This window comes from Natrix helvetica, assembly GCF_964273705.1.
Source record: "Natrix helvetica genome assembly, chromosome: 1".
NCBI lineage: Eukaryota > Metazoa > Chordata > Lepidosauria > Squamata > Natricidae > Natrix > Natrix helvetica.
In genome coordinates this window covers 285054630-285126718 of record NC_138548.1, presented here as the reverse complement: position 1 = coordinate 285126718, position 72089 = coordinate 285054630, and the positions used below count along the sequence as shown (strand labels likewise).

Genomic DNA, 72089 nt, shown 5'->3' with positions numbered 1-72089 from the left:
AGGAGCTCCAGCCATTCATTTCATTCTTCTTTCAGACTCTACTGATTTCCATGAAGTCTGGTGACTCTGTAGGTATGCATTGAGTGAATATCCTTTTTTTTTTGGCAGTCTCCTTTTGGTCAACTAGAAGTACTAATTTCCAGAGTTTCAAAAACTAAAATGATCACTGCTTTCTGAAGGACAGAAGAGTGGAAATGCTATGAGAATCAAATAACCTGAATCTGAAAATAAATGAAACTTACATCTCATTTTAAAGAGGATGCAAGTGTGTCTATTCCTCTCAGAATTTTTTTAAAAACTTAGGCGATTCATTTTTAGATCTTTTTTTAGTGCACTTCTTAAATTTAGAATCTGGACATTCAGTTTAATGTGTAAGAGATAAGAACAATTCCTGCTGGCAATAGTAACACGCAGTAAATGGAAACTATTGAGCATCACATTTCTTTTGAAGAAAAATTAAGCCAGTTAAACAACAAAAAATCTGGTACCAATGATGAACATTAAGCTTGGCTTGTGTTGAATGGAGAACTTCCCAACATGGGAGAATAGAAGAGCCATCTGAAAAATAATCTTAGCTGTAAAAAAAATCCTTATGTTGCTGCCAAAAGCAGAAAGTTTCTAGATGTTCCCAGGTCTTGCTTGGAAAAAGATTCTGTCATTTCCTTCTATTTTGCTGATCCAGAATGAGACCAATCATGCACGCTTCCAACTAGAGAAGTCCCAAATCTATGTATCCTAAGCAGTGGTGGGATTCAAATTTTTTAACTACCGGTTCTGTGGGTGTGGCTTGGTGGGCATGGCAGGGGAAGGATACTGCAAAATCCCCATTCCCTCCCCACCCCACTAACCTGCTTTCCAGCTCCGTTCTTCTGTTCAGGGCAACAAAAGAAGATCAGCTGGGAGGCAGCAGTGGGGCTACGGCCAGCCTATTTGCGGGTTCTCCGAACTACTCAAACTTTCCACTATCAGTTCTCCAGAACCTGTCAGGACTGGCTGAATGCCACATCTGATCCTAAGATTCATATATGCTATAAAGACATTCTTCTCTTCTTCTATCTTATTTCAATCTCAATAGCCCGCAGGATCCTCCAAGCAAAGTCATATTGTTTGCATCAACACTTTTTAACTGCTACAGGTGTGAAAAGAAGCTGCTTGCACAGACAGAAAGTATAACAAATGATATATTTTGAAAATGATAATACATTTAAACTCTGCAGTGATGCTTTTTGCCCTGAAATATTATTTCAAGTGGCCCCCCAAATCCATTTTTGAATATTCAGGTCAAACAGCACTTATAAGAAACATTTATTAATGGGTAAAGTGCAAATTCATTCAATAATGTTTCTTTTAAAAATCTGTGTTTTAGAGGATGAGACATTGGTGAAATGGCATACCAGCAGGATTCAATTATTTCCTTAGTTTTTAGTTTTTCCTTAAGGATCTGCTGGGAAGCTGACTATAGATCTTAGCAAGACTTTTCTTGGGATTCTCAGAATTCTCATGAAATTGCTGCTCTCCTTCAGTTCTAGAAGCAGGGGCAGAAATTCAAACAAGATTGGATCACTTTATTTAAGCCATGAGGAAAGCATCCAATGTGCAAAGAAACAAGGTCAGCCAAACCATAGGCCCCTCTCCAGGTTGACATCTCTTCAAAGGAAATATACTTGCCGTTTAGAAGTAGAATAGATTTGGAATCAGAACTGGAAGCTCCTTCAGGAAGCTAGATTGAACCTATGCCTCCATGAAGATTCATATGGATCTTAGTTACTCAATTCTGCAAATAAAAGGCACTCAATCTGCAGCTTGGAATAATGCCCATACAAAGAACAATCATAACTGGTATGTGGGTGGCATGGTTTATGCAAGAAAAAGGAACCCTGCTAACATGCCAACCTACACCTCTCCAACACTTTTGTACAAGGTATACATTTTATGCTTGGGAATTTCCTGTTTCAAATTGGATTGCAAATACAGGAAACTCTGAGGATGGACAAGTGTTGAATTGGAAAGGAAGCTCAGGTGGCTAGCTACCTACTTCCATTCAAGAACACAACTGCCTCACTCTTTACCACAAGCTCAGAGCAACATTTGGGACTTCACACTTATTTAGTTATCTTCATCTCACATTTCCTGTGAAGAAAGCTGCTTCATTAAGAGAGGGATACAATCAAGATAACATGAAGTGTTGATACCATTTTATATTGCCTTGATAAGACCACACTTGGAATACTAACAGAACTGTATCCAGTTCTGGTCACCACGATATAAAAAAAGATGTTGAAACTCTAAAAAGAGAAGAGCAACAAAGATGATTAGGGGACTGAAGTCTAAAACATATGAAGAATAGTTGCAGGAACTGGGTATGTCTAATTTAATGAAAAGAAGGACTAGAGGGGACACGATAGCAGCATTTTAAGGCTGCCCAACAAGCAAGAGAAGTGGCTACCATTGCAATACTGTATAAAGGCAGAGCAGTAGTGGAGTAGACTGAGTGATAGTAGCAGTAAAGATAAACGGAGTACTAGAAGGCGTCTTCATAAAGACATAAAGGGGTTCTAAGGGTTTGCCACAAAGAAGCAGGGGTCAACCTATTTTCCAAAGCACCCGAAGGCAAGGCAAGGAGCAATAGCTGGAAACTAATCAAGCAGAGAACCAAAGAGAGGTTTTCTGGCAGTTAGAACAATTAATCAGCAGAACAACTTGCCTCCAGAAGTTGTGGGTACTCCAACTTTAAAGAAGAGATTAGACAACCATTTGTCTGAAATGATGTAGAGCAGGGGTGTCAAACTCAAAGCATCACGTTGTTATCACATGACTATCAAGACTTTTTCCCCCTTCGTTAACCGGGCATGGGCATGGCCCAGCACATGACGCATCCAGCCCATGGGCTGCGAGTTTAACAGCTCTGGTGCGAGGTCTCCTATTTGAACAGGGGGCTGGAACAGAAGACTTTCAAGGTACCTTCAAACTCTGTTATTCTATTACTCTGCTACATAATGAATTTTCCAGCAACACAAAGCACTGTAAAATAATAACCATGTAGTAGCCAGGCTGATAGAAGTAGTATGTAAGCTAGCACTTTGAATTTACCTGAAAAAGCTAGATTAGGTTTTAAAAAATAGGTTTGAGGCTATTATATATCCAACAACAACAACAACAAAAGACTGAAAAGATGAAAAAGAACAGAAGTTCTAGGATTTTTGCATTAACTTGGTTTATTCTCTTAACACTTTCCCAAGATTTTTATATATGTCTAATGTTTTTACCCACATTGTTCCATTTCTTCCCACTGCTATTTTTTCTTCTCCTCTGTTTTGTCACTATCTATTTTACATTCAGATCTTTTGGGAACAGAGATCTATTTATATTGCTTATGGTAATTTTCTTACTAGTGATCTATTGCTGTTTTGAGTATTCTAGTTATCGAACCATTGCTATATCAAAATAACTAACGAGATCAAGATTTATATCACTTCAAAAATGGCTAGGTAATATAACCCCCTATAAGTCACTACTCAGGAAATGGCCAATGCAAAATGATAGGTGTGAAATATTCCTGCCACAGTAATGTAATAAATAGTAATGTGTTATTTCTGAAAAACATATTCATAGAATGCTGCAATAAATTCAAAATAAAACACAAACACAGACAAACTCACACAGGATCCCATACAAAAATGACTAAAGATACAAATATAATCCAGATTGCTTTTAATATTTTATGAAAATATTAATTCATTTTAAATTAAAATAAAATAAATATTATTTTTACATTTCTCTGCTTTAGATGCCAAAGAATGCATACACTCTTTAAAAATAATTCTTGTTTTGTATGTGGGAATGAGAAACTAGAGCTCCAGCTGGTTTTAATTAAAAGAATCATTTCTGAATCTAGTCATTTGACTTCTGACAACCTAGAGCCGTGGTGGCGCAGTGGTTAGAGTACAGTAATGCAGGCTACTTCTGAAGATCACCAGCTGCCAGCAGTTTGGCAGATCCAATCTCACAGGCTCAAGGTTGACTCAGCCTTCCATCTTTCCGAGGTGGGTAAAATGAGGATCCAGGTTGTTGGGGGCAATAGGCTGACTCTGTAAACCACTTAGAGAGGGCTATAAAGCACTGTTGAAGAGGTATATAAGTGTAAGTGCTAGTGTTAGCTAGCCTGGAAAGAAATACTGGCTATGAAATGTTGGTCAGCTGTACAATTGTAGGTTCCCCCAAAGTGATTAAGGTTGATTCCCAAAGGCCAATGTGTCTATCCAAGGGGGCAATAAATGGTTGGAAGTCAACAGATAATCAGTAACTGTCTGAGAATAAATAGGTGGTTGATTCAATCAATCAATCATAGAGCTGGAAGGGACCTTGGAGGTCTTCTAGTCCGACCCCTTGCTCAAGCAGGAGACCCTGCATGATTTCAGATGTGACTGCCCAGTCTCTTCTTAAAAACCTCCAGTGATGAAGCACCCACAACTTCTGAAGGCAAGTTGTTCTACTGATTAATTGTTCTCACTGTTTTGAAGTTTCTCCTTAATTCCAGATTGCTTCTGTCCTTGATTAGTTTCCAGCCATTGTTTCTTGTCCTGACCACTGGTGCTTTGGAAAATAAACTTACCTCCCTCCTCTTTGTGGCAGCCCTTCAAATACTGGGATAAATGATGGATAAATGATGGAAGGTCAGTTGAGGTTAAGTTCTATGTCAGTTCCTAGTTCTGAAGGTGAGGTGGCTCATGGCAAGAGAGTGTTACCCAAAGTTGGGATGGTCAGCTGCCAGTGAGAGCAGCCTTGAGTTGCCATTGTTATGGCTGGTTGTACAGGTAGCCAGATGTTTAGACTGAGTCTTTCCCAAGGACCTGGGATATGGAGATGTTGTTGTTTGATGACGTTAAATGTATTGTTGCAGGATGTAAGCTGTTCCAAGTAAAATTCTTTTGAAATTGACTTATGATGATGATGATGATGATGATGATGATGATGATGATGATGATGATGATGATGATGATTGCATCAACAGAATTGTATCACAGCGGCCAGTTGTTTCGCCGGATTTGGCATTAATTACTAGTCGGGCCCCACCCAGGGGCCTAGGACGTCGTAACATATTTTCGTAATATGTGTGCGGATCCAAGCAGTGCGGCCTTTTGCATTTGACTGATGGTGATTTTGTCAATTTTTAACTGTTTTAAATGTCATTCCAGTGCTTTTGGAATAGCACCCAGTGTGCCGATTACTATACCAGGGCAATACCAGTTATAAGATACACAGCTGGTATAGTTAACTGGACACAAGCTGATTTGGACATTTTGGACTGAAAAACCAGGAAACTAATGACAATGCACTACAGTTTACATCCACGTGGTGACACTGATAGACTATACCTGCCCCGAAAATCAGGTGGCAGAGGATTATTACAAGTGAAGCAAATAGTTGAAGAAGAAAAACATGCAATTATTATTATTATTATTATTATTATTATTATTATTATTATTATTATTATTATTATTATACATGATGCTATTAAAGGAGCATTAATTACATTGTTTTCATATAATATTGGGGGATTGACACATAAAGGGTGCATGAGCTGAAAGGTTTGGGGACTCCATGGTTGAAGCAAACCTTCCATTATCTGGATCCTGGCTGTCCTGAGTAATAAAATCTACTGGGACATCAGGAGCAACTATCGCAAAGGTGGAAGTGGTCAAACCATTTTCAGAAATCAAATATACTATTCCCAAGTAAAGGAAGTAATAGCAGTTTTCCAGTTTCAGAGAATATCCAGTATCATTTTATTTTTGGAAAGAGTGAAGTTATTGCCTCAGGTTGCAGTGGCTGGAATGGGTGGGGAACTCTAGGTGACAGTTCCCTTCTCATTTATTTTAAGTCTCAATTTCCTTTTTCGAAGTGAACATTTCTTAAACTAGCTTCCTTTTCTCAGGAGTCATGGAAACCTTATCATATTTCTAGTGCTGAAATGATATTTCATTTACAATTCAATTGGCTTCTGGAGAATAACAACTAGTCCTTTGTCTTCTGTTGCTAAATATATTGAGTCAGCTTAAGAATACTGATTATTAAGATAAATCCCCATTCAGTTTTTTACTAACCTGAGCAAATGGGCTGGAGGATTTTGCAGATTTATACTTCCTTTGTCATTCCTCTGTTTTGCCTTATATTATACATTAAAATCCATGTTGTAATCAAAAACCATTCAGAGAAAACATAGGTCTGACCAACCTCTGGGTGATGTTGCTGCTACTAAACCCATTTCTAGGCATCCTTTGTCTGGCACTGCAGCATTACTTCACCTAAGGGTCAAGCTTATTCTAGAACGTAATCACTCCTTTATTCACAGTGGGGATAGTTAAGTCCATACCATTTCCCTACTTCTTTCGTTACTGCCAAATTTTCATGAGTCAATTAAACAGAGAGATCAAAATTAATTGCTGCTTTAAAGTATGACAACACAGGATCTGTCACTGCCTATAACAAAAGCAGTGCCACTTATTCACCTCAAATATGGAGCAATTGGATAGGACTAGACAAATCAGATCTATCACGCACCCATTTATGCTCCTGAAGAGGACTATGGTAATAAGCGTGAAGAAGAAATGCAAGATTAATTAGGTAAACATCTATATAGCCCTGGCAAGAAGAGGAGGTATGAAAGAAACTCAAGATAACCCAGCTTTGATTCTGTTTGGTATAAGATGGGGCAGAAGGAAACTCTTTCAGGCCTCAAATCTGTTATTACACCATACAGCAAAACAGTTCCTGTAGGTGTTATGATCTCTATTTCCTGACTCACTTGCCTATTTTAAAAGGTGACAAGTCTTGTTGAAAAATACTCTTTATATCTATGAAGCCACTAGGAAATTCTATTATTCAGCACAGACTTTTATAAGGCATTATGTTCAATTAGAATAGGATAAGGCATAATTTATATCTCATGAATAAAGGAGGACTTTTCCAGTGTCATCCTCCAACTCTCCAGAATACAATTCAAAATGCTGCCATGATTTATCTGAACCATTTTGATTATTTGCAGCTGTATCAGGGTATTGGGATCCTTTCTTTCATGTTCAGAAGCCTAGAAAGTCCAAAGAGCCATCTGCCAATCATCAATGTTCCTCTCTGGCTAAGAACAGATCAGAAAAACCTGATGGCCAATCAGTGTTTTGATGCTGGCAAGTGACTGCCTTTGCCCATTTTTTTTGTCTAAACACACATCCCTTTCTGTCTCTTCATAAAAATAAAAGAGAATTAAAATCTTAACAACTCTTTGTTTTTCCTCTTCTTATCATCTTGACAAACCTCTTTACCTTCAAAATTAATGCTGTACTTGAGTTCCTTTAACTAATCATTCCTGTATGCTGCTACAGTGAAGTCCAGGAATATGGGAGGCAAAGAAGGCCAGTAAACTCTACTGAACATGCACCATCCTTTCAAGCATAACATTGATAGCTTATTATTTTTGAAGTAACTATTGCTGTACAAAACTGGTATTTTATGGATACAGTGCCATAGGCACAGATATATTTTGTACATAGTTGCAGGCCTTTGGTTAGGATGTTTTTTTGATAGCAACAGCAGTTAGACTTATGAGCCACGGTGGCACAGTGGTTAGAGTGCAGTACTGCAGGCTACTACTGCTGATTGCCGGCTGCCTGCAATTTGGTAGTTCAAATCTCACCAGACTCAAGTTGACTCAGCCTTCCATCTTTCCGAGGTGAGTAAAATGAGGACCCAATTTGTTGTGGGCAATATGCTGACTCTGTAAACCACTTAGAGAGTGCTGTGAAGTGGTATACAAGTCTAAGTTTGATTTGATTTTATTAGATTTATAAACCGCTCCCTCTCCCCAAAGGGACTCGGGGCGGTGTACAATCAAAGGTCAAAACGTCATAGACATGTACATTTACATAGACATATTACATGTTACATGGAAGGAGGGATAAAAACTTACAAATCAATTTCATAAAATCTACGCAATAATGATAGAATTAAAATAACATTAAAAAACTACCCTAAAATTTAAAATAACTGCCAGGAGGATTAGAGGATAAAATTATAATTGGGCCAGGCCGGCTAGTTGGAACAGGTAGGTCTTGAGTTTCTTGCGGAAGGAGCGGAGATCAGTGATGGTCCTATCGGGAGGGAGGTCATTCCAAAGGGCTGGGCCCATCACAGAGAAGGCCCTACTCCTGGGCGCCGCCCGCTGGCATTGCTTAGTGGACGGCACCCGGAGGAGTCCCTCTCTGTGAGAGTGAATTGGTCACAGGGATGTATGGGGTAGGATGCGATCCCGCAAGTGCTATTGCTATTGCTGTATACCACTTCACAGTGCTGTATAGCCTTCTCTAAGTGGTTTACAGAGTCAGCATGATGCCCCCAACAATTTTAGTGACCTTGAAAGGATGGAAGGCTGAGTCAACCTTGAGCTGATCCGGATTGAACTCCTGGCAGTGGGCAGAATTAACCTGCATTATAACCACAGTTCCACATTTGAAGATTGAACTGGCATAAGCATCTGGATTTTGCGTTCATCTGGAACAGGTTATAAGGAGATCTTATGCAGTTTCAAGATTGTATTCTGAAGGCATTTTTAATATTGGAAACATTCTAAAAATATTGTCTTAACTAAGTAGGAATGAGTGAAAGATGTTTTGGCACCCCTCCCCCTCACTGCGGGAACAAAATTTGAGGAGCAAAAGAATGATCACTGCAGCCTCTTCCATCTGAGATTGCTGTCTTATTTTCTATTATAATAATACTTTCTTTCCAGAATAAAAACCTTTTCAGTTCCTGTTTGCTTGGATGACATAATTATGGGTTTTGTAGCCCCAGCTGAATAGGTTCTGGGGTGGATGAAAGGAACTCTGTATCAGCAATTCTTTTTACTGCATTATCACAGGACTTCATTTTCCAATACAAGTGAAATTGTTTGTTACATTGAAATACCGTTTATTCGGTCAAAATACAATACAAAAGAAAAGTAAAATCAAATGGATGTCTAACATTTTTTTATATTTGTCTCATTTTTTTTCTTTAATAGGGATTCTGGCCACCAAAAGCCTCTGAGCTAGATTGAATTGAGAGAAAGAGACTGGCACAAAGTCACCCTGTGAAGTACTTATAGCCCGGGGTTCAAAACGGTGTTTGTGGCTTAGTTTGACACTGTGTCATAGCCTGGCATTATCTTATGGTGAAACTAGCCCTTTACCAGAACAAGTCCAAGAGGAGATGTTGAGAGGATTACCACAACTATGGATGCTTAGGAACATTTCAAAAGAAGAGTGTCAATAGTGGCTTTAAAAAAATTCAGGAATATTTGCTGATAATATTCTTTTCTTGTTCTGGTTCAATGGGAATGTAGTCACTGTAGGGAGGAAAGAAAGCTGTGGCATATCAAATTACTACGGTTGCTTTAAATCTCCTGCCTTTTTTTAATTGAGGTTCCTCAAATTGCTGTTTGAAAAACCACCACACTTCCCTTCCAAGTGCTCCATTGGGAAAGAAAACCCACAATGTCTTTGAATCTAGAAAACATTATAGTACATCCCCCACCCCACCCCTGGATCTCTTTCAATTCACCAGTGAAGAAGTGGGAGCAATATTATTGGCAAAACTATTATCATCAAAGCAAACATTACCTTTGGAGAAAAAAAAACACTACGCTGTTGTAGCTTTGTCCTAATTTACTATTTCTTAATGACTCATCCAAGATGGCTTTGCTCCTGAGAATAAGATACATGGGAAGATTCTCAGCAAGGTTCACTCAGTCTGCAACTGAATTAAGCACATTTTATGAACAATTATTTTATTTGAAACTATGCTATTCATTTATTCATTCATTCATTCATTCATTCATTCATTCATTCATTCATTCATTCATTCATTTATTTATTTATTTATTTATTTATTTATTTATTTATTTATTTATTTATTTATTTATTTATTATTTGATTAGTAGATCTGCCCAACTTGCAGTAATGAGATACTGACTCATTCATGCATTCCACTCAACACAGTAATGCATATGTATAGGAATGAAAGTGCAGGTTAACCAATTGCTCCATTTTTGCAAGATGTTCCCATTCTCACTCCATTCCTTCTACCCACCTTTCAACATTGTGTGAAAGCGTAGTTGTTTATTGGAAAAAGATTGGTATTTTTCCTTTAGCTAGGATCTCCGTGTTACTTCTTCCCTTCTCCATATCTTGCAGATACAAAACTGCTCTTTTCCCCATTGAAACTATTGCTTAGCTTATTTAAGATTAAAACAGATTTCTTGGTGGTGTGTAAAAGCCCCAACCCCTCCCGGCACATAAATACAATAAAACAAATATTTGGAGAGAAAATAGACTATAAGGAGGAAACATGCATTGTGCACCTGGTAAATGAGCCAGACATCTCAGTAATGAGCTGAAATGTTTACACAGATTGATACTTAATTGACAGATGTTTAAGATGAATACTAAAGTCATGTAAATATGTACCAGTGGGGAGGATAGTTTAAAACTAGAATTCCCTCTTTCCTTCTCATTACACACGATATAAAAATATTGTTATTGTTTATTAATTCTTTGAAAACTGGTGCATTCATTCTACCAGATGCTTCACATTATTGTCTATCTTTGAAAAACTATTTAACATTATGCAAATAATCTATTTTGCACAGTTATGTTGCAGTACTTATTTTAAAAGAAACCCTATTCACTTATTACATTTCTATCCTTTCGTATCAAGTGGAACTCTTAGCAATTTACAAGGCATATAAAAATGACTTAAACTTCCATGGTAAATAAATTAAAAACATCTATGGTAATTACTAAACAATCAAGCAGTCAAATATAAGAGAACAAAATATCGTGTTGAATCAATAGATTCATTGAAGAATAATCCTAGATTAGAGGTGCGACATGAAAAATGTAATATTTTTAAAAATATGATTGAAAAGTGTATTTTTTACTGGAAAGCTGTTCCATGGTAGCAGCACTTCTGGCTTCAATCCCCATTATTTCTCCAAAGTAGGAAACTATCACATTCTCCCCACAAAATGACCTTATCTGTCAAGCTGATTCTCCAGACAGTACAGAGTGTGGCCTTGATGGAGATAGTTTCCAAAGCAACAAGGAGGAAATATTGCTCAAGTCCAAAAAATGAAGAACGTATATGTGAATGATGACATTCCCCTAAATCCACATGAGTGTAAGAAAGGAAAGAGATAAAAGTTAATCAGTTGCAAGATTTTGTCATTTGGTTGCAATCTTCCTAAAAGTAATTTTAGGCTTAATTTGGAGTTGAGTTCTTGGTCTGTTCTATATCTTGGGGCTGACAGATTCCAACTGGACTAATTGGTCCTGGAGATACCTACTTCCTAATTCAGTGTTGGCGAACCTTTTCGGCATGAGTGCTGAAACGGGAGCATGCGCGCACCAGGAAGATGATGTTCCAGTTTCCAGCACATGCATGCTCACCTGCCAGCTGGTCTTCACACATGTATGTGCACCAGAAACTGGAATACCAGGTGGCCAGTGCGCATGCACGTGTCGTAAACCAGAAGAGCAGTTTCCCGGCGTGCGCATGCACCCCAGGCTGCTCTTCCAGTTTCTGGTGCTCCCATGCGTGGGAAGACCAGCTGGTCAGCGCACCAGAACCCAAAAGAGCAACAGGTGACAGCTTGCGTGCCTGGAGAGATGGCTCTGCATGCCACTTCCGGCACGTGTGCCATAGGTTAGCAATCGCGGTTGTAAGCTATAATTTGCACTGCATCCTTTCATTTTAACTATTCCTCGGTCTAATTGATCATATACTTTTGGTTGTCTTTTTTGCCTAAATACATTTGCCCCCCCCCCAATATTTTTCTCTCATAATTTTGAGAGAGATGGGTGATTCAGGAATGAATGAATGAATGAATGAATGAATGAATGAATGAATGAATGAATGAATGAATAAATAAATAAATAAATAAATAAATAAATAAATAAATAAATAAATAAATAAATAAATCATTTTCTTCATCTAAATATGCACTGGAAATGAACCATTCCATCGGCACTTTTTTTCTTAATGTTTAGAAGTGTAATTCCACACACTTCTATGTTTGTCTGCAACATATGCAGCTCTTTTCATTCCATTCTGAGCAGCTTTCATATCCTTATAGCCCCTTTCTATTTGGCTGTTGGGAAATAAATCCATCTCCAAATTCTTTCTCACAGAGGCTCATTCTTTTTCAATCTTTCTACTTTTATTAAAATTCCTTTCACTGTCATCCTTTTCTTCTATGTCCATTTTCCCCCCTCATGATCCAGGCTTGACCCTCCTATCCCCTATTTTAAACCTCTTGCCACCCTTGTATAGTCTAATGCTGCAAACCTTTCATCATTAACAAGCAATTCAGTTGTTTGTTCATTTTTTTGTCATGTTTATGTATGAATAGACTTATTTTTAAACCACTTATTCCAAACAAACCCTTTTTTTCTAAACAAATATTTGCCAAACAGTCATCATTCCCACTCGTTCCTTGATCTCTGAATGGCCTAATAACTTTTTCTATACTGATTTCACTTGTTCCCATAGATTTGTGTCGCCTAACAGGATTCCGCTAACTAACAAGGCAACCGATAGTTGCTCATAGCTGCCAGTTCAGGGGGTCGTGTATCCCAGAGGTCCCTGGACCTGAGAACCACTGGATTACTGGGTGTTCAGCATACTTGGAGCTCACCAGGTGGGAAGAGTGCATATTACTACTTATTTATAAACTAAAAATAATAGAATAAATGTTAAGACGTTGCAACTTAAACAAAAAAAAAACCACAGTAAGTTACAGTTGGCCTAAACACAAATCTAAGAGGAGGAAAAAAAGTAGGGTTTAAAATGTTTGGAATGGCCTATAATGTCTGAGCCAGAACAAATACAACATCTGTGTAGCTCTGAATTTTTTTGGTTAGGTCACAGTGCTTTCAAAGGAATTTCAGTCACTTTTTATTTGTGCTTATGACTTGCTTAGACTCTTTAATCAAAGGCTCAAGGAAGAAAAACAAGCTACGTTACACATCAGTTACAGGGAAGAGAGAACCCTTAAAGGTCTAAGGCTAAAAGACCAATAGCTTCTGCAACTGAATTCTCAACCCCCTTGGCCTGTTGGGTCAAGGTATTTTGTTGTAAGGAAAATCAAACGGGACGTATTATAATCCCTGTATATACTTTTTTTAAAAAACTTCGTGTTAGGTGGGTTAACAAGTTAAAGATTGTATGGGGGAATGGGAAGGGATCTAATAGACCATGCAAACAATGTGCACAATATGTTGTTTTTCACAGAGGTTTTATTGTAAAGGAAAAGAGTTCTGCTTTCAATAATTGTTCTGCTTTGAATTCTTAGAGAAAGGCAGCACTGAAGTACAATAGAGTTGTGTTTGAAAAAAGGTTTTAAAACAAATCATTTTTGGAATGGTGCTACATAGTTTGTATAGTATACTGGGCTAGCTGGGAAACATGTACAACCAATCAGTGTAACAAACTAGCTAGTTTATATGGCAAAACACAAATGTGGAAATATGCAGAGTGATGATAGCAATAGCACTTAGACTTCTATACCACTTCACAGCCCTCTCTAAGTGGTTTACAGAATCAGCATATTGCCCCCAACAATCTGGATGCTCATTTTACCAAACTCAGAAGGATGGAAAGCTGAGTTAATCTTGAGCCGGTCAGGATTGAACTCCTAGCAGTGGGCAGAATTAGCCTGCATTCTAACCACTGCTCCATGTTGGAAGATTGAACTGGCATAAGCATCTGGATTCTGCCTTCATCTGGAACAGATTATAAGGAGATCTTATGCAGTTTCACAATTGTATTCTGAAGGCATTTTTAATATTGGAAACATTCTAAAAATATTGTCTTAACTAAGTAGGAATGAATGAAAGATGTTTTGGCTCACCCCCCCCCCCCCAGTGGGAACAAAGTGTGAGGAGCAAAAGAATGATCACTGCAGCCTCTTTCTAAGTGGTTTGCAGAATCAGCATATTAACACCAACAATCTGGGTCCTCATTTTACCGACCTCGGAAGGATGGCAGGCTGAGTTAATCTTTAGCTGGTCAGGATTGAACTCCTGGCAGTGGGCAGAATTAGTCTGCAAAACTGCATTCTAACCACTGCACCACCATGGCTCTTTTATATAATGTTCACTGAGAACTTTGTTTTAGTCCCACACCATTATTGTTTGTTTTCTTTTTGAAGATACAATCTTATAAGTCTTATGTCTGTGCTTAAATAACTAAATTTATAAGAGACATTTTATAAATACAAAGCAATGGAGCTTTCATCCAACTTCGGTGTTTGGCCATGAGCATGAATTTTATTCTGGGTAGAAGAGGAATCTGGCTTTGAAATGGGTTTAGGGTTCCATTCCATGGTGCCTATCCACTCAACTGCACTGGGAAATCATCCTTCTATTACTTGCAGGATAATCAGGTTCAGGTAGAATTGAGGACATCTATCTGGTGGCTGTTCAATAGCTAAATCTGTTTGATCAGACAGTAGAATATCCATGAGGCATCTTGGAGAATGAATGCCTGGTTTCTGGAAAGACTCCTAATCTGTTTATGTACAGACCATATTCATTTGGGGAATAAGATCTAGTGGCAGCTATAAGGCAACAGCAACTTCTTAAATAGAAACACATACCATGTTGAAAATTCAAATAGCTATATTGAAATTTAAAAAAGGAAGTAGTTTCCAGCTTAGTATAATGATGGGGGACTTTACTTAACTTGACATCCAGATTGGGAGATCAATTCTCAAGTTATGATCCTCCCAGAAAATTCCTGCCTTGTCTTCATGACAACTTTCTTCTTCCCATTGTGGAGGAAAGAACAAGAATAACAGAATAATAGAGTGGGAGGACTTCTAGAAGATCAATTATATTTAATAATTCAGTAAGGCTCCAACAGAGAACAAATAGAATAGTTAAAAATTAACTGCAGTAACTGTAATCTTCAATTATAAAGCCATGCATCAGTTCTCACCAAATGTCAAATTTTCAAGGGGTCAGCCTGACCGGTCTAGCACATTAAAGTCTGTCCTTGAGCCATTAGAATGTTTGCTGTCCTGATGGCCAAACTCTACCTCAGTAACAAAGACAGCTATGGGTGCCTCCTTGTTCTAACGCAGGACAAGTTAAGGAAAGTGATTGGTGGATTCCCCTGGATCTTCAACAGAGTGGTTCTTCAACAGAGTGTCCAAACCATAGGCAGTAACCATTTTACTTGATTCTGCATTGCCAGATTTGACCTAAATTATTATGTCCAGTTCAGGACACAATACTTTAAGAAGGATTTAGAGAACAAAATTTAGAAAATGTGATGAGAATGATCAGGGGAATTAAAACAGTCCTCTGTTTAGTCTTGAGAAGAGAAGTCGGGGGGTGGGGGTGGGATACATTATTCAAATACCCAGAAGGATGTCACACAGAAAAAAGCCAAGAACTTTATGGCCTTGTCAAAAGTATAGGAAATGGTGTGATAGATTTAAGTACAGGAAGAAAAATTCCAGCTGAATGTTGAAAAATGAGGAATCAAAGTAACCAGTAAGAACAAGCTGACACTTCAGTGCTTACCCAGAAAGCTGAAATATTTACCCTTCACATGAAATATTAAAACCAAAGCTAGATAGCCAGAATGCTCTTGGTTGTTTTATTTTAAATTCCTACACTGAGCAGAGGGATGGATTCAATCATCTAAATAGCCTTTCCCAACCTTTTTACTCTGGAGGATCTCTTGAAATAATTTTCAGGTCTCAGTGAGGCCGTGCATGAATTTGCAAACAACATAACAATTCCACAATACAATTTACTTTTAATCTAGAATAATCCTCATTTTACAGCATTTACAACAACAGCAAGGTGGCAAGTGGGAAGCTGAGTCACACTGCATAACAATTCCCACCAATGGGAACACTAGGATTCTGCTGCACATATGTGAAGTTCAAAGATTTTTCAATCACAATCTTCTATGCAACCACTAGTGATTTCCCCTAGAACTCCAGGTTTCCATGGAATCCCATTTGAGCGAGTATGGTCTGAATGGCCCATTTCTTATTCACTAACCTTTTCGATATCAATGTTGTCTTATTTTATACAGTCCTGATGTGTTGGACTTCAATCCGTAATTCCCAGCCAGCATGTCCAATGATTCAAGGACTATGGGAATGAATTTCCAGCAGAGCACAAGGGCTCCAGACAGTGGTGGGATTCAAATAATTTGACAACCAGTTCGCCCAGGGTCAGGTTGACTGTCATGAGAGGCGTGGCCCATCCCCATCCTTCATCCCCATCCTCCATCTCTGCTGCACATGTGGGATGATCATCCCATGGCAGCCAACCTGACCTTTCTCTCCCTCTCTCTCCTTCCCTCCCTCCCTCTCTCTCTCTCTCACACACACACAGAGTCAGCAACCACACAATTATGCAAGCAATTGATCAGCTTTGCATCACCCTGAGGTCCCCAGGTTAACAGGACCATGTCTTCGGGACCTCCCAGAAAAGTATCAGATGGGGACCAGTCTTATCCCCTGGTGAATGGTATTCCAAAGGAGGGGAGTCATCACAGAGATGTCCTTTTTCTTGGACCCACTAGATGTATTTCCCTAATGCGTTGGATCTGCAACATACCTTGCCTCCCTGCACTAATGGGGCAGGTAGATGTAACTGCTGACAGATGGTCCTTCAAATAACCTAGTTCCAACCCACGTAAGGTTTTAAAAGCAATAACTGGCATCTTGAACTGCACCCTGAAGCAAATTGGTAACCATTGAACAAGGGAAGCTTCCAGATACTCTTAAAGGGCAGTGCCATTGCTTAAATAGGAGGTGATTAGGACATGGATGACTCTGAAGAGGATACATTAGTCTAGAAATGAGAACAACTGGCTTGCAACTTGCAGTTGTTCAAAAGCCATCCTTGCCACAACTGCCACCCCTAGAGGGAAAGAAACCATGGTTGATGTATTGAAAGCTGCAAAGAGGTCCAGTAGACCAAGGATGGACCCATTAAACCTTGTTCCACTCCCACCAGAGATCATCAAAATGGGCAAACAATGCCATTTCCATCCCATATCCAGTCCTGAACCCCAACAGAAGAGGATCCAGATAATCCATTTTATCCAGGATCTTCTGGAGTTACAGGGTGACCACCTTCCCAGCAACCTTTCCCAGAAAGGGAAGGTTGGAGACAGGATAAAAATTATCCATTAGAATGGGATCTAGAGATGGCTTCATAAGAAAAGATGAATCGTGGCCTCCTTAAAGGGCTGGGGCACCATCCCCTCGTCTAATTTAACATCCCAATCATTCTCTGAGATGTTAAAGATATATTTTAATTTTTCTTATCCTTCAGAATTGACTAATACAAATAAATGTTTGGAGGAATACAAAAATGATCTGTGACCAAATCACATTTTGCACATTCCTGCATATAAACATGTTACGCACAACCTAGAAGAAGGAGAAAGGAAAGATGAACACATGCCAGCAGTTAAGGCAAATTCCTGGCATCCAGGACATGCAGTCAAGACTAAAGAGCCTCCGTAAACAGAGCCCACACATTCCTCCTTGTAATCTATGCCAGATACATGAATGGTGTTGCCTGGTGGATTATATTAGGCAGAATCCTGACCATGATTTCAAGGATTCTTAGGACTAGACTCTACCTCATCATTATCCACCAGGATGGCATTTTATCTGGCAGCCTCCAACGGACACACTAGAAGCATAATCTGTCAATACATGTAGATAGTTCTCACAGATGTAATGAAGAATAAAAGAAGCAATAATCACACCCGGTCCAACTCAAGGAGTGGGTATAAATAATACCCTCACACTTTAAGACCACCAAATGCCTGCTCTTCAACAGAGCAATTCTGAAAAGCAATTAATCAGCATGGTAAAACTTACTAAAAGGGAGAAAAGCTCCAAAACACTGTAATACCAAGGAATGAATAGATACTCCTACATAGATGTATAGGAAACATCCCTTGGCATCCACTATATTCCTTATTACAGTAGAACCAGGATCCTTTGATGTCATGATGTAAACATAGTGGAGTCCACAGATCCACTCCTGCCTGGAAAAAGTCTACCTTGTAGAATTTCCATATATCTTCCCTCTTCTCTCCCTAGCAATATGTTTCTGATAAATATGTTTCTCATCTTTCTCATCTTTTCTATTACTTTCTCCTAGTTGTATATTATGATTCATATCTTATGATTTATGATTGCATCTGATGAATTATGATTTATGACATATCATTTTGTTGCTGGTATGTACATGAGAGCTTATGCCCCAGAGACAAATTCCTTGTGTGACATTTGGCAAATAAAGACTATTCCATTCCTGCCATTGAATACTATCTTGCAGAGCATATTTACAGTGCATTTCTCAATACAAAAGTCAACACTGAATGCCAGCTGCTACAAAGACAATCCGGCATATATGGGCATCCTGCTCATACCCAGGAGGTATCTCAGAGGCAATCTATTTATAAGTTTCTCAATATCCAAACAGTGTCTGGAGAGATGAGATTTATTGCCACATCTGGTGAAGGTTTTACAAGTGTCCTGCTGCCAGCTGTATATACTAGTGACAATACCTCTCAGCTCTAACAAGATTGCCAGCTGATTCTCATGTAGCATGGGTTTTGGTGCAAGTCTGCTTATTTTTGATGCACAGAGGTGACCTCCTTAAGTTGCTGCTTCATAGCTTTCACCCCATCTGTGATGGTTGGCATGACAAAAATACATGTAACATTTCGAGAAAATTCAGAACTGCATTGATTGGTTTCCATTGCTAGGTTCTTAGGCAATAAGATAGCCTATATCATGTCACTCAAGATGCAAAGGTAGCCACTTTTACCATTAAAATATTTTAAAAATCCATATTGCAGCAATATTTCTTAAAAATTCTCAAATTAAAATTATTTTTAAATTTTAAATTAAATTAAATCAAATTAAAATTCTTAAATATCTTCAAGCTAGTAATATCAGAGAGAATACTAGACATGCGAATGGCACAACTATGAAGACACCAAGTTATCAAAAATCTGATGGGTCGTTTACTTGCATTATTTATTATCTAATTTAGTATTTATTATATAATTAAGTATTTCACTATTTTTTCTCTACTCTGGTACTGATTGCAAAGAACCACAGGCGATTCACAAAACATAGTAATGGTTCAGGCTAAATCATACATAAAACCAATAATTACGCTGTATTTGTGGATACCGAATTTTCAAAATCCCATTAGTAAGAGGCCCTGATACCAGAAGAAGAGGGGTTTACAATTTTTTCCCTTTCTTTTTTTCTTGACATCTACCTCTTTTCATATGCTGCTTGCTCTAGAATGAGCATGATGTTCAGAGAGGAATACCTGGGAACTGAAGCCAACTGCCCTTTCATCACACTGACAGCTGTTATGATTTGAAAGCAGACATATCCTGCTATGTGTCATTAAATATTTTATGGATCATGCATCAGGTCTGCTTTATTTATATAATGTCATTTATTTTACTGTATTCGTTTTTTATTCCGCATTTGATCTGTTGATCCCTTCCTTGCTTACATCAACTTGGGTTGCCTGTTTGTTCTCAATAATGCAGGTCAAAATGGTTCATCATTTCTTAGGAGTAAAAGTTTGTGAATAGGAAATGGTTTCCAGTTCTGGATGTGTCTCTGCCTTGAAATAGGCCTATAACAAGATTTAGAAAATAAATAATCACTATATGTTTACGCATATTTGAATCCCCATTCCTCCATATTTTCATGTTTGAAATATTTTTTTTAAAAAAGCAACGGTTCCTGCCCATAAAGTAAGTGAATACCACTCCTGATTCTTTCCCTTTGCCCATCTCTGTGACAAAAACAATCACTACCAGGAAGTTAAACTACTACATATTTCAAACACACTGTCTGATGGTTCATAGAATCCACGCACAGTGGATACACGTCACAGTGTGGGTATGAAATATTTGTGTAGATCTCTTCCTAAATGGTAGAATAGTCAGTTATGTGAGCCTCCCCTGGTATTTGAAATAGTGTAGTCATACAAAGAAGTAGCTTCTGATTTTCTTTACACCAGTTATAAGAGAAATTATAAGTTTATCCCGTATTCTATGGTTATCACATACTTCTCTTCTACCCATAGTCTATTCTGTCTAATTATCAAAACCAGGAATTACAAGTGGATTTTTGATCCTGTTTAACGCGAACAATAAATAATAAGTAATAAATGTAGATATTGCCTTTTTTTCTGGTCAAAGAAGTCATTTTAGCCATCTCAGCAAGGTCCACCATATTCACCAACCATTTCAAGAGTGTCTTCTTCCATGGGTAGACTCTGTCTAAAAGATATTATGGAAGAGGAACAAGTTCTACCTGACAAGATCAAGACCGATTTGAAAGAAGATTTAAAAATGACAGGATGCAAGAATACAATACAATACAATACAATAGTAGAGTTGGAAGGGACCTTGGAGGTCTTCTAGTCCAACCTCCTGCCTAGGCAGGAAACCCTATACCGTTTCAGACAAATAGCTATCCAACATCTTCTTAAAGACTTCCAGTGTCCGGGCATTCACAACTTCTGGAGGCAAGCTGTTCCACTGATTAATTGTTCTAACTGTCAGGAAATTTCTCCTCAGTTCTAGGTTGCTTCTCTCCTTGATTAGTTTCCACCCATTGCTTCTTGTTCTACCCTCAGGTGCCTTGGAGAATAGTTTGACTCCCTCTTCTTTGTGGCAACCCCTGAGATATTGGAACACTGCTATCATGTCTCCCCTAGTCCTTCTTTCTCTTAAGAATGACATGAAGAAAGATGTTACACTGGACATCGAAAATAAATTGGCTGGAGAATTAAGATTTTGTTGAATGTGAATGAATATATAGGGAAAAATGTGTGCCAACTGCAGGGAGATTTTTTTCCCTGCTCAATATTCCCTATTAGGAAATGAGTCACTATGAACAATTCTGCCAGAGGACAACTTTCCAGTACACTGAGATTTCTTAAACGTCTTAAAAGACACCATGGATGATACATGTAGTTTCCCCCAAATTTGCATGCCAAAATATGTAAGACTATACTTGGATAAAGTTATTTGCAAATAACTTGAAAATCTCCATCATTCATACACATTCACATTAAAGGGAATAACCTTCCTTAGAATACAATAAGAGATGAAAATCAGAGAACAGTCCCTTATATCTTCCTTCAGTCAATTTTTCCACTTTTGTTCAGCTTTCCTCACAGAAAGATGTTCCAAATGCTTGATTATTTTATTTGTCTTTCTTTAATTCTTTGTTTCATGAGACATGTTAAGAGTTTATTTTTCTTTGGAAAAGAATTCAATGGAACTAAGGGTTGAACAGTAGAATGGACTGATGATGTTACCTAGCTGGGTAATGAAATGTCTGCAAGCAAATAACCAAGCTCAGAGTGTACCAAGGGGAGCTTCAATGTATAATATAATATATAATATACTACAAATCCCCAGAGGGCAGCTTGAGCAATTCATCCCAACTCCCCGCTAAAATTGGCTTCCCAATTTCAATAATTTCAGGTGAAAAGTTGAAACTCACTTTCAAACTAACAAACTGTTCCAGAATTATTCACCACCTTGTCTCTTTAGCAACTTCTAGGTATGAGAATGCAAATTCCTTAAATGGATAAGGAACTTGAAGGAGCAGTGCTTAAGATGAAACATAGCTAAAATTAGTTTAACACCTACATCATTCATTATACCTCTCCATGTCTTCTACCCTTGAAAATCATCCTTGCTTGCTTCAGTCACTTCACGAAGTCCTTCATACTAAATATTGCTTTTTCAGCGTCTTACCTCTCTCTTGGTTTCCTCAATTCCATCCAAACACAACTTTCTTTGTCTTCCTCTTCCTCTGGACCTAATTACTCTTCCTTCATGTACTTGTTTTGCAATTTGATCCTGATTTATTTGTAACCACTTCAATTTAATTCTTTCATACTAATCACTCTTTTTTGTATTCAGTCTGCTTTAATTCATCAGCATATCCCTGACTCTTATCTCTTCTTATTTTACCATACACACTTCTTAAAGCACCCAAGTCCCACCACATTTAATTTGCTTTTTGCTTTTCCTCACATACCCAACTCTCCCTTCTATATAATGAAATGTGCAAAACTTCTTTTTGCTCACCCACCGCCATTCATTTTTTTCACAAAAGATGCATAAGATCCTTTTATTATCATTTGTATTCTTAAAATGTCTCCATCTATTTTCTAAGTTTTAGTAAACATCCTACCAAGGTTCACAAATTCATCTACTTGTTATAATCTTTATACTAATTATTTATAACGTGCAATCACCCACACCAATTTTCCAGTCAAATCCAGCTACCTTGAGCTTTGAAACATTAATTTTCAGATATATGTACTTTGTGGATTGCACACATTGTCTACCTAACATTAACTGTGAATAATACATTAGACAACAACCAGGAATGATCAGCATATAAAAGTCTACATTTTCATGTTCCCAAGCAATACACCGCTAATATAAGCACAAAGATAATTTTTGAATTATCTATAAATACATTAAATAACAAAAGGGATATCACAGCCTTGTCTTCCTGCTCATTGTTGAACCATTCATTAAGCATTTCACATTCTCATCCGTGTTTTATGTCTATAATAAAGTGTTCTTGCCATATTCAGCAACCAACCTTCAGTTACTTAGTTGTACAAAATGTCCCCAAATTTAAAATGGGAACATTGATCACACAGTGTCTCTAAGTCAAACAAAATACAAAAAAAATTATATCTCACATGCATATATTTCTCAGCTGTTTGCTGGTATACGGTTTCCTGCAGGGGGTTGGACTAGAAGACCTCCAAGGTCCTTTCCAACTCTTCTCTTCTCTCCTCTCCTCTTTGATCTCCTCCCGTCCCTTCCATTCCATTCCACCAACTAGGAGGGATAAGTAGTGAGCTGGCACACATACAGTATCTACTGTACATCAGTTTGCATTGCAAATATTGCCAAACTATATTTGTGAAGAAAAAATAGCTCATTCTAATAATATATCTGTTAAATAGATAGAGCTGATATTAGCCTAAATTGTGTTTCCATTTTCCGATACAAAAATGAATATAGAAAAAAAATGGAAGTTGAAATTCTGGAGGCTGTAGTATTAGTATCTAGAGTTAAAAACTATGCATGTTGTCTTTATTGATGTACCATTCTACAAGGCACCTCTATTTTGATCTAATGTGATTCAAAACCTGCACAATTACATAATTCTGGCTTATTTCAAGAATTGTGGCTCCCCCCCCCTACTCAAGTTCTGTGCTGGTTTATTTGAAACTGCAGTAAAGTTAGCATATTATTTTTCTACAACACTATGGCTGAACCAAGCTTGGGGATGGCTTGTGATCTTCTTAACAAGAAGTCTCTACATGGGGCTTCCCTTGGGACGCATCCGGAGACTGCAGCTAGTTCAGAACGCAGCCGCGCGGGTTATTATGGGAAGTACACGTTACTCCCACGTAACACCTCTCCTGCGCGAGCTGCACTGGCTACCTGTGGCCTTTCGGGTGCGTTTCAAGGTATTGATCACCATCTTTAAAGCGCTCCATGGCAGTGGACCTAGTTACCTGCAGGATCGCATCCTACCACACACATCCCTGCGACCTATCCGCTCACACAGAGAGGGGCTCCTCCTGGTGCCGTCTGCTGGTCAATGCCAGCGGGCGACACCTAGGAGTAGATCCTTCTCTGTGATGGGCCCAACCCTCTGGAATGACCTCCCCCCAGACATTCGAACTACCACCGACCTCCGTTCCTTCCGGCAAAAGTTAAAGACTCACCTATTTCAATCAGCTGGCCTGGCACTTTCTTAGTTTTACCTCCCGGGGATTTACTCATTTTAATTGGGTTTGGGGTTTTAATAAGCTTTTAATGTATTATATTTATTATTCTATGTACAGTCTTACAACCTCCTCCACCTACGTATTTAATTATTTAACTGTTTTTGTATGTATTTTATAACGTATTTTAGGGACTGTACACCGCCCCGAGTCCCTTTCGGGAGAGGGGGCGGTCTATAAATATGAATAATAAAAATAAATAAGTCCTCCTCCCAGTTTGTAGGTTCAATTGAGATCTAGTTCTTCTTCCTCACTCTGACGTTCAGTATCCCATTTTTGGAGCCTGAAGCTCGCATTAAAAAGATGAGTAAAGAGTGTACTAATTATTGTAAATAAAGAACTAAGTAACATCTATCTCTCCTTATTAATTAATCAATTAATTAGTTTGTCAAACATGTACAAGATAACTATAAGTATGAACATGGACATGAACAAAGGAAATGAATACAAATAAATGGGGAGAGTAGGACAGGGACAGTAGGCATGCTGGTGCACTTATGCACACACCCCTTACGGACCTCTTAGGAATGGATGAGGTCCATGGTAGAAAGTTTAAGGTTGAATCTGTAACAATGTAACAATGGAGTCGGGTAGAGCATTCCAGGCGTTGACCACTCTTGTTGCTAAAGTCTTATTTTCTGCAATCGAGTTTGGAGTGGTTTACCTTGAGTTTGCCCATGTATTATTGGGATTGAAGCTGAAGTAGTCATTGATAGGTAGGACGTTGTAGCAGACACTTTTGTTTACTATGCTTAGGTAGGACCATAGGCGGTGCAGTTCCAGATTGTCCAAGCCCAAAATTTCAAACCTGGTGGCCCAAGGGATTCTATTGTGAGCAGAGGAGTGAAGTACTCTTCTCGTGAAATACTTCTGGATCCGCTCAATTGTATTAATGTCCGATATACAGTATGGATTCCAGGCATATGAGCTGTATTTAAGAATTGGTCTGGCAAAGGTTTTATATGCCCTAGTTAGCAGTACAATGTTACAGAGAAGAAGCTTCACAAAATTAGGTTAACAACTCTTAATGCCTTTTTGGCAATGCTGTTACAGTGAGTTCTATTCTAGCCACATATAGCTGTTGTTAGACATACTGGGGTAAGCACCTGGCTACAGAAATTCTGAAATTGTAATCCTTTCACCTCTAGATATTTCCAAAGGAAATACCCAACAAAAGTGGCTTTTGTTCAGAAAACACTATCTCTTGCGCAACTTGATCGAAAGGGAAGAAATTTTATTATTACTGTTACCACTCTCTCAGCATTAGGACGTAAGCAGGAGAAGTTCATACAGCTGATTTCATCACCATCTGAAAGATCTGGAAGGTGAAATGCGCACAACTTGACATTAAATATTGCTGGATCTGACCTGGAGCCGGTAAAAAGAAATCATATAAATGGAGTTCTTTGAACATGTAAGTACAAAGGACACAATTTAGATTTTTATCATAAGCATAACAGAGATAACGCACTGCCTAATTTCCAAAAAAGGAAGAGAAAAGAGAAAGAACTGAGTCCAGGCTTTCAAGCATTTATGGGATTTCAGAAATGACCCATGTTTCCCTCACCTCCTTGGAATTTTGTATAGAGTACATGGCGTCTTCTGAAAACCCTGCATGAGTCAATCAATGGACTTAGCAGGAATAGTTCTAGGTAAGTTTCCTCAAAAATTCAAACCAAGAAATGAAAGAAGCTATAATTTATAAAGCAATTTATAAAAGACTTGTTATAGATTGGCATGCCTCAGATTTTAATGTAAAAGGAGAACAAAAAGAGGTCCAGGGTCAATTTGAAAGTAATTAGGCACATCCAGGGGTGAAATCAACTTATCTTCGCTACCAATTTGGGCAATGTGAGCACGTGTGCATGATCCACCTCCGCACATGCGCAGGACCTTCGATTTCTGATGATCAGCTGTGATGCGGAATTTAGATTAGCCAGAAAGCAGGAAATCCAGGTATTCTAGTTAGTATAAATCACACGTCACAGCTGATCATCAGAAATACCTGTTTTTACTACCAGTTCGGGTGAACTGGTCCATACCGGTACTATTTCACCCCTGGGCACATCCATCCTTTGTTCTATTTTCTACATACAAAATTTTTGTAATAATAACAACAACAACAACAACAACAACAACAACAATAGCAGCAGCAGCACCAGTCACTGGTATTTGTAATGCATTTTTGAATGTTCAGTTGGTTGAGTTTCATGTTTAATGAATAAAGTATATAATAATAATAATATCCTGGAGATATGTATGTATGTATGTATGTATGTATGTATGTATGTATGTATGTATGTATGTATGTATTTAGCTGTCTCCTCCTTCTACTTCCAGCTAGGCAAAAAGCCACTAGTGATTTTTAACATTTATTTAGAAGATGGGGACAGCATGGGTATTTGCAGCCATCCAGAGCTGTTGGGAGTCAGATGGCCTATAAATTTAATACTATATTAAAGTTAACAATTTAATATTATTATCTGTTAACAACAGTGTGAAGTCACAGCTGCTAGCTCTTTAGTTGGGGTTGGTCCTAATGCTCATTGACTTCTTTCCAAGAACCTAGGATGTCGTCATATATCGGCATAGTATATGTGCAGATCTTTTGCAATGGACAGATGGATATGTTGTCAATGCAGAGATTTCTAGGTGCTGCCCTAGATTATTATTTGCTGCATTTTGTACATTCTGGGTGAAAGCATTGCATCAGGTTGCGCAAAGAAAAGGGGCAGCATTTGCCCCACTTCTGTCATTTCCCCACTTCCCACTGGAGAGCATTTTATGCATAATAAAGCCTTTTCAATAAAGTAGGCAGTACCGTCATTTTAAATGGCACTTTAAATCTTGTTTTGACTGTCTTGAAATAATATGCTTCTTTCAAAAGACCTTACCGATGATCTCTGAGAGTCAGACTCAATCATCCCACCCTGTAGGTTCCCTGTAAGGTATAACTCTGTTTCAGTGACATGCGGTGAGGTTTATAGCTGGTGAGGCAGCAATTTTTTAGACTTGTGGACTTCAACTCCCAGAATTCCACATGCTCAGTTGCGACCTGCCACCCTCCGCCCTGTGATTCGGCCACGGCACTGCCTGCCAGAGCTGCGCGGAATCCGGGGCGCGCTTGTCAGGTGAGGGCAGCGCAGGTGGGGAGCGGACGGAGTGGAGGAAGCCTCTCCCCCCCGCTTCCCATGCCCGAAAGAACAAAGGGAACCTCTGCCGCTGCCCGGGCAACCTGGCTGGCCTCTCTCACGGCAGCTCTCTGGTGCCGAGCTTGGGAGTCCCTGGAGGAGCTGGCGGGGGCTGCAAGCACCGCAGGCTGGACTGGAGCCTCGAGTCTAGGGCAGCGAGTCATTCGATAGGAAACTTGCCTCTTGGAAGGAATGACTCGGCTTGGCTCCTGCTTTGTCTCTCCTGCCTCTTCGCTTCTCCGTTCAGTCGTTGGGCGGCAGATCGAAAGTGGGAGCCAAGCTGGGTCATTCCTCCCAAAAGGCAAGTTTCCCATCAAATGACTTGCTGCCCTGATGATGAGAGGTTAGGCTGTGCCTCACTTGCCTCACCTGACTGCACGTCACTGCTCTGTTTTTCATTTTTACCATGAAACGAAATTTCAGTCATTTTTCTGAAAATTCAGTTTCCCGCCCGTCCTCTGCTACCTGAAGTATCTGGGAATGTCAGAACTAATCTATTACTTTTATAATTGTGTATTAATGCCATTGTTATCATTTATATTTGATAATAGTTAAAAGACTATTTTATGTATCTATAGACAGTGATATGAATTGTCTTGGATGGTGGAAATATATTAATTATTATTTTCACTTTTTAAACTTGAGTGATGGACTTGTATGCATAGATGACCCAAAATACGAGTGACTGCAATTATAATGATAGACATGCAAAACCTAACTTCGAGCCAATTGTTTTTACTTTGGGACAGCCCTGTCAATGTGGTGTAAGAGCAAGAGCAATGGTGAAGAACATTTATCGCTATAGATGTTGCTTCCGCCAGCTCTGAAAGTGCTTTCAAAACTGATAGAAAACCATGAAATGACATCATAGAACAACACCATAGTTACTACAACATTGGACTTTTAGTGCTTCCGTTGTGCTAAAATCTGGGCTTCCAGACTGGGCCTGTAGAGCCACCCTGAAGCTACAGATGAACAGTGTGAAGGATGGGAAGTTTCCCTCCCACCTTCATTTAACGAGGTGCGGATCGCAGCCCTTCCGAGAAGCATATCTCTTAATGAGCAAAAATAAAACCCGAGAACACGTTTTAATGAAAACAAACTTTAATATGAAAATAAAATAAATTCTTATTATCTAATTCTTACATTCTGGCAAGAGTAATTGTCGCCCACCTCCTTTGGTAGGCAAACGAAGATCAGAAGGAAAGTACAAGAATGTGTGACGTATTATGAAACGTGTTAGGAGGCATGCGCAGTAAATCATTGTCAGATAAGAAAAACATTTCTACAGTATAACTCAGAATAGAAGCTCAATTGACAAACAAATTAATGTAGTGACAAACAGTGTGCCTTCTTCAAACCCAAATGATGAGCTGTATCTGTTGCTGAATTGCAGCTCCAGTTATCCCTCATCATTGATCATAATATTTGACTATTTATTTGATCTACAGCCCAGTCTGTTCATCAGGTTCAATGTCCTTTACATCAGTTTTTTTTCATGAACTCCATCTTAGGAACTCTTCATCCCAGAGAAAAAAAAACTTTATGGGATTGTCCTTGAAGATTCAGTTGTTGAAAACTAAACTTCTAAGCAGCTAATTGGCTCACACTGCAGTTGGCTCACTTTATGCCTGAGTTTATTATTTCTGCCAGACACCAGATGGTTTCCAGATGTGTTTCAGGGTGCTGGTCTTAACCTAAAGATGTACTTTGTCTTGATGACAATGATGATGAAGCTATCCATTCAGTTAAGTCAGTGCTTCTCAATTATTTCCTGTCATGCCCCCCCTAGGAAGAAGAAAACATTTCGCGCCCCCCGCGCGACTGTAAATAGTATCATTTGTCTATAAAATTGTTATAAGTACACCTCTGCATAACACTGTATCCTTATTAACGTATAAGAGAATAAAAAAAGAAAGAAATGTGGATCAATTTACAACAAAGAATAGCTTTATTAACTGTAGCAGAAAAGATTTAAAGGAGCACAGCTAGAACATATACATACATATATTTATATATAGAGTATCACAGAAGTGAGTACACCCCTTAACATTTTGTAAATATTTAAGTATACTTAAATATTTACAAAATGTTAAGGGGTGTACTCACTTCTGTGATAACACTGCAGAAATGACAATTGTATGTGCATGTATACACACACAAACACACACATATATATCCTGCATGCAGTGATTTCTAGAAACAACACCTGCTCGTCTCAGTGGGAAAGACCCACGCATCCCAGATGCGAAGACTGTCCAAGTGGTCCTTAAGATGACCGCTGACTTAGGGAGGGAGGGAGCCGCAGAGGCGGGGCTCAAAGGGAAGGAGAGCGTGATAAAACACCGGAGCGCTCTAAGCTTTGGAAACTCTCGCCTTTCCTTACCACGGAGCCTTGGAAACTCTCCAGACAGAGACGCATCCGGTCGGAAGAAGGAGAAAGAGAAGGGGCGGCTAAGGGAAGAGAGACGCGGGCAGGCTCAGCGATCCTGACGGGCAATCCCTGCCGCCAGGGCGGAACAAAAGCGGGCAGAGGAGACGCACCGGAGCGCCCGCTCCGATCCTGACCCGGCTTCGAGCCCCCCTTTATGGAGCCTCGCGCCCCCCCTGGGGGGCGCGCCCCACTATTTGAGAAGCACTGAGTTAAGTCCACCTCTGGGCGATTCTATGGGCTAGGTCTCTCCACATCTTCTGATTTTTTCTTCTAGCACTTCCATTTTAACTTCCAGGCACACTACACACACACTCCTTTTCTGCTTGTGAAGAGATTTTTATAACTCAAAGTAAGTTAGTGCAGAGTCAGAAGTTTCCCTTATGTCTTCACTGTGATTTGCAGTCTGTCTGAAAGTGAGGTTAATGGAAAAGATTATAATCTCCTCAACAAGGATGGAAAAAACTTGGGAACAGGACAGCCTTTTGAGACTGATTGTTTAAAACAGGATTTTCCTCTTGTGTGATGTATTACCCTAATCCAATAATGGCATTTGTTATGTTTATGCATAGCTTTGCTGCCCTGTGATTCAACTTGCTGGTGCAGTTAAGGAGGCTAAATTTGTCTCATTTTGTTTTAAGTAGGACAATTTGTACAGCGTTTTTTGAATGGGAAAGCTGCAGTGTTTATAATAACACTCCACATTATCTTGTGGTTTGTCTATCTGCTGTCTTTTTCTAATTGATTTTACTATAACGGCCAGGTGATTTCTGGCAGCAAAACAGAAAAGTTATACCTTACAGATGGTCAGGTTTCTGGTAGGGCCTCTTTTCCCCCTACTGCTACCTCAACAGGTATGTCCATGCCACGTGCAATCCCTTAATTATCTGGATTGCAATTCATTGAATTCAGTGGCATGCATTTCTGCCACACATTAAACTAAAGCCCAGCTGAACCAACTGCCTCTGTATCCTAGGACATGGAACCATAAAATAGCTGATCATGTTTTAGTTCATCATGTTCTGCCAATCTCCAGGAAATATTTCATGCAAAAAGGCACTTCATTTGTATTTCCGTTGTCGTGACATTAGTTTTTACTCTTCCATTCAGGCCTCCTATTTATTCCTGGAAATTAGTAAAGGAAGAGAAGAACCTAGTTCAGATACCTGGCCCATCTAATGTAGGCAGCTTAATGTCTTTTATTTCCCCTGTCTACATAACCTGGACTACATAACCTACCCTCCCTCTAAAAGGAGGCCATTGAGTGGTACTGCCCTAGCAGTTCAGGAAAGGCTATATTAAAGCAGGAATTGGCCAATTTCCCTGCCAATAGGAAAAGCATTTACCAATTGCTAATGAGGACTGAGGGTAGAGGAGGAAGTGATAGTCATCTGTCAGGACCTTTAAATATAAGAGCTGCTCAGTGCTTGCCTGTCTGCCCGAATTGTGTAGAAATATCCTGACAGGTTGCTTTAGAGAGGTTCTGGTCTACTGCATCCACCAATAATACTGGCGCTGTTGCTGTCACATCAATCCAACAGCACAAATAAACATAGCTGTGCAGGGAAATCGGCAGTCACCCAAGAGCAGAGTCTGGACATGCTTGCAGCAACCCAGAGTAGTCAGTATGAATGGGGCACATTCCAGCCGATGCTGCCTCAACCTGAGCGGATGAACTTATACATATAGGTTAAGAGAAGATAAAGCAGACTGATAGATGATCAGAGAAAATAATACATGGGATGCTTGGAATTGTTAGAGTGGTGTATAGTGGAAGTCAGGGGCGGGGTTTGAGTGGGAGGTGGGGGAGGGTTAGGGTGGAGGGTGGGGTAATATATATGCAAAATTAAACTAGAAGATGGGATTAATGAAATATTGTTATTTTAAGAGAAATTTATATTATGATATATATATGTTTAATTAACTTAGAAGATAGGATTAATGGTGTTAGATATTAGCATATATCGAGGCAAGTCTCCTCTCTGGTCCGCTGCTACAGCGGGAAACAGGTATCGTTCTGATTGGTCGAGGGGCGTACCCGATCCCTATAAAAGGGGAAACCTCCGACCACAGAGCAAGCTGGATCACTACTACTATTAATAAAGAGCTGATAAGTCACTCCGTGTCCGTAGTCTGTTCTCTCGTTGCCCCGATCTAACATTGGCGACGAAGGTGGGATCGAGAGACAAATAGGACAAAGAACGCTACCTCCAGAATCTCCGGATTTGATCCAGCCTAGGAATTCGGCAGAAATTCCGGCAGCCATCTCAGGTCACCGCAGCGCGGCAAATTCAAACGAGAGAAGATGGCGATGCACACTCCCCCCGCTCCATTCGACCCAGCGAACGACGAATGGGAAGCCTTCATGATTCGTTTCGAGTGTTTTCTCGAAGCGAACGAATACACGGGGATCACCGACGCCCGGAAGAAAAACATCTTCCTCGGCTACTGCGGAAAAGAAGTCTTCAACACGGCCAGAGACCTCACCGCGCCTACTCCAATACAGGCAGTATCGTGGACGGCGTTGCAACAGGCTCTACAAACTCATTACGCGCCAAAACCTTCCTGCCATGTTTGCCGCAAGGAATTCAACACGCGGAACCAGAAGGCGGGAGAATCCATCAATCAATATGTTGCAGCCCTGCGTAAAGCAGCAACTCACTGCGAGTTCAGGGATCTGGACGAGCACATCTTAGCGCAGCTCATCTGTGGGTTAAGAGACATTTCACTACAAAAGAAGCTGTTGGCAAACCCGAATTTAACCCTACAGATAGCGCTAAATGAAGCAAGAGCGTCAGAGTCAGCAGAGAAATCATCGGTAACCATACAACGAGGTTTCAGCGTAAACCAGACAGCACCAAGGCAGACCAGAGTGCACTACGAGGACACAAGCCCCGACTACGAGGATCCCGAGTTCGAGGACAGTCACCTGATGCAGAGCAGTCACTTGAGGCCTGGGGGGAGACCCGGATCCCGTTTGCCGCCCTGCGCAAGCTGCGGAGGGAATCACCCCAGGTCTACTTGTAGGTTCAGGAACGTTGTTTGTTCGCACTGCAACAAACTTGGGCACATCGCACGAGTGTGCCGGAGCGGAGTCCCTGCCTCACGGCAGCCACCCATGTACCGCCAACAGAAGCCCAACCCAGGGGCTTGGCGGAATCAAAAAGGGCGCCCAGAGAGAAATCCACAAGTGTTTACCCAGAGAGAAAGTTCCCAAAGAGCTGAGCGAGCGTATCCCCAGAGAGATTACTCACAAGGAGCTGAGCGAGCGTATCCCCAGAGAGACTACACGCAAAGAGCTGAGAGAGCGTTCTATCAAGACGCTCAACGAGAGTATTTTCAGGATATAGATGATGAGATAGAGTTGACCCAGAGAGAGGAGTTGCGAACGTATCTCACCACGATAAATCAGGTCCGCCCCAAGCGGCCCAAAAGGCTGAGAGTCACAGTCCTCTTGGAGGGCTCACCTTGCGAGCTAGAAGTTGACACAGGATCAACCCTGACGATCATTTCATGGGCATCCATGAAACAGGCTATCCCTAGCCTCAGAAAGAGCCAACTACGCGCTCCAGACGTCCTGCTACGAGACTACCAGGGGAACCAAGTCCCCATCGTGGGCCAAGGCACATTCCAGATCCGTTTCAAGGACATCGTAGCCCAGCTGCCCGTGACCATCGCCAGCGCGCCATTACAGAGCCTTCTGGGGCTTGATTGGTTTGAAGCCCTGGGGTTAGAAGTCACCGGAATCAACGCCGTGGAAAACAGCAGCGCTGAACAGATTTTTAAGGAGTTCGAGGATGTGTTCAGCCCCGGTCTTGGTAAGTATGTGGGTAAACTGATATCATTCAATTTAGACCCCAAAGTGGCACCAATCTGACTTAAACCGAGACGAGTGCCTTTTGCACTCCGCCCAAAAATAGATAAGGAAATAGATAAGTTAGTGGAGCAAGGAATCCTTGAGCCGGTGGATCACACGCGCTGGGAAACACCCATCGTGACCCCAGTCAAACCAGACGGGTCAGTCCGCATCTGCGCGGACTATAAATGCACAATTAATGTCGCGCTACAACAGAGCGCATATCCTGTGCCTGTAGTACAACACTTATTGCACTCGTTGGGGCCAGGAAAGGTATTTGCTAAATTAGACATGGCACAAGCTTACCAGCAACTGCCAGTTGATAGCGCCACAGCGGAGGCCCAAACTATAGTGACGCATAGAGGAGCATTCAAATGCAACCGGCTACAATTCGGTGTGAGTATTGCCCCAGGATTGTTCCAGAGCATCATGGAACGACTTTTGCAAGGGATACCGGGAGTCGTCCCCTATTTTGACGACATCTTGGTGTCCGCTGCAAACGAGGAGCAATTAAATAAAAGAGTCAGAACTGTTTTGGCCAGAATCAGAGAAAAGGGTCTCTGCCTCAAAAAGGAAAAATGCCAAATTAACGTGCCTAGCGTAGAATTCCTGGGTTATAGAATCGATGGTCAGGGAATACACCCCACTTCAAAGAAAATTAAGGCAATCCAGGACGCCCCCACACCACGAAATCAGACCGAGTTGCAGGCCTTCCTCGGACTACTTAACTTCTACAGCGTTTTTCTGAGGCAGAAGGCGACCGTTGCTGAGCCACTACACCGTCTACTCCAGAGGAACGCACAATGGAAATGGGGACGATCCGAAGCTGCAGCTTTCACCGGAGTAAAGCGCCTGCTCACCACTGACTCACTGCTTGTCCAATACAGCCAGACCCTACCGCTGGTATTGACCTGCGACGCATCACCCTTCGGAGTTGGAGCAGTCCTCAGCCACAGGATGCCCAACGGAAAAGAAGCACCCATTGCCTTCTACTCCAGGACTCTTTCATCGGCCGAAAGGAATTACAGCCAAATGGACAGGGAAGCGCTAGCTGCTGTAGCTGGAGTAAAACGTTTCCACGAATACCTCTACGGCCGCGATTTTGAACTGATTACGGATCACAAACCGCTGTTGGGACTTTTGGCGGGAAACTGCCCCACTCCGGTCTCCCTTTCTCCACGCATGACCAGGTGGACTGTTTTCCTGGCTGCGTACTCATACAAATTGATTCATCGACCGGGCTCCACTCTCGGACATGCAGACGCACTCAGCCGTTGCCCATTACCTGACATTCTGCCAGACCCCACTCCAGAAGTACCGGTATTGCTCATTGACTGTTTGGACTCTGGACCGGTTTCTTCATACGACGTTGCAAGGTTCTCCTCTAAAGACAATTTAATAAAGCAAGTTCAAACTTGGGTTTGGAGGGGGTGGCCGAAGGGAAACGTGGGCCCGGAATTCAAAGTGTTTTGGTCAAAACGGGACGAACTCTCAGTGTTACAAGGTTGCTTATTGTGGGGGGATCGAGTTGTTATTCCGTATGCTTTACGTAGGAATGTATTAGATGCTTTACATGTGGGTCATCCGGGGATTGTTAGGATGAAGGCGTTAGCAAGAAGTTACGTTTGGTGGCCAAACATGGACAAAGAAATAGAGGAGTGGGTGGCCACTTGCGACCCATGCCAGGAATCGAGACCAGCACCCCCGGAAGCGCCCGCCACAGAATGGGAGAAACCTAAAGCACCCTGGTCGCGAATACACATCGACTTCGCAGGGCCATTCCAAGGTCAGACTTTCCTTATAGTTGTGGATGCATACTCAAAATGGCTAGAAGTAGTCCTAATGACTTCAACCACGGCAGAGGCAGTCATTAAGGTTCTACGGCGACTTTTCGCCACCCATGGCCTGTCCGACCTCCTAGTCTCCGATAACGGGCCCCAGTTCACGGCCATACAATTTGAGACATATCTAGCAGGTCAGGGAATTCGGCACGCCCTCGTCGCGCCATTCCATCCGGAATCAAATGGACAGGCAGAGAGAATGGTGCGATTTGCAAAAGAGGCCCTCGCTAGGATGGGTCCAGGTGATTGGCAAACACGCATTGACCATTACCTCTTAATTCAGCATATTACCCCTAGCGCAACGACGGGTAGGAGCCCCGCTGAACTACTCATGGGCCGCCGTTTACGGTCTCACCTGGACCGTCTTCACCCAAATTACTCTGCCACAGCTCCCCCAGACTCCACAAGCAAAATTCGGTCTTTTAGCATAGGGGATTCCGTATACGCCCACAACTATGCAGGGGGAACATTGTGGATGCCGGCAAAGATCATTGGCATCACGGGTCCACGATCGTATCTGCTGGAGCTGGAAGATGGGCGGAACTGGAAAAGGCACATCGATCAACTTCGGGGTCGCCTAGCACACTCAGACCTTCGAAACGAAGACGAGATTTTCCTGCCTACAGAAAGTCAGCCACGCGAGAGCCCCATCATAGAAAACTACGACACCTGCGAACCAAGCTCGGAACAAGAAAGCAAGCACGAAGCAGAGCAACCCCCAGACAACGCAACCGAGCAGACTCCGGAACGCCCCAGCTACGAGGGCACGAAACCTTCAGAACGTGGAACAGGAAAAGCATCCGATCCTGCAACCACTTCTGACCAACCAGAACTACGACGCTCCTCCCGAGTAAGGCAACCCCCAACATACCTAAAAGACTATGTTACCTACCGTCTAGGAGGGGAGGGGTGTTCCGTCTAGGAGGGGAGGGGTGTTAGATATTAGCATATATCGAGGCAAGTCTCCTCTCTGGTCCGCTGCTACAGCGGGAAACAGGTATCGTTCTGATTGGTCGAGGGGCGTACCCGATCCCTATAAAAGGGGAAACCTCCGACCACAGAGCAAGCTGGATCACTACTACTATTAATAAAGAGCTGATAAGTCACTCCGTGTCCATAGTCTGTTCTCTCGTTGCCCCGATCTAACAAATGGGCTATTGTTACTTTAAGAGAAACTTACATTATGATTGTTGGGAGGTGAGAGGGTACAATATATGAATGAGTAATCTACTTTAAAACGGGGGGAGGAGAGGGGGTAAAGTATCTGGTATAATATTTGAATGAGAAATATTTTTGGGTTGGGGGGACGGGAAGGGGCATAGTATTTGTATGTGATTTACATTGTATGGTGGGGGGGTTAATAGGGGAAAAATTTGTTTGTATAAAACTTTTTCAATAAAAAAAAGAGAAGATAAAGCACTAATTTCACAATGATTAGGGGAAAGAAAGTGAACTGGCCTTGGCTGGAGAGGAGAAGAAAGGCGTGGATGCATGCTTATGAAAAGGACAGTAAGGCATCTTCAAGACAATCTTAATACAGGCAGGCAGACATGCTATCTATTAACGATGTCTGGAATAGACAGCTTCGTGCTTTCCAGAGATCTGGATGACAAGTCCTGATGGCTGGCTGATATGGACAGTGGGCCCCTCTAATTCCTCTTTTGGCAGCAGCTGTCCAAGGTTTCAGGCAGTCTTTATTCACATTTGTATTTTATATTATGATAACCTTAATAAAATTGTTTTAAAAAAACAGTTCCTAATTAATAAGGCATAGCCCATGCTGTCTGGAAACCATAGCCTAAAACATGTAGAAGGAAACCTGCTCTCGAAGCAGAGAACAACTTAAAGCTCTTCAGAGCACCAATTTCTGGAACATAAGCTAGGAAAGAAAAGATCAGAAAACATTCCCATAAAACATTATCTCCATGTCTGAATCCATTCAGCCACCCAGGAGAAAGACTTTTGTATCTACTCCAATATAAATGATCCACCAGAAGGATCCCCAAATCCCACATCCTAGAATATCATAATCATGTTGGCTGGAGAACAACCTGCATAGAACAAATAAAACAAATCTACTTTATCATATTTTAGATGGGTACAGAAATTCCTGATATAGCAGTTTATGTTATGAAGATATATTACAGGAACATTTAAATTTTTTAAAAGTCTACCATACCTATCTTGTTGCAGAATATCCTTGTAATTCTGCCGGTTGTCAGCTTTAAAACCTCACATAGCTGACGACTGGTAAGATTGTTGAACCAATTACTGCCTGTAGCCTTAGGTGTCAAAACCAAAATCAATAATAAAAATTAAAAATGATAAAATAGAATAATAAAATGAAATGGCACTCTCGTAATAAATTGAGCATTAATATTTTGGTGCCTACACCTAGGTCTCTACAATGCCCTCACAGACTACTGGCAGTCCCCAATCATAGAGCTCGTGGGTTATATGTTGGGCAATGTCTGAACATTATGTTAATTTACTAAATCATGGTGGTAAGCGTGTGTCATCCCAGCCACTGTCTAGCTCTCTGGAATGGAAAGGATGGCAGGAAAGAAGAAATCTCTGTGTGTGTCTGACATGGAAACTTGGAAACATTCCATGGGCCACTTTACATGATGCAGGTGGATCAAGAGTATCTGATGCCATGTATTGATTGATTTTTAGCAGTCCAGATAGGGTCATCCTAACTAATGAGTCTTGCCAGGTAATTTTTTTTATTTTTTATTTTTTGCATATGGGTATATTCAATTCTGTTCAATTTATTAAATTTGCTATAGCCACCCAATTGATTAGAATACCTAATCTGGATTTATCAGGCTTAGTTATCGTCAGAACTTGGACGGACCTCCCACCAAAGAAGCCTGGGACTGGAAACCAGGCTGGGAAGATCTGGGGGGGGGGGGGCAAACCACTTCTGTAACACTGCCCATACAACTGGATCAGACGGCATGTTCATGGAGTCAGGGGGAAGCCAAATTTGATTAGCAGGAGACCTCACTACTTTTTACTGTACAAGGTGAAGAACTGACCCCTCGATCTACTGGACTGGAGTGACGGGTACCGAACTCGTCTTAGGACCCAGGAAGCGGCGGAGATCTCGCCGGCCGGTTCCCTGGGAATCAATGAAAGGAGCGGAGTTCTTCAAAGCTCCCTCCAGAACCTGGCGGGGATCCCCCGGGCAGATGTTGTACAACTTCTCACATCCCCCCCTCCCGGTTTCCCTCCGAAGGGGGCTTTTCTCCCTGGCTGCGTGGCCCCCATATTTCCAAACAAGCGTCCGGGATTGGGGTTGGGTGGGGGTGGAAGTTTGACATACTTGGAGGACCGGGGGAGGGGCGAGGAGGGGGGATTCGAAGAAGAAACGTGGTGGGGAAGGGAAGCCACCCCGAGGGAGGGGTGAGGCAACATGACAGCCGCTCTTGGCCCAGACTTTCCGACGGGACGGGGCGTAAAGAAAGGGAAGCCCAAGTCCCGCCGCCCAGGAGGGAGGAGGGGACTCGGCGCCGATGGAGCTGAACTTGGGCGCGAGTTTCGGGAGAAGTTTTTAGACTTGGGCAAAAGGTCTCGCGCTGACAGCCCGCAAAACTTGGCGGGAATGCCGCCTCTCCCTCTCCTTTTCTTCTCTCCCCCGACGCCGCAGGCTCTGCTCAGGAATCGAGCCGCCGCTACGAATCCCATCCCTGAGGCGTTTCCCGCGGACGATTTTAACTAGCTCGGCCGCTCTTCCGCTCGGCTTGAGCGAGGGCAGCCCCGCTAGCCGAGACGGGCGGGCGGGCGAGATTTCCCCCATTGGCGGGAGATGCCGGCATCATAAGCGCCTCTCGTCCAGGCTTAGGGGCTCGGTCCAGCATGGCCGTCAATGCCCTGACTGGCTTCTCCCTGGTCAGCCTGCTGAGCTTCGGCTACCTATCCTGGGACTGGATGAAGCCCGGTCTGGTGGCTGAGGTTTCGGGGGACCCGGCGGGGAAACCTCGCCTCCCGCCTGTTTTCTCCAGGCCTCCCCACATCATTTTCATTCTAACCGATGACCAGGGCTATCATGATGTGGGCTACCACGGCTCGGACATCCAGACTCCGACGCTGGACAGGTTGGCTGCCGAAGGGGTTAAGCTAGAGAATTATTACATCCAGCCCATCTGCACGCCTTCCAGGAGTCAGCTTATCACGGGAAGGTAAGGAGGGGCAGAAGCGCCGCTTTCACGCCACTCGGTCCACCCGGTCCACGGGGAGAACTGGACGGGATAATCAAGTCCAAAGGGAAAAGGAAGCCTCCCCCGGTGGGTGCTGGAGAGGAAGCCCGAAGGAAGCCCCGTGAACTTCAGCCAAGGCCCTCCCCCTGGATAAACTTGTATAAGTTATGTTCAAATTAAAAAGAGAGAGAGAGAGAATGGATAACCAGATTGAGAAAAGCGAAAGGCAAAACAGCAACAACAACCCTCGCTACTTTAAAGAGATAATGTGGTTGCTCAGGATTCAAAATTAAAGTGTGAAAGAGCGGAATATTTGCTAGCCTTTTTGGAGGGTGATAATGTTAGATGGCTTTTACTTCCAATAGAACTTTAAAGCTGAGCGAAATTAATGTGCAGACAGGAGAGATGAGGCATAATAATGAGTAATAATGAGTAAAAACGGTAAATGGATTTCACTGCATTAGAATTTTGAATCAGAACGGTGTTGGTGTGCAAACAGTAATCATGAGGCATAGTAAGGAGTAATAATATTAGCTTTGTTTCATAGGATTAGGCTGTAAAATGTAACCGTACTGGTGCACAGACAGTGTTACCCAAGGGATGGGCACCACTTTTCAGTTCAGACAGCTTTCCCTTCAGAGAGAAGCCAGCTTTTCTTGAAAAAAGTTACTTTACATTGTTTGCTCCTTATTTATGTGGCTATAGTACTACTGATCTCCTGTACCTGGTTACCATTAGGATTCACACTACATACCATTCAAACTTGTACTTGTACATACAATTAAAACTTCTATATACAATTAAAATGCAGTTGTAGAATGGATGATGATAAGGACAGAAACAGCAGCATTTGGAGAATTAACAGGATTTCATCAGCCTCCCAAATCTTGACTGGCTAACATCAATGCAAGGGATTCATTTACTTTGTTAGCAGCGAAGGCAATTTAGCATCCCTTTTAAAGAAATGGTCTGGTTTGGGATTAACAATATACGTATCCATGATAATAACATTGGTCTACGTAGGCCGCTGAAAAGGTAGTTAAAACATACAGTAAGTAAAAGTTTTCTTTTGAGTTACTCGATTGGTCCAGTACTGGCAACATTGACTAGAAGTATATGTACAGATTTCATGAAGGAGGTTTTCCCACTGTACCTCTTGAACCTGGGGATTCAGCCTAGGAAGTCTAGGAATCTTTGGCATGTAAAATATGGGATGTACCATATAGGGGGAAGAAAGACAAGATGTCTTCCTAAAACCCAGAATAATCTACAGTATTTTTCCTTAGCAAACTGAAACCCATCAGAGAGGAGATCATGAAAATTTCTGCCCAAACATTGCATGAAATATATCGTATTTTTCGGAGTATAAGATGCACCTTTTTCCCTCAAAAAAGAGAGTGAAAATCTGAGTGCGTCTTATACACTGAATACAGCATTTTTGGCCTGCCGAAACCCCGTCTCCTTCACCAAAATGGCCATGCAGAGCCTTTTGGAGGCTTCCAGAGTGCTCCTGGGGGCTGGGGAGGGCAGAAATGAGCGAAAATGGGCCGTTTTTCACTCCCAGCCCCCAGGAGCACTCTATAAGCCTCCTAAAGGTTATGCATGCCCTTTTTTGGGACAAAAAACGGGCCCGTTTTTGCGAGGTCTGCAGAGTGCAAATACTTTTTTTTTCTAATTTGCCTCTTCAAAATCTTGGTGCATCTTATATTCTGGTGCATTTTATACTCTGAAAAATACAATATTCTTTGCTTTGCTGCTACAGTTAACCTACCAATAGTCCTACAGTCCAGTTCTAAATATTTGCCAAACACCAAAATGAACATTCTGGGTGGAAACTTTGTATTGCACAGATCTGTATGTTTTGCCAGTTTTTCAGTGGCTTGCTCTGCTGTTCACGAGCCAGAAATCAAAGAAACCTGCCTTATTTTAATCATCCAAGCATTTGCCAGATATAAAACATGCTTAATTTCCCACAGCTACACATTCCAAATCAACAGTGTATGTGGGGTGTGTGTGTGTGTGTGTGTGTTGGAATGGGGCAGGGGGATAAATTCAAAGCCAACTGTAATTATTCCCGAGAAAAAAAAGTTTAGGGATTGGAGTATTGTGGGATAGTTAGAAAAGGCTCATTGCAAGATCTTTGATTTTTCCTAAGACAATGAATAAGACACTTCTAGAAAAGTAGACATCTGTTTTGTGGCTAGCTAAACTATTTTTATTTACTTTTGCATCCAATTTCAGAGTGCTATTACCTGCATGCATATCATGAGATGTACAGTTTAACAGTGAGGCAAAAGTATGTGGATTTCTTCCATAAATATTTTGAACTAGAAGGAAAGCAATAGATATAGAGTACCACTGAAGCTTATTGAAGACTCAGATTTTTGAGCATTGGAGCCTAACTAGCTGGAGGCCCTATCCCATGAATAAGATGATATGCTTTCAGTGTATGAACGTTTGTTCCATAATAAATCTGGAAATGTTTGAGGTCCTCTATAACATTCTAACATTTTCGCACTACGGCACAAAATTAAATAAAATGACTTCCAAAATAAATATTGCAGTGGATTTCAAGGACATAATTAAATCTGCAATCCTATACCGTTTATCTGGGAGTAAGCCATTTGGGCTTCATTTCTGAGAAACTATGAATGTGATTTCACTCTGTGAGTTGCACAGTCCAACCTTTTATAGGGAAAAAAAGGGCATTCCTTCCCTTGCAGGAAACTAGAGATTTTGCCCTCTTTTGCCTCAGTTTTAAAAGGACTAAGTCCTTTGAAGATGATAAATACAAGTTTTCAGAAAACAAAGCATGTCTATATGAAATATTAATTCCTGCTGAATCGATCCCTTGTGGATGGAGATCAATACAGTTTAGTGACTGCCTTGGTTAGTAACCAATTGTAGTTATGACAGTGATGAAAAAGCACCTTAGCTACCCATCATTTCATTTATAACCTTTGCAGGTCTATAAAACAAAGGAAAGCTGAAATAAGACCATAAGCACAATCGTGGTTTCTCTTAGTGATCATTTCACATGATGATCAAGTTGACAATGCCAACTGTAGTCACCAAATGAGGATGACTTACAATACTTCATTTAGAGACCATTCAAAGTTACAATGGCGCTGAAAAAAGTGAATTGTGACCATTTTTCATACTTACAACCATTGCAGCATTCCCCGTGCGTCACATGATCAAAATCCACATGCTTGGCAATTGGATCATATTTATGGCAGTTACAGTGTCCCAGGGTCACGTGATCACCTTTTGCAAATATTCTGACAAGCAAAATTAATGGAGAAGCCAGATTCACTTAACAACTGGGTTACAAACTTAACAACTGCAGTGATTCACTTAACAACTATGGCAAGAAGGGTTGTAAAATGGGGTAAAAGTCACTTAACAACTTCTCACTTTGCAACAAAAAATTTGGGTCGTAAGTCGAGGACTCTCTGCAACATCTGCATTTAAATATGAATCATTGTAAATCTTAAAAGCAAAAACCATTCAGATTTTAACTTTTGACTTTCTAGATAGTGTTGATTGTGATTCTGAATTTGTCAGAAGTATTAATGCAAAAAGTCTTTCTGGCAGATGCTACCTAATCTTCAGGAAGACGGAGTATCAGCACTATTGAAGGTTTTAATAGGCTTTCCCTACATTAGTGATGACAGAGGTGATAGACTGTAAAGATGCTGTTCTCCTTGGTGTGTTGTCTCATCACAAGCGTATGCTGGGCTTTTTGCTCCAAAACATGTCAAATTATTCTCATCTGGAAAAAAAGAGATTGCATTATGCAGAATTTATAATATCAAATTAACTCACTGGGATTTGCGTTACACATAGTGGATCAGATATAGTTACAGATAAAGGTGATCCTTGACTTACGTCCATTTGTTCAGCAATCGTTCAAACAGTGCTGAACAAACGGATATATAATAGGTCCTCAAAATTCTGGCCATTGCAGCACTACTGTGGTCACATGATCAAGATCTGAGCACTGGGGTACATGGTTCACAGTTACTGGGTCAAGACAGTCACGATCACACAATCACCATTTGAAGCCTTCCTTTCAGGCTTCCCACAAGCAAAATCAGGGAGGTTACTTAAGTATGTCACTCCTGCTTATTCCCTGCTTGTAGCATTCATCCACCTCCTGCAGCTTCTACTGGCTATCCGAGGCCTTCCTACAATTCATGTGTAGTCTGTGCTGGCCTTCCCAACTTCCCCAGCTCATGCATGGCCTGCACCAGCTCTCCTATGCCCTTCCCAGCCAACCTCCCATGGCACTCCCATGCACCTTGTCTGGGACTCCCGGACAAGGATCTTTGGATCTATACTTACAGCAAAATTACCCAGAAAGTATTATATATAAAATGGATTGAACTTTGTTTTTGCTCCATTTTTGCTCCTGTTACTTTTACCATCTCTGGCTTGGATCTCAGCACGTGGTTAACCTTTTCAATTGGAGGTAAAGGCTAACAGGGAAGTGGAAATAGGAGTGGTGAGCAAATATGAAGGAAGAAATAAATGAAAAAGTAATTGGGCCTAAAGTAGTCCAGAAAAATATTGGAATTTAGCAACATTCTATGCATCCTTTAAAAATGTGTTTATTTTGGAGACATCCAGAGAAGAAAGGGCAAACTTGGTGGTTGATTATAGTTCCGTTAAAAAAGGAGCCCCCAACCACAGTGGAATGAAGAGCTGGTGAGAAGGCCGGCTATTCATAATTCCTTTGGACAAGGAGAAGAGTTGAGTGTCTGTTATTTGTGTGTGTGTGTGTGTGTGTGTGTGTGTGTTTACTATGTTCTTATTTTTCATTTTTACTTTTCTTTCTATTTTTCTTTTCTTTCTTTAAGGCTTAAAGCTTTTTTAATTGTAGTGTTTAATAAAACTACTATAAAAATAAAAAAAAAGTGTTTATGTATGTATACCAGTGAACCTGGAAATAGATACCTATTATTATTGTGTCTGCTTACAACTTGGATTCTTTGAAACCATGCCATTCAGCTTTTAGAAGGAATCCAGGTAGAAGTAATGTTCTATCAGGGAAACTTACTTTTCAGGGACACAACTGTAGGTTCACAGGGGGATGGAGATATTGTAATGTAAGATGATGTCTTTGCTTTCTTTCCCTCTCTTTTCCTAGGTACCAGATCCACACAGGTCTTCAGCACTCAATCATCCGTCCCCGACAGCCAAATTGCTTGCCTCTGAACCAGGTCACTCTCCCACAGAAACTGCAGGAAGCTGGCTACTCTACCCACATGGTTGGCAAATGGCATTTAGGCTTTTATCGTAAAGAATGCTTGCCAACCCGCAGAGGCTTTGATACCTTCCTGGGCTCACTGACAGGAAATGTGGATTATTATACATATGACAACTGTGACGGGCCAGGAATATGTGGGTATGACCTTCATGATGGGGAAAATGTAGCCTGGGAGAAAAGTGGCAAGTATTCCACGTTCCTTTACACCCAGCGAGTCAGGAAAATTTTGGCAACCCACAACCCCAAGGAGCCTCTCTTCATCTACATAGCATTCCAGGCAGTGCATACCCCTTTGCAGTCCCCAAAGGAATACATCTATCGCTATCGCTCCATGGGCAATGTTGCCCGCCGCAAATATGCTGCCATGGTCACATGCATGGATGAAGCTGTGAAGAATATCACCTGGACCTTGAAGAAATATGGCTACTATGACAACAGTATTATTGTTTTCTCTACAGATAATGGAGGGCAGACGTTCTCTGGGGGAAGCAACTGGCCGTTGCGAGGCCGCAAAGGAACATATTGGGAGGGAGGAGTGCGTGGCATTGGATTTGTCCACAGTCCACTGATTAAACGCAAGCGAAGGACCAGCAGGGCCCTCATCCACATAACTGACTGGTACCCAACCTTAGTGACTTTGGCTAGGGGCAATGTGTCTGAAGCAGATGGCTTGGATGGCTATAATGTGTGGCCAGCTATCAGCGAGGGCAAAGAGTCACCCCGGACTGAAATCCTGCACAACATTGACCCTTTGTATAATCATGCCAAATATGGCTCTTTAGAGAATGGCTTTGGCATCTGGAATACAGCAGTACAGGCCTCTGTACGGGTGGGAGACTGGAAACTTCTTACTGGAGATCCTGGCTACAGTGACTGGATCCCACCACAGACTCTTACCAACTTCCCAGGGAGTTGGTGGAACTTAGAGCGCCTGACAGACGGGATGCGGCAGTCTGTCTGGCTTTTCAACATTACAGCCGATCCATACGAGCGCCATGACCTGTCAGATCAGCGTCCTGATGTGGTCAGGGCTCTACTTTTTAGGCTGGTTAATTACAACCAGACTGCTATCCCTGTCAGATACCCTGCGGAAAACCCACGAGCTCACCCTGACTTCAATGGTGGTGCCTGGGGACCTTGGGCCACAGAAGAGGATGAAAGATGGGAAGTAGGGCACGGAAAGCCCAAAAACAAAAAGAGGAAGAAGAAGTGCAAGATCTGTAAGCTACGCTCCTTCTTCAAAAAGTTGAACACCAGACTGATGTCAAACCGCATCTGAGATGGGGCAGGCTGGGTTCTTGGCAAAAGTCAGGTTGGAAGAGAGCTGTTCCCTCCCCCCCCCCCAAAAAAAAAATGGAAGTAGGGGGAGAGAGCAGTAGACCATTCTCCTTTCTGTTCAACTTGGAGTGAAGTGAGATGGACTATCAGCTCTTCTTCCCCTATTGTGAGGTCGGGATAACCAAGTCTCCCTATCCATCCCACTTCGTCTTTCCCCCAATTTCAGCACCAACGCTGCTGATTCTGAATACGGGCAGACTTTGCAACCGCTATTTGACATAGTCCCTTCCTTTTAAATGTTATGACATGAGATGGTACTCAATGCGCAATTAGTCATCCTAGAAGATTGCAGCAGTGCCATTCAGGAACTAGCGGGAAGGTTATACATTCTCATTCTTTAACCAAAGATGAAATTGTTCTTTACCCAGGGAAAGAATCGCTTAAGGGTGAAATTGTTCCATATTTGCTATTGACTAATGGAATGCTGACCATAAATAATCTTACATAATGTTTTTGCTCTCAGAAAGCAATTGTGGATTCTTCTCTCCCTGGAGACTGTAGTTGCCTCCTTCTGATCACTTTAGTGCCTGTGGGTGTAGATACAGAAGACCTGGGACAATTATTTTTATCAGAGTTAAAATGCAGATCTGGTGTGGTGCAATTTCCCCCACCCCCTGAATATGTATAAAGCCAAACATCTTGTATACGTGGGCAGGGGCATCAGTAAAGGCTGTTTGAGTGTTGCTTGATCTAAGAGCATAGTCTTATATATGCAGAAGGAGTTGATAAGAGCTGAATTTTTACATTGATTGACAGATCTGTTAATTTCCACTGAATGACTGCTTTTATATAGTTTTTTTTTTACTATGCAGATTTTCTTTCCTGCAATTTTGAGTGTACTGCAGATGAGTTCTTGTTCATCTATAGATCTATTCAAATACAGAAGAATAATTGCAAGTTGCTTCCATACGTCAATTTGTATGTAAAACAAACTATGCAAATACTCATGATTAGCTCACAAATAGTTAAAATCTTACTGTTTGGTGAGCAGATGCTTGAATTTCTTCATAAAGGCAGAATTAATTTTTACAAATATGATGATTACTAGCTGAATTTATATTTTTTTAAAGAAAAAAGCAGTTCATTTATCTATTAATGTGAGTTAATCAGGGTGATTGATTGATGCATGGATTGGGGATGATCTATCACAGCGATGGCGAACCTTTTTTGGCTTGCGTGCCATAAGTGGGGGGAGCGCAGGGGGGTCATGTGCAGGCGTGCCGCACCCATAATGCAATGCGCGACCCCCCAGTGCACATACGTGCACTACAGGTGCGACCCCCCATTTTTGCATGCTTTTTTAGCCCTCCCCAGGCTTCAGGGTCTTTATAGGAGCATGGGGAGGGCGAAAACAGCCTCCCCCACCCCCCGGAAGCCCTCCGGAGGCTCCAGGGACCCTCAGGATGCTTCCCTGAAGCCTCCGAAGCAGTCAAAACGACCCTCTGAGCAAGCAGGAATTCCGTTCCCGAACTTCCGGTTTGCCCGTAGGGCCGTTTTTTTGCGCTCCGGAGGCTTCAGGGAAGCTCATGAAGCCTCCAGAGGGCCTCCGGGGGGGGCTCTTTTCGCCCTCCCCAGGCTCCTATAAAGCCTCTGGAGCCTGGGGAGGGCGAAAAATGGCTTTAAAAAAGGATGACCTCAGCTGGCCAGCGTGCTTTTGAGGGCGATATGTTGTGTAGGGAGGGCTGTAAAGCACTGTGAAGTGATATATAAGTCTAAGTGCTATTGCTATCCTTAATATGGCCTTCAGGTCTTCCATGGTGCATACAGTCTTCTCATTTTCTCTTTTTTACCACCTTTCCCAGCACCAGAACCTTTTCAGAAAACCAAATCTTCACATAATGCGTCCAAAGTAGGATATTTTGAGCCTGGTCCTTTCAGTTCCAACAAGAACTTTGGATTGATTGTCCACTACAACCATTTGTTTTCTTGGCTGCCTTGAAATATTCTCTGGAGTCTTCTCCAACCCCAAACTTTAAAAGGGTCAAGACTCTTCCCATCCTGCTTCTTCAAAGTACAACTTTTGCTTCCATAGATCATGACAGAGAATTCCATGGATTATTCTTTGTAGGTGTAGCTACATCAGAGCATCTGAATACCTTTTCCAAAGTCTTCAGGGCTGTTTTTCCAAATGCTATTGGGGAACATATTTCTTAACAGCTGGTTCCTATAGTGTGGACGGTTGATCCTAAAAGGCAGAAACTATCTACCATCTTGATATTTTAGGTCATGGTTGTGAAATTAAATCTTCATATTCAAACCATAAAACAAAGTGTTGAAGATAAAGATGAATGGTCTAGAACAGTGATTTTTGTAAAGGCGTGCCAAATTTGTGTGTGTGCATGCTATCCCGCACACGTGTGCCCACATCCACAATTCATCCCACCCACCTGCGCATGCACGTATGACACCCCCGCCCCGCGCATACACTCACAAACCCCCATGTGTGCGTGGGGGGAGTTTTTGCCCTCCTCAGGCTCTGGAGGCTTTCCTGAAGCCTGGGGAGGGCGAAAATGGCCTCCCCGACTCTCCGGAAGGCCGAAAATCAGCTGGCCAGCATACGCATGCGTGCCGGAGCTGACGCCTCATGTGCCCGCAAATATGGCTCTGTGTGCCATCTGTGGCACGGGTGCCATAGGTTCGCCATCACAGGCCTAGAAATTTCCAATGGCATCTGGCTGGCACCTGAGGGACACAAAGACTGAATAAAGTTGATTGCTGGTCTGTCCAGCAGAATTTTTTTTTGCCATCTTATATTTTAGTTATGTTGACACTTTCTTTGTTTTATAAAGCTTTTGATCTAAAAAAAAAAAGAATTTAGCAATCTGGAAAAATTCGGATATTTGGTTCTTGGGCAAGTCTGAAAAAAGAAAGTTGGCCTCCTTAAACGATTTGTTTGAATGAATTAACTCCTTAAAGAAGTTGTGCCTTTTTAAATAATAATAATAATAAATTTGAATTTATTAGCCGCTCCCTTTCCAGGCAGGACTCGGGACGGCGTGCAGAGGTCTTGGGCAAGAGGAACCACTTTGAAGCATTGCAGAGAGGTGGTGTGCTTTCACATGGTCCACAATGCTTCTTCTGAGTCACTTTCAAAGATTGCTCAGCCCTAAAGATTATACATTACCCTGAGTCTCTAAGGCAGTAAGTGTCTTTGAATACCAATTGACAAGGAATATGAGAGTTTGGTGATGCTTGAAGGATTTCCATGGGTATTTCCTGGGTCACTGCAGGAGCAAGATACTGGTTTGAATTTTCTAAGATCCATTTTGCATTTGCCTGGAACCACACACACACACACACACACACCTCTCTTCCTGCCCACCTTGCCAAACACAGGAGTAAGCTTGTGAAAGTTGCTTTTAAAGAGAATACCTTTCCAGAACCTGATACTAAACTCCATTTCTCTTCTCTTTTCTGGACTGGTGCTTCTCCCTTCTAAAAGCTAGGCAGTGTTGCTTGCCTGGGGCTTCCTTGGGGCAGAGATGCTGAAGGATTGTATGCAGACTCATGTGGACACATTCTGATGAACAGTGAAATGCTGATCTTAAATTAGAGTGGTGTTGACTTTCCAGCCTGACTAAGAAGAAGATGATATCTCTGGTTGGTAGGAAGCCTCTGAGATGTTCCTACAAAATGACAATGGTTGCCTGGATCACAACCACACAATTTCCTTTTGGTGTTTTGTGAAATAGTTCCCGTATGTACACCACCAAAGAGGATACTATCCAAAAAGAGGGCAAAGAGCTCTAAAATCAGTTAATCGTAGGAGCTTGATTTTATTTACACTTACATAATGCGTTTTACATTTTTCTCCCCACAGGTTTTAGTTGGTACAGTGTGCGTGGGCGAAAGCCCTGCTGTGAATTAATTTTTTTTATTTTTGTCCCTAGAAAATGAGCCCTTTTAGGACTTGTCAACTCATTGATGAGCTGTGTGAGGTTCTTTTCTTTCATGTCACTAAAATCTGTGACAGTTGGCAGGGCTTAGACTACCCAAGTATACAATGTACTCCTTTCATAGTACCCTGGAGATCTGTTTCTGACTTCTGAACAAAGTGTAATTTGCACCATAATGTAATTTGCTACTTGTGGTTCTCCCAGAATGATGGCTTAACGTATTCATGGGTTAAGGAGAAGGAGGCAAAGGAGAAGGAGAGTTGCAATTGTTTCTTAGAAGTAGCTAACGTACAACAAGTCTAATTTATCACTTCAGAGGCATTTCAAAAGAATTGTCCCTGTTTGCCCATGAAGTAGGTCAATTTTCCAAACCAGAAAGAACAAAGAATGGATAGAGCTGACTGCTAATTCAGTGCTGAATTAACACACAACATTACCTTATTCTTCTGGATAGTCCTGGTAGAGGAAGGGAGGACAATGACATTTACATTTATTAAAAAGTCAGGGAGATGGAATGGAGAAATGGTTAGTAAAAATGATGGAATTTGTTCAGATGGCCAAACTGACTTTCTTGATCGGAGAAAAGACAATATCTAAGTTTATTGCATACCAGTGGTGGGTTTCAAATTTTTTTAGAACCTATTCTGCAGGTGTGGCCTGTTTTGTGGGAGTGGCTCGGCGGTCATGTGACCAGGTGGGCGTGGCCAATGTGGAAAATGTAGTGAAACTCACTTAACAACGCTCTTGCTTAGCAACCAAAGTTTTGGGCTCAATTGTGGTCATAAGTTCTCTCTCTCTCTCTCTCTCTCTCTCTCTCTCTCTCTCTCTCTCTCTCTCTCTCTCTCTCTTTCTTTCTTTCTCTATCTCTCCCTCTCTTCTTCCTTCCTTCCTTTTGTCTCTCTCTCCTTTTCTTTCTTTGTTTCTTTCTTTCATCTCTCTCCCATTTTCTTTTTCTTTCCTTTTTCTTTTCTTCCTTCCTTCCTTCCTTCCTTCCTTCCTTCCTTCCTTCCTTCCTTCCTTTCTTTCTTTCTTTCTCTTTCTGTGTGTCTGTCTGTCTGTCTCTGTGTGGCTCTTTGTCTCTCTCTCTCCCTCCCCCCCTTTGTGTCTCTCTCTGACATTCTCTCTCTGTGTCTGTCTGTCTGTCTGTCTCTCTGTATCTCTCTCCTCCCTCCCTCTCTCTCTATGTGTGTGTGTGTGTCTGTCTGTCTCTCACTCCCTCTCTCTCTGTGTGCCTCTGTCTGTCTGTCTGTCTGCCTCACTCTCTCACACACACACACAGAGACACAGAAACACACACACACACACATACTGTGGTCACCTTGTTGAGTGTTCCAATCACATTTGAAATGCTCAACAACTGGCCCCTATTTATGGTTTTTTGCAGCCATAGGACCAAAATATATGGTTAAAAATACCTGGCAATGACGTTTTTCCCTTGGGGGCTCCGCAGAACATCCCAAGTCTGTTGCCACCACATCTGCCCTCTTCGGGGATAGATCCTCTTCAGAAGAACGAGGCACCGCTGGTCCCCCTCGCATTCCTCCTCTTCCGGCCGTGGCCCACTCTGTGGAAAACATAGGCACGTGCATGCCCTGCACAATTACAGGCCCGGAGAGTGAAGCCTCTGCACAAGCCCAGGCAAGTGAGAACAAGTTACGAAGGCTCCGGAATGAGGGATGGAATCTTTGCCGTAGGACAGTAAAGCTCCGTCTGCCAGAGGCAGCAGGACCAAAGCCCCTCTCCCAACTGGCCCTTCCTCCCTCTGAGGGCGAGGGACCTGGCGGCCCCACTGCCTCTGGCTTCCCTCCAAGAGTCTCTGCTCTCCAGGGCTGTAATTGTGCAGGCTGTGTGTGCACGCCTATGTTTTCCATGAGGGGGTCGCGGATGGGCTCGGGAGTCACTCCACGCCTTGGAAAACATAGGCACGCGGGCACAACCTGCACAATTACAGCCCCAGAGAGCAGAGACTCTCAGAGGGAAGCCAGAGGCAGAGGGGCAGCTGGGACAAGGGAGCGCGACCCATGTGGGGTGTACAAACAGCAAAAGAAGGAACAGGAGAGGAGTTTGGCTGTTTGAAAAGCCCCACGTGGAACTCCTCTCCTGTTCCTTCTTTTGCTGTTTGTACAGGCTGCACGGGTCGCGCTGCCTTGTCTTTCACAGCCGCCTCATTTCCAATTGGGGTGGGAATCCATGGAGAGGGACGGAAAAGATCAATTTCTTCCCCCCGCCCCCAATTGGAAACGAGGCGGCTGTGAAAGACAAGGGAGCGTGACCCACACGGCTTGTTCAAACAGAAGACGAAGGAACAGGAGGGGAGGATTCGTTGGACAAGCCCACGGGCATGAGCTGCTCTCTCCTCTGACAGCTGCCTTGTTTCCAATGAAGGAGGTGGGGAATCCATGTGATTTCCTCCCTCTGCGATTCCCCACCGCATGCCTGCCAGCCAAAACTTCCCAGAAGGCTTCTGCTGGTGGGCGAGCTGGGGTGGGGCATGCCAGGGGAGGGACCGTTCTGGTACCAGGCCCCCAGAAGCCCCGGTATGGGAAGACACACTTAATTCTTTCAGCTGGTATGCCCGTACCGGACAGGACCGGCTGAAACCCACCTCTGTTGCATACCCTTCCCATATATACTCCTTGTGTGAAACAGGACAAAAATTCTTATGATTTATGGTAAACTTATAGTTGTACTTATAAGTGATATAAAGAAAATTGGAAATTTTCTTTTCTATTTTTTTATTTTTCTTTCTTGCAATTTTGTCTTTATCTTTGATTTCTTCCTCCTCCTCCTTATTTTATATTAGTTATTAAAGCGCCCAGGAAATGCTAAAATGCATTTGGTGCTTACATAAACATGCTGGCAAATGTCCATTTTTAAACAGTTACCTACATTTAGTCATTGTAGGAGGAGAACCATTTAGTCTAGGGGGGCAAAAAAATCAGAAGGCGTCTGGTAGCACTTTTTCTGACTAATCAATTTTTTTTCATATGCATGCCATTTTATTTTACTGCATTTAGTAAAAAAACAAAAATAAAAAAGCATTTTATCAGAAGAATCCATGGGCAGTCTTAAAGAGCTTCATATATTGACTCGATTACATGCCATCAGGCCAATGTTAGCTCTTAAGTCTTTTAAGCATAGATTTTCTCCATGATGATCTGTTCCAAGTCTAATCTTTCAGGTTTTCATCCAAAGGTGCACTTATTGCCATTGCCATTTTAACTGAGTCCATCCACCTTGCTAGTAGTCATCTTCTTCCTCTCGTGCCTTACAGTCTTGCCCAGCACTAGTGCTTTCTTCAGAAAGCTAGATCATCTCATAATGTGTCCAAATTAGGATACTGTGAAGCTGATTATTTGCTCCTCTAGTGAAAACTCCAGATTGTTTTGTTATATATACTGTACATGATGTGTTTCCCATCAAACCATTTCTTGTGTGGTTCTATAATGGACAGCCAGCAACAGCTGCAAGATCTTCCCTCCATGCCTCAAGAAGATAGATAATCATGTTTCTCCCATCGATTTGGGAGAATTTGTGCTCTAAACCCAGACCTTTTTCCCCCTGCTTCTCCTGAACCAAATTAATTCAAATCACAATCCTTTAGAAAGATGAAATTACTTTTGAGTAAAAATGTTTATTACTATGCTGTGAGGACTTTCCAGAATATGAAAAAATATGAAAGTATCGAATATGGCAAGCTTTTGATTGTTCATGGGGGTGGGTGGGTGGTTGCTTGTTTGCCTGTTGTCATAGGGCAGGGAGAAAAACTTGTGTTCTTTCTAATGTTTTTTTGGATTCCAACTGCCATGAACTTAAGCTAACTAGCCAATGGTTAATCATGGTGGCAGTTGTAATATAACAACCCAGAATACCACACATTCTCCAACTCTGGACCAGTTAGACTTTTAATCAAGCAAAATGGAACTTACAAAATGTTTATTTCTGGTTTCTTTCCTCCTCCATTTTAAAAAGCTGTAAATGATGCAATTTTTGCATGCAAAAGATCCTGGAACATCCTGGACCTAATTCTTTCTCCTTCCTTCAAATTGAAGAAAGTGTGGAAAAATTACCGATTTTTCTGTTGAATTCGCTATGCAATGCATAAACACCTGACTCGCCTGGTATTTGCCATTCTTCTTTCCCTCCAAGCGAAAAAATATACATTTTTTTTCAATTCCATTGAAAACCAAAGCCTTTATGTGTTTTGATTTGAAGCTTTGAGGCAATTTGAATCAACACAAAATGGTTTATTTCTGAATTTGGGGCAATGATAACATTGTTCTTTGGAGAAGAAGGCTTAAAAATCAGATAATGAACCATGAGATCACTGTAACGCCAATTCTGAATACGTTAACTCTACTTGCCCAATAATTCAATTATTATTCATTGCCACTTTTAGTGTGGAAATTGTATGAGGTTAGAAGAAACACCCTGACCCGCAAATGTACACGTAACAGTTGGAATTTTGAAAACGTCAGAGTATTTCATTGGTTGGCATGAAAGGTCAAACATTTCACTTTGAACACAAGGAGGAATATTCATATCTCGTCTAGTTCTCGCACCTGAATTGTGGAGCAGGGAGGCTGTCCAATATTTCTCTCCTGGCAAGCATGACGCTGCCCCTGCAACGTCTCCGTGCTGTAGGAACAACTGCCGAGAGAAGGAAAACCATTCTCTCTCTTGCTATGCTTCAGAAACTAAATGTATTTTAAAGCACAATTCAATGTGTCAGGCAGCCCAACCCAGAGGTCTCAGCCAAAATGTGTTCGCACTCATGAGCAGCATCAGATTTGGGGCCCGAATGCATGCATACAGGATGCCTGTTCTAAATGCAGCCGTCTCTCCTAAGTGGAGCCCCATATCTAATAGTCCCATTAAACCCCCAGCCTTCTCTGCCTGTCACTCTCTTCAAGCTTGGAAGCTGTGAATACTTGAGAAGTATGAAATCGCCTGGGGGAAGCACTCTGAAAGCGGCTGAGTTACCTCCTGCTTGGTGTCAATCCATAAAGGTCACAGCCGGTGACAAACAGCAATTAAGTTCAAGAACCACTTTGTGGAAATGCTGGGTGTTCAATGCGAAATGGCTCTTTCTCGTTTTGCAGGATGACTGCCCAGCTGCACGGGTGGCATTTTCAGGGCCATAAGACTGTTCTGCCTTCCTACTGAGCACAATAATTCAGTGTTTTCCTCCTCTGCGTCTCCTGCTGCATGTTTCGTGAAGAATTAAAGTCAATTAATAGGAGTGGCCATGTCCTGGTTTTGTCTAGAAAATGGCATTACACACCTAAGGTACATCTACAGCTGAACCGGCATTTATTTATACAAGATGCAGATAATGTGCAAATTAATATATGGCATTAAATATGATGGTGTCCACTATATGAAAACAGGAATGGTTTTCTGGGTTTGGCTGACATTTTTGCCCTTAAATATGTTCAAAGAATCAGGCTCCAGGTATTATGCAAGATCCTTACATGACAATGAATAACACAAAACCTAAAAGACATACAGTATTTGTTTTGAAGGCTTTTGAGATCAGTCAACTTGAGTCTGCTGCTTAGATGAACCCCTATAATTTTAGTCTTGCTTTAAACACTGAATTGCTTTTTGTCTTTTAAATGTTAAGAACTGTGAGTGTGCTGGAGGAGAAGAGGTAGGAGAGGGCAATGCTGACTTACAGTATATGTCATCAGACAAATGATGCAACTTGTGTGTACCAGACACCATGATGCAAGTACATAATTGATCATTTGTGTGATAATAATATGATGCACATGTGGCCAAACTGAAATCAATGTGGCTTGCTACAGACACTGATGTTAAGAGCAGCTGGTCCTAATCTGGCACCTCTTGGTAGGTTAACAGCCAGGACTCCCAGCTGGTATGACAAAGAAACAGGGAGGGAGGGCTGCCTTAAAAGATCCTTTGAACATCTGCCTACACAAGACTTTGCCTCCTATTATCAAACTATTTCCTTATCTATCTAGGTCATTGTTATCAGCACTAGCTGACCTTACCAAATTCTCTCCAGAGATCTGGATACAACTCCCTGAATGTCCCTATGACAGTGAATATAGGCAGAGGCCTCATGATTTCCTATTCTGCAAGAAAGAAGTGGGGATGAATAGGGAAGGAGTGCTCCCAATCCCTCTACACATGTCGATATTCAGACATTTTGTTTAGAAATGCACAAGCAGGGAAAGAAAAAACTCCCAGAAGAGGTGACTCACTTCTCTTGCCTGAAACCCTGGCATTCCAGTATCCTAGATGGATTGCTCTAAATTAATTATAATTTATACTACATCAACTAACATGAACTTACCCAGTTCTCTCTCTATTTCTCCCTCCCTTTCTCCCTCCTACCTACCTACCTACCTACCTACCTACCTACCTACCTACCTACCTACCTACCTACCTATCTATCTATCTATCTATCTATCTATCTATCTATCTATCTATCTATCTATCTATCTATCTATAATATCTATCTATCTATCTATCATCTGTCATCTATCTATCTATTATATATGTATGTATGTATGTATGTATGTATGTATGTATGTATATATGTATATATGTATATATGTATGTATATATGTATGTATATATGTATATATATATGTATATATGCTGGTGTTGTTGCATTTGGGTCTTTTCCCGTGTAAGATTGAGATTGTCTTGGCAACATTTCGGCGAGGTCTCACTCGCCAACTTCAGGCTGGTGTTTTCATCTTAAAGCGTGATGGGAGCTGCCGTCTTTCTATAAATCTTGGTGTGTGTGTGTGTAGTGCTGGCTTTGTTTCAGTAAGTGGATTGATTGGCTGTGTGGTTGGATCATGATTGGTAGATTGGTGCTGATTGGTGCTGGCTGTGTGTCCATTGTTGTTTTGTGTTGTATTGGCCTGGGCGGTGGGTGGGGCTCATTTGTTGACTAGGGATGGTTTCCAGATTTCTGGTAGGTGGGAGGTATCATCACGTTTATTCATGTTGTGGAGGTGTTTCTCTATTTCGATAGCTTCCATAATTATTCTCTTGTTGAAGTGTTCAGTTTTGGAGATTAACCTGGTCCTTCAAAATTAATTTCATGTCCTGCAGCTTTAAGGTAACTTCCTGTAGCTTTAAGGTGATGGAAAAGGGAGGAAGTGCCAGTGGATGACCGCGTGGTGGCCACTTCCTCCCTTTTCCATCACCTTAAAGCTACAGGAAGTTACAACACGAAACAACAACAGACACACAGCCAGCACCAATCAGCACCAATCTACCAATCATGCTACAACCACACGACCAATAATTCCACTTATTGAAACAAAGCTAGCACTCCACACACCCCCACCAAGATTTATAGAAAGCTCCGACCATGCTTTAAACCCATATATATATAGCCTTTCAATGTACCTAGATTTTGAGTCAAATGGGGTGCTTAAAGTCACTGCAGAGAACCCCGTGTTTGCTGCTATGCTGCTTCACAGCAATTGCTTTAATATGCTTTTTGTAGGCATTCACTGCTAGGCAGTGCTCAGCATGATTACCTCTTAATAATTTAGTTTTCTTTTCACTGCTATCAGGAGAGACTTCTCTCTACTTCCCAAGAATGAGATGAGAATGTGTTTGCATGCTACAAATTTACAAATGGGGACTTGTTGCTGCCATCTAGTGACTGTCTGGAATTTTGCAGCCCAAATATGATACATTTAATATCAATAACATGTACTTCAGAATGACATGGTGTGTATGAGAGAGGGAGAGAGAGAGAGAAACAGACAACACTGTGAGAGATTTAATTGTTCATATTCAGTATTAAGGGCTGATGCACACACACACCCCTCGTAGCTTACAAAGTCTTGTTTGCAGCTGACACACAGAAGCTGTATATCTGACCCAGAGCATTTGAAAGTGGAAGAGCAAACAGTTGATGTTTGCGTGTGTGTTAGAATAGCCCCTTCCTGGATTTTTCAGGTTGAGAAAATAATTATTACTACTCAGCACAACTGCATCCTTATTTGCCAGACCTGTCAACTCATTCTATACATACAGCAGACCCTCTTCTTTTAGGATAGTAGACATCTTCATTGGGTCTCTTTAGTGAAGGCTGCAGTGCCCCCTAGTGACTTTCTGCAAGAAACGGTTGCCCTTTTTTGCACATCGTTGGGGTTTTCTAGAAAAAGTGCGGTGGTGGCTCCTTCAGCTCCTGGCTTTGTCCCAAAGCATTCCAAAACCTCCTGGGTAAATCACATAGCAGTACAGGCCTGGACTCTTCAAAGGCTTTTGTGCTGCTCGTGGTGTAAGAGCCATCAGACCAAACCTCATCCCACCACAGATGTGACAACTTTGAATGAAGTTTCTTTTCCTGCTTCTTGCCTGGATCCTCCTACAAGCAGTTCCTAGAAGGCCCGCTGAGGGCTGGAGAAGAAAAGAGGCAATGTCTCCCTTCAGCCAAGCTTGACGCTGATGACTTCGCAGACGCGCTTGTCTGGTTTACTTGGCACCCTCACAAGACAAAGTTGCGTTTCGTCTTCTGAGGTGTTTTTTTTCTACTTCCTGGACTACTCTTCATCTAGGGGATTTTTCTAGCGGGCACCTTTCAAGGACCCACCAACTCAGTCTCTGCTTACCTTTACAAGATAATCTCCATCAACCTACAGTAGATAACTGGGCACGTCCATTTTAAAATAAGCCTGGGCTAATAAGGCTGGGTTACCCTTTGGCATGTTCCAGGTGCATTTCCTTCCTCAGACAGGTTGGATGGCAGGGGATGTAATCCGACACAACCAGATGGGGGACAGCTGGTGCAGACAGTCCTAAACTTGCAGCACCCATGCTCTGACTCAGTATAAATCAACTTCCTTTAAAAGCCCAGGAATGCTGCCAAAGGGAGAGGGCAGAAATGTGACAGTTTGTTCTTAGACTTCTTCCTAACCTGATCCACCCTGAAACAGACAGCTTGCTGTTCATGCCAGATTGGTCACCATCTCTCTCTCCCCCCCACAATCATTCCTGCAATGGGGAAATGAGCACACAGTTCCTTCTGGGAAAGTAGTAGCAACCAGACATTGTAAAATCTGGGATTGTTAAGGAAGATGATTCAAAAGAATTGTTGGCAGAGAGAAATAGTTTATGATAGAAGATTCTCTAGAATTGTTCATGAGCTCTGGGTTGCAAATACAAATTTGTTATGGAATAACTTGTTTATTTTTATTTGGCATAATCTGGATAAATTGTTTCATTTTCATAGATTAATAAGGCATGGTTAAGAATTAACAACACCGGTAATGCAATTCTGTGATATAAGCCTTAACCCGATGAGAACATAACTTATAGCACCATAAACCAAACCAAGGAAGCATACACTCAGGGTACAATCTGACCAGTATTACAACAAACTCCAAATCTTTTAGAATTATGGCCTTTAGGTTTTATTGAATTGACCCTCAAGTGTAGTAAATTGAATTAAAGCATCAAAGCATTGTAAAGTATTTTAAACTCTCACTGATTTCAGTGTGGAAATGCCGAACTTTTCCAGACAAATTAGACCCACCAGAGCACTGTAAAAATCCAGCTAACCATTAGATCCTGGTTATCCAGGTTTTGAAACCCAGTTCTAAAAGCCACATGGAAGTCAATGCAACACCCAGTGAACTCAACTGATTTTCTTGTATTTTTAAAATAACAGATTCAAAAATATCAAAATCTTATTCAATTTGTCCATGGGGTTTAGAGGAGATTAAAAGTACACTGCTATGTATTGCTGTTCTGCAATTTTTACAAGGACGTAAGAAATCTTATTTAATATCTTTTTATTTTTATAAGACAGACAGACTTTTGATATATAAACGTTCTATTTTCTAATTCTAAAGCTACCATTACCAATATTGTGGCTAAATTCTGTATTACTGCAATTAAAATATACCTTCAAATCCTATAGCCTGTATTATTATACTTGTACAATCTTTTATTATTTTATTTCTTTGTAATAGAGGTCATTGCTGCTATTATAATGATATCAAAGACAAAACATCCAAAATAAATGCAATATAATATTAGTAAATTCCTGGGATACAAATGTAAAATATTGCACTGTCTTGAACTTTCAGTTCAAATACTGTACATGCTTACAAAAATTAAACTTGCCAAACTAATGCATGGATACAACCTACCATAATTTAAATTTATAAGCTTATTTATTTATTTATTTATTTATTTATTTATTTATTTTTCATGCTTCTAGACCGCCCCCTCTCCCAAAAAGGGACTCGGGGCGGTGTACAGTCCATGCAAAATATATCAAAATACAATAAAAATTGAATATGTACAGTTGGAATGGAGGAGGTTAAAAATGGAATTAAAAGAACTGTACAAAGCAATATATATAAATATAGGATTTTGAACCCCTAAAACACACACAATAAGTTAAAAACAATACCCCTAAAATAACCAGTTAATACATTTGCCAGGAGGGAAGCTTCCTTTTTCTCTGAACCTAAAGGATTGAATAATATTTATAATTAATAAAAAGGTAGAAATATATCAACCTGCCCCACCCAAAACATATTACAAAAGTTAAAAAGAAATTAGATAGAGTATCCAACAAACCGAATTAGTATGAACAATAACATTTTAAAAAATGGATTAAAATTAACAATTAAATCAAGTATTTATTTTATTTTGTTCAGGCCAGGCCAGCTTGCTGGAAAAGCCAACTTTTTAGGGCGCGTCGGAAGGACCGGAGGTCGGGGATTATGCGAAGCTCTGGGGGCAGCTCATTCCAGAAGGAAGGCGCTCCCACAGAGAAGGCTCTCCCCCTGGGGGTCGCTAGCCAACACAGTCTGGCCAACGGCACCCTCAGGAGGCCTACTCTGTGGGATCGCACTGGATGGTGGGAGACTACTGGTGGCAGTAGGTAGTCCCGCAGGTACCCTGGGCCTAAGCCATGGAGCGCTTTAAAGGTCATAATTAGTACCTTGAATCGCACACGGAAAACAACCGGCAACCAGTGCAGGCTGCCTAAAAGGGGTGTAACATGGGAGCACCTAGGTACCCCCATGATAACCCACGGGGCTGTGTTCTGGACCAGCTGAAGCCTCTGGGTGCTCTTCAAGGGCAGCCCCATGTAGAGAGTATTGCAGTAGTCCAGGCAAGAAAGGATGAGGGCATGAGGGACTGTGCACAGAGCATCCCGATCCAGAAAGGGGTGCAACTGATGTACCAGGCGAACCTGGTAAAAGGTGCCTCTGGTCACGGCCATCAGGTGTTCTTCTAAACTAAGCCGCGTGTCCAAGAGGACTACCTGATTGTGGGCCCTCTTTGAGGGGGCTAAAATTTCTCCCCCTATCATCAAAGATGGAACAAGATGCACAAATCGGGATGACAGAAACCACAGCCACTCAGTCTTGGAGGGATTGAGCCTGAGCCTGTTCCTCCCCATCCAGATCTGCACTGCCTCCAGGCATCGGGACATCACGTCGAGGGCATCATTTGGGTAGAGATGAAAAGTTGGGTATCATCAGCAGATTGATGATTCCGTACCCCAAAACCATGGATGATCTCACCCAGCGGTTTCATATATGTGTTGAACAGGAGGGGTGAGAGAACCAACCCCTGGAGCACCCCACAAGTGACGCACCTCGGGGTCGATCCCTGCCCTCCAGTCAACATGAACTGTGACCAATCCGACAGGTAGGAGGAGAACCACTGTAAAACGGTGCCTCCCACTCCCAACCCCCCGAGTCATCGCAGTAGGATACCATGGTTGATGGTATCGAAAGCCGCCGAGAGGTCTAATAGGACCAGGATAGAGGAGCAGCCCTCTGCAATGTTCCAGCCATTATACATATAAAGATATTTCACCTTGCAAGTAATCTCACTGACTGTTGTGGCCTGCCAGTGGAGCTGGCAGCAGATTCAGACAGGGAGGAGGTTGGGGAGGAACATGGGACAATCCTGGAGTCTGGGGAAGGCTCTGATGAGGGTTCTGTGTCAGAGGCAGAGAGGGGGCCAGAGCCATATGCCAGTTATCAGCTGTCTTCAGTGTCAAATATCAGTGAGGCAGACAAACAGCTGGAGCCTGTTCCCATTGTGCGCATGCACAGAGTTGCCAGACAAAGCGAACAGCTAAAGAACAGGGGTCGACTTGGGAGTAAGGCCACAGATGGATGATGAATGACCCCTCCTAAAGGAAATAAAAGAAGAGCAAAAGAGGAGTGGAATTTGCAGGAGACAATTAGTTCACTTAATTGGCTTGTGACTCTCCGAGACTCTTTGCCAAGTTTTGCAGATATCAGCCTGGCAGCTCTCTATGCCAGATAAGGTCTGTGAATGTAAATCCTCCCTTGAAAGGTTCTGCTGTATGTGAATGAACAGAATTCACAGTAAATTATTAAAAGGTTTTTGTCAAAACCAGGACTTTGCTTCATGCTCTTGGGAAGCCTAAGTCAGAACACCGACCATGTAGCTGCCTGTAAGAATTTGATAATATTTGGAGGATGATGGGAAGGCAAGGCAGGGACTAATCTAATCGCTTCTGCGATGAGCATGCCAAGCAATGCACCAACCCACACTAAAGCTAGATGAATAGATATTCCAGGCTGACATCCCCTGTGATTCAGCCCTAGGCTTACACTTTGTGTAAGAATAACAGGAATATGCCCAATTAAGTTATACAAGGCTTTGGTCAATTTGAATCTCTTTCCTGGAAGTGATTTCCAGTTCCACAAAAACCACTCTGTCTGACAAATGGATGTCATTACAGTAGCTGCAAATCTATCTCTGAAATGTCTAGCAAAGCTAGTTGGCCAGCCTGTCTTAACTTTAAGACTGCTGTTCTTTCCCAGGACTGACTTCAGAAAGTATCTTCTAGCTATTGAATCCCAATTCCGAGTCCTCTCATCATCTGTGGTAATGATTCTTGATTGATGGAGAACATGATCCAATACTATCTCCACAACCAAACTTAGGTTTGTCCAGCCTTTGGTTTGAAAATCTTTGTTCAGCTCTTAATGTTTATTGAAGATCCATCTTTAGCTACACAGCTACTGCAACTTATGTGAAAGCTTTCAATAAATATCCTCATTTGATAAAAGCAAGTAACAAGTATCAAGGGACAACAGGATCCATCATCAAGAAGCATGAAAGTGATGGCATTTAGCACTTTTTCTCTCCTAGACTTCAGCAGAAGGCTTCCTCTACTTATGCCCAGACAAGCAGCAAGAGTCTGCATTGCTTGCTCATATGGTGCAACAGATCACTTTGTTAATGGGAAGCCTGATCTGTTCCCCCTTTTCACAGCCCTTCTGGCATTGTGTATATGTGTGTGTGTGTGTGTGTGTGTGTGTGCTTTAGACAAGCCAGCTTTGTTCTAGCTTGTACCTTCTGTTCTCTTTGTCTACTGCTACAACTGCAGCTTCTAACTACTATGAAGATAGTTCATTCTGTTGGTCATTCTGATGTGCAATAGATTTCTTACCAGTCAATTCTCATAAGAACATTGACTGATAGACACTTCATACAGTCATTTAAGCAAAGTCCACAGCTTTCTATTGGGCTCTTAACAAGGCTCCTGAAATAGCTTTAAGTTCACATCCTAAAGCTTCAGACTCTGATGTCTTCAGTTCATGGCCTCTTGAGTTTCTTTCCTGTAATAGGCTCTCCTCCCTTCTGCTTTATTTTATGTTCATTATACATCCTTTTTTCTTTGTGCAGAACAAAAGACACAGCTTGTTGCTTTCTTGTCTTTCTCACTGCTGAGTTAAAGAGCTCTCCACCCACCCGGAAGAAAACTTCACCAATGTGAAATTGGCTGCCTCCATTGCTAATCGCTCTCCTCCTTCAAATGCCTCTGTTCCCAGTCACTGTGTGACAGCTGACTTCCATCCAAAATAATGGATAACAAGGCCAACAGGTTTTACACCAGTTAAGGCTGCTGGCCTTGCACAAAAAAACCTCCGGTCCTTCCGACACGCCCTAAAAAGTTGGCTTTTCCAGCAAGCTGGCCTGGCTGTTAATTTTTATCTCATTTTTTAAAATGTATTGTCCTATAAATTGGGTTTGTTTTTTTGGATATGTATTTAATTTCTTTTTAACTTTCGGGATCTGTATTTTTTAATGTTGTACGCCGCCCTAAGTCCTTTGGGAGAAGGGCGGCATATAAATCCAATAAAACAAACAAACAAAACAAACAAAATCCGAAAGCACTGTGGCTCTTTTGGATTGTCAAGTTCAACTATGATTCACCTTAAGCCTGCAAAAAAGTATGATGGCATATAAACTGTACTATGGCCTTCCCTCAATCTCTGTTCTGCAACAGTAACGGGGTTGGTGTAGGCCAATTCCATTACTGTTTGTAATGGTATGTGGGAATGATCTTGGGGGAGAAGAGCCCAAAATAGACACCCATCATTCAAAAAACACCCCAGCCTATAGAAGCTGGGATGAAAGGACATGGAGAGAGGACATTTCAGAAGAGACCCAACCTAATTTTCTGGAAAGTAAAAGTAAAGAAGAGGAGAACTACTTTCAGACTTGCAAGATTCTGTTAATGGGATCTTATAACAAAGCCAGAGCCAGCATTCAGAATTGTGTTTCTTGCCTGGATTACTTATTGGATTACATTATACTGGGCCAAGAAAAAGGATTTATGGTTCTCTGGTCTTTGTTTTCCCTCCAATAGGAAAACAATCACTTTCACTAGCATGTATTGTGGTAGATACATAGAATGGCATTTAAGAATACCTCTTCAGTTGTTTGATTAACAGTGACAAGCACTAAAAAGGAATGTGGGTTGAGGTAGGAGGGAGCACATCAGCTCCCTGCTTGGTGCAACTCTTCCTCCATACCCATCTCTCTATTTTTAGAAAGAGAATGAAAAATCACTCAGGTAATTGGGAAGAAGGAGAATCATACACAAGGTGGGATGTAACAATAATGAGTGAGATTCATCTTTGACTATAGCTCTGATAGAATTGCAAAGTTGGCAGTGAGTAACCAAGAAGCCTGGTTCTGACCTCTTGACCAACAATATTTAGTGCTGGCAAAGCTGAAATGGAGTCAACAGAATGGCATCATCATAGTAAATTTAACAAAGAAAGAATAAGTATTGCCACATAATTCTACCTTTCCAGCAGATCATGTCTTCGTGGGTTTCTCTGACAATTTATCTGTGATAGTGGCAAATATCTGGAGCTCAGGAGTAGGATGAGAGTGGAGGTTTATTCTGTGAGCTTGCGCATTGGTTTCCAAACATTTCATTACCAGGCTAGGTAATATTTTCAGCGGAATTTAGGGGATGTCAGTGTTGGTTTTATTCTGCTTATAAGTGCTAGGTGTGGTAAGTAGGTCTTGTGATGGTGAGGTCAAATCAGGTCAGGGTGGCACCAGGTCAGGATCTTGTGATGGGTCAGGTGTGGATTGGGTCAAATGATTTCAAATCTGTCGAATTTCAAATTGCTTTGTTGTACCACATCTCACATTGCTTTCTTTTAAGCCTCCTTCTCTAAAATCTTACAAATACCTGCAGACCAGAAGAAAATTCACATAGTGACTTCTCCATTCAGTTCAAAGATCAAGAGATCCTCTTTCTTCATGTTTGCTCAAAACTAGAATTCTTCTTCTTCTTCTTCTTCTTCTTCTTCTTCTTCTTCTTCTTCTTCTTCTTCTTCTTCTTCTTCTTCTTCTTCTTCTTCTTCCTTTTCCTCTTCTTTTCCTTCTCCCTCCCCTCCCCCTCACATTCCTATGTATTGCTCTCTGTAGGTAAAAGTTGGACTTCAAAGAAGCAGGATAGGAAGACTATTCACATTTTTGGATTTTGGTACTGGAAAGACTTCTGAGAATACTGTGGACATAAACAAACAAACAAGTGGATCATTGAACAAATAAACCAAGAGGTCTCTAGTTTGAACACATTATGTGAAGATGTACAGTAGTTCTCTGGAGGAGGCTTTAATGCTGAGAAAAGTAAAGGGAAAGAGAACTAAGACAAAATGATTTCACTATAGGTTATGGGGTATATACAAAAACTAAATATAAGGTATTTAGAAGATGGCGTTATGTTAAACTAGGAACATTGTGTGCAAAACTTAACATTCCGACCCATGCATAAATAATTCAATATATTAATTAATCAGTTCTTTGTGTATTATTTTGTGATTTGGACAAGGCCTATGTACACTTATCTATTATTGACCTTGTTTCTGTCTGAGAAACTGTTGACTTATTTTATGAATAATTTCAAAAGAAAAAAAATCCACCCACAAAACATAGATTGGAATAAACATTTATGGATTTTTAATAGGGAACTTTACTAAAATGATCTAGAAAGAACAAGATCCAAATTATATACCATATTTCTGTGGAATCAATACCACAGTTTCAACAGATCATCAACTAATTAAGCCTGGTATAAACCAAACCATAAAAATGGATGGACGCAGTGTTTAGTATATCAACAACCCTCACTTTTATTTCTATAAAATTCATAAACTGTTGTTTAGTGCCCATCTCCTATTGAAAGCAATTTACAAAAGATCATCAACAACAACTGTAGCCAAAATTATGACATTGTTATTATGGGAAGTAAATACTTGCTATCGGTCATTGTGAATGCACACTGCCTATCTGGACCCATTTGAGATTTCTATGCCTTTTACGAAGTGGGAGGAGAAGTAATTTAAAATATTTATAACAGACCATTTCTCCCCAGGGTTCCCCAGTAAAAAGTAATTATATAGGCTTCCCACAGGTTAGATTAAACCTCCTGGCACACTCTAGGGCAGGAGACTCAATCCCAAGTCATCGTGAGGACTACATGAGGACAAAATCATTAAATCAAAGCCTTTTCAGATGCTAAATTTCTTTTCATAGATTTTTTTTTAAAAAAATCACAGGATAGCTTTGGGGAAATTAGCCTATATTTTTCCACAGAGGACCCATTAGCTTAAGTATGCAAATAATAAAATGCTGATTAATTACATAAGGCATATAATTAAAGCCATCTGCCAATAACAGCTCACATGTAACAAATGAATTAGTAAACCTCATGTGTAATCAAAAGTTTGCCTGCTCTTCAAAATATTACACAGACTTGACAAGTAGGGGCAGTAAGCGAAATGAAAGTCACTAATGGAGTTCAACGAAGATCAAGTCAGGAGATGCAGGAGAGGAGTGAAGAGAACAATATTGTGAACAATAGAGAGTGAACAATATTGAAGGAGAAAAAGAAAATGAAGAGGTTCATCTCTTCTTGGAGGAGTTAGTGCTACTGGTTCAGAAGGAGACATTTTCTGCACTTTTGATTCTACTGATCTCTCTAGAGCCATCAAGAATGGCAAGAGTCAATGAGCTTCTCCTTCCTTGTTCCTTGTTTGTCTCTGCTCTCCCTGATGGTAAAGGCTGACTCCCCCTTCAGCTTGCTTTCTTCCTCTCTAAGGACAGAAAGATCGGAGAGGCAGGCTTTGAATCAAAGCACAAGTGTGTCCTTTCACCATCTGTCTTTAAGTCATCTGTCTTTAAGAATATTTTATTTACACATCGTGAACCATTGCCCCTTTGCATCTAACCAAGCAAAAGCATGTCCTAGCAGCCTCCTTTTTCAGCCAAGTCTTTAAACTGTTGCCTTCTTGCCCCAGTCCTTACCTGTCTAGAGTTAAAGTACTTTTCCCCCTTCAGCTTACAACTATGGCCCTTTTTCCTATTGATGCTTTTAGGCTCTCATCTTCAGATACAGATTAACAGAGTTGGAAGGGACCTTATAGGACATCTAGTCCAACCTCCCCTGCTCAAGCAGGGACCCCTTCACCATTTTTGACAAATGGCAGTCCAATCTCTTCTTGAAAGTCTCAACTTCTGAAGGCAAGCTGCTCCATTGGCTGATTGCGCTCACTGTCAGGAAATGTCTCCTTATTTCTAGGTTGAATCTCTCCTTGGTAAGTTTCCATCCATTATTCCTTGTCTGACCTTCAGGTGCTTTGGAAAATAGCTTGACCCATTCCTCTCTGTGGCAGCACCTCAAATATTGGAAGACTGCTGTCATGTCTCACCTGGTCCTTCTCTTCACTAGACTAGCCATGCCCAGTTCCTTCCCTGGGAACTGTCCAAATAAAGCAGAAACAGTCTCATTCTTTTCAACCAGCCCCACCAGTTCAGAGACCCTGGTCATTGCCCTGAGCAATGGGGCAATGTAGGGGAAGAGGGCTGCCCTATGAGCCAAAGGAGAGAGTGCCTGTGTTCAAAAAGAGCTGAAGCCACATTTAATAGATGCAGGGGTAGGAGCCCATGGTGCAGGAGGAAGAGCTGGTTCTCTCTTGCTACCACAAAGACCTCCCCCCAACATGACCTGTCAATCAAGTTACTGAAAAGCTGACAGGCACTGTGAGTGGGAATTCTTTTAAAGGCTCCAGAAAACTCTATCAGCAATGCTGTGATGATGGGTGGATGGTTTTCCTATCAGCTGGTGACCATGAGCAGGAAGGTAAGAACAGAGAAGGCCTTGACCACCAGCTGCAAACCAAAGCATAGTTTAACATGGTCATATCATGGGAAAGATCCCATAACTCTTCTCTAGTGAACAAAATGGAGGATTTTTTTTAAAAAAAAACCAAGGTTAGCTCAAATTTCCTCCTATTTCTGTGCCATGTCACAACTAGGCAAGACGTCAGATTGGAGATGCTGTGAGCAATGGTAAATAGGATGTAATATGTTTTCAGTGTGGCAAAAACCTCCTTGAAAATGACCAACAAATTTTATGTGACAACTGAAAAATTATGAAAACCACAGGAAGTTATCGTATTAGTTGTACCTTAATCCTACCTAAATTTCAGTTCTTGTTCCAAATGTGTCTACATTCTGAATGAAAGTTCTACATGCTATTGTTCTCTGACCATGCAAGAAAAATATATAATCACTGAGAATCAGGTAACATGTAAATTTAATATATTATAATAATTACAGTTACTACCCCTATTAGCAACAATTTGCAAATACGTACAATAGTAATAAGCAGTAATAAAAAAATCATTTGCTGACCAATGTCTACACTTATCTCCAAATTTCCATATCTGATCATGCACATGGAAATGATGCTGCACAAGAAAACTTTTCTAACTGAGATGGCAACAACCAGGGATCTTCACAATCTGTCTCTGTCAGTCACATGTTTGATTTACTGAGTTTCACTTAGCCATTTTTCTGAAATAAATTGCTAAATGAGGACACATTGTGTTATTGAACTAGTCCAAAAGGTGATTTAAAAATAAACTGAAACAAACTCACATATAATAGATTTAGACAATAAAGAGAGATAAGCTAGAGTCTGATAGATGAGGACTTTAAGGAAACCAGAAGAAAGTAAAGGATTCTCATTCATGAACTCATTGGAGGCTGTTTTTAAATTTATTTGTTTGTTTGTCAAACATGTACAAGATAGCAGGTATAAGTATGAACAAGGACATGAACAAAGGAAATAAATGGGGACAGTAGGACAGGGACGCTCGGCATGCAGGGGCACTTATGCATGCTCCCTTTATGGACCTCTTAGGAATGGGATGAGGTCCACAGTAGACAGTTTAAGGTTGAAGTTGTGAGGGTTTGAGGATGTAACTACAGAGTTGGGTAGAGCATTCCAGGCATTGACCATTCAGTTGCCATATTTTCTTGTCGTATTTTCTGCAATCAAGTTTGGGGTGGCTTACCTTGTGTTTGTATCGATTGTTTTCCCTTATATTATTGTGGTTGAAGCTGAAGTAGTTGTTGACAGGCAAGAACTAGCAGACAATTTTGTGTACTATGCTTAGGTCTGACCGCAGGCGGCGCAGTTCCAGATTGTCCATTTCAAGCCTGGTGGCATAAGATATTCTATTATGAGCAGAGGAATGGAGTACCTTTTAAGGAATCCCAAAATCTTTTAAATGAATGCCTGGAGGTATTAATAAAGAAATGTTATTGATTTTTTTCCCTTTAAACTATCCAGGGTCCTGTAAAGGTGCAGATTTTCAAATTGCAAATGCCAGGGGATCTCTCTTTTCAGCATTCTCTTAACAGGACAAAGGAGCAACATAAAGCAAAGATGTTAAGCAAAGGAGCCACGGTGGTTATGGACCCTAATGGGAAAGTAATTCTGAGAAAGACTGAAAGCAGAATATTCATGGCTTACTCCAGAGTCATACAAGTACCTCTTCCTCATTTAATTATTTCACTGTTTTTCATTCATGCTGCCTTATTCAGCTCCTTACAGCTGACTTGTTTTAGGGAAAAAAAACATGAAGGAAGTCAAAAGGTAAAGTGCCTGGGTGATGGCAGGCTAAAATATAAAACATCAAAAGACTTTCAAGTGGAGATCTTTTTTTCTTCTTCTTCTTTTGCAATATCGCCATGGATGGCAGTGCTGCCACAAAGCGGTTCCAAAGCCAGGTTTATTTGAACACATTGATATCATTTGAAAATTCCTGCCTGATAGTATTTTCTTCACATTAAAGCTACATCAAAGTTCTTTAATCTTCATTATTTAAAAACAATCTCCTCTGTTTGATTCACTCTCACATTTCAGGCTGCTTCACTTGGCTGATTGTGATTAATGAAATTATCCGACCCCATCATCAGTTCTTCATTAGCTTCATTGTCTTTGTTTTGGTTCAAGCTGGATGCCCTGTTGCATCTTCCTTCCCTGATCCAAGAGGAAAATTTGCTGCCTTGAATTTTCAAGAAACGATGCCATCTGTATCCATCACACTGATCCTCTGTGACTTATTTTATTTTTGTTTATTAAAAACATTCAAAAGAATCTTGGTTAAAATAAATCTCAGCCCAGGTAGAATGCAAATATCCTTATCCCCCAGTAAGGGGCTTTTATACTAAAATAAAAATAAAAATCCCTTGCTTTAAAATTTCTCTACCAGGTCAATACTGCAGTAGCTCAAAACAGCCAACACAAAAGTAAGATTGCAAACTGGATGGATGATGAATAGATAGATAATCACAGTTGTTTCTGACATTCTAACAGAAATATAGGTCACTCAGTCCTGCTTTTATATTTTCAGAAAAATGAAAACTAAAGGGAAAAATAAACCCCTTCTGAATTGGGCTTATTTATGGTTATGTCCCAATATTTTTTCCCCTAACATAGTCCCATTTCAATCTGATAGATTCTTATTTCCATCATTGACAGACAATAAAGTCATTGGCTCCTCTGGCTAGAATCTAGGGATGATTTGGAGGATTTCATGTTTAGGGAACACTGTCCTAACATCTAAATATGCCTTATGATAGACCGTTAGGGCATACATTTAATATTGAAATGTTGGTATCTTATCCCTTTACGAAGCCTGGAGAATTATACTTAACTAAGGTTAGCAGTCCCCAGTACAGAATTTTTAGCTTGAACATTCTCACAAAACTCAGAAGTAATACAATTTCAATTCATGGTAGCTAGCATACAAATGTGCAAATAAAATAGTATATGCATTGGAACATTGTGTGTATTTAGTTATTCATGAGGATACTGTGTCCTGCAAATTATGGTAACTATGTGTGATACTTCTATGCAGTCCCAGAATGTCTGAACTATAAATGCAGGTGTAGGCAAATCCGTAGTTTTATAAGGAGCAATCTCTCAGATTCAATTAGCTTTCTATTGTGCTTCTGCAGAGGTTCTCAGGCGCCAGTCCCAGGCTTCTAGCAATGACATACTTTCAGTTCGGATATAGCGATGATGGCACTAGACATAATGTATCATTCTGAGGGATTGCAATTATCTGTCAAATTATAAACAGAAAAGGACAAATTGCAGCAAACATTTTCTCAAAGCGATTAACATTGTTTTCCAAAGCTACCAACCATCAACTGGCTTTCCTTGGCAATGTCCCACTGCAACTCGGTGAAAAGGGATATTGGAGGTGCACAGCTTAGTTTACACAGAAGTCCAGTGTTTCCTTTTACCCTAATAAGCAGGGGTGAAATTCAGCAGGTTCTGACAGGTTCTGGAGAACCGGTAGTGGATTTTGAGTAGTTTGGAGAACTGGCAAATACCACCCCTAGTTGGCCCCAGAGTGGGGTGGGAATGGAGATTTTGCAGTATCCTTCCCTTGCCATGCCCCCCCCCCAAGCCACACCCACAGAGCCAGTAGTAAAA

At 41.4% G+C, this 72089-nt stretch overlaps 1 protein-coding gene across 1 annotated transcript; it reads left to right on the top strand.

Moving 5' to 3' along the window:
• The first annotated feature begins 39093 nt into the window (after positions 1 to 39093).
• ARSI (arylsulfatase family member I) lies at positions 39094 to 47266 on the top strand. Its single transcript, XM_081939175.1, has 2 exons — positions 39094 to 39454; positions 44625 to 47266. Exons 1-2 carry the CDS (start codon positions 39132 to 39134, stop codon positions 46021 to 46023), a joined length of 1722 nt encoding a protein of 573 aa, XP_081795301.1. The 5' UTR covers positions 39094 to 39131; the 3' UTR covers positions 46024 to 47266.
• The last annotated feature ends 24823 nt before the right edge of the window (positions 47267 to 72089 follow it).

Bases quoted from the DNA above. Each gene is read 5' to 3' on its own strand.
- ARSI (XM_081939175.1), top strand. From the start codon at position 39,132: ATGGCCGTCAATGCCCTGACTGGCTTCTCCCTGGTCAGCCTGCTGAGC. The intron at 39,455-44,624 runs GTAAGGAGGGGC...CTCTTTTCCTAG, and splicing joins AGTCAGCTTATCACGGGAAG to GTACCAGATCCACACAGGTC.